A 72,089-nucleotide genomic window follows, 5' to 3' on the forward strand; every position below is an offset into this window, starting at 1 on the left:
TTTGGTGTTGTATTTTTCTTTTACCATTGTGGGAGGATGCTTAATCTCACAGACTGTAGACCTGCTCCATCAAAGCTTCATCCTGGGCTTTAAAAAGGCTTCTACTGAATTTACCATTTCATCGAAGTGAGTCGAAGCTGCAGAAGCCTTTGTAACATGCACTTCGGACCCTCACTCAATCTTGACATGCTTTCAATCCCCCGCCTCCTCATGCTGTCACCCTCCCCTCCTCCCCCTCCCTCCAAACCACAATGGAGAGTTCCCTGGTGGCCTAGAGGTTGAGGACTCTGCACAGTCCCTGCTGTGGCTTGGGTTACTGCTGTGGCTTGGGTTCCACCCCTGGCACGGGAACTTTTGTATGCCATGCATGCAGCCAGAAAAACCAAAAACCAAAAACCAAAAACCAAAACCAACAAACGAACCAAAAAAACCCCACAGCACTCATTACTTCTTTTAAATACCATACAAGTAACTTTTAAAAATATCACATGTATTCCTCATTGTCTGTCTGCCTGGTCTCCCTTTATTAGAATTTTTTGTGAGGTCAGGGAGTTGGTGTTGCTTCCAAAGTGTGGTGAGGTGATGATTCTGGAAGGCTGGAACAGTTCCTGGTGCACAGTGGGCTCTCAATCATTTCATGTTGAATAAATGAATTCATGAATGAATGAGCTAGATGCAGAGACCTGCATCACCCTGCAGAGGCCAAACCAACGTCGTTCTGTTGCAAAGGAGGCGGAAACGCGCATGCAGCTTTCAGCTAGAGTCCAGCAGTGGGTCTGCACGGACCCAGATGGGGAAGCCCCAGTTGACTGAACACCTGGGGAAAGTGGGTGCACGGGAGACCACTTCCTGTCCCCTCCCCTCCCCCCCACCGCCCCACTCCTTGCAGCACACAGCTTCTCTTTACCAGTGTGGTGGGATGAGCAGAGCAGAATCATTATAACTGTGCAGGGTGTCTCGGGACCTGGAGTTGCAGCCTGTGTTTTCACTCAGCAGAATTTTCAATCCACGACTTCCGGGAGCAATGGAGACCCTGCTGAGTGGCAGGCACCTAGCAAGTACCAACAGGCCCTGGGGTAAAGATATTCATAAGGCGATTTGCTCCAGCACTGAGCTCCACACCACCTTTCTCCCTAAGCATGCAGAAGCCTGCAAGCCAAGGCACTACAGAGAATACCAATGGCCTTTCTCTGTGGCTCTGTCCCAGCTGCTTTGTCCCAGAAAGGCAGTCCCCAAAAATGAAAAGGCTTTTCAAGCTGTCCTGCTTGAGGGTCAGGCAGATTCTTTCCCGGGCAAGGCTGGCCACGCTGAGAAGGTGACTGGAGTTGGGCACCTTCTTTAACTGCAGCATCAGTGGCTTGGTGAGGACCTTGGGTAATTAACGTGCGGGGCCCCTGGCAGTCAGACACCAGCTCATTAACTCTTATAGCTCCATGTTCTGAAGGCTGCAGCCTAGCCCCTTCATATTCATGTATTCTTTCCCTTGCTGCTTTGAGAATACCCAAGCTGCAAGCTCTTGCAAAGGCTGCTTGTATTAAAGCATTATTTTTGCTCCCACTCCCTGGAGCTTCCTTTATGATTTAAGGGATGGAGCCTTTGTCATTTCTACTCAAAAGGAGTTGGGTTCAGAGAAAAGACCCCAGGTGTGTTTTTTTCGTCTGACATGATAACGCTGCTTGCTGCTATCTGGAACCTGTGTCCAGTGTGTGCTGGCAAAGCTGACAGTGACACGGGGAATATGAATGGTTCATACAGTGCTGGACTGCTGCATAGATCTCTGGCTCCTGGACCCAGAATGAGAATATAGTTTGCGGAGCAGAAAATGGGCTCAGATGTTAAGGAAGAAGGCTGCCGGGATGGAGCGGGACTCTGTGTGTCGCCGGCAGCTCCAGTCCTCACTTGACAGCTGCCTCCTGGGGGTGCACCTGTTCCAGGGCCTGGGCTGGCTGCTGGGGATATTTGGGCATCCCCCTGCGCTCAGGGAGCAGGCCCGTCAAGGCTGGTTCTTCCCGTTTTGTGTGTCCTATTTTCCATCTGTGCATTTTCTCCTATTCGCAGCAGCTTTCACTTTCTGAGCGAAGCACTTGCTTTGAACAGTCGCAGAACCACTGGGTCTGCAGATGGACAGGAGGTGTCATTCCTGAGAGGTACAAGGATGGGCACGGAGGGTCAGGGAGACTGGATTAGGAGACCATTCCACCGGTAATCTGGGTATGTTATTCTTACTCCCCGGCCTTGGATCTGGTACTAATCTTATGGGTGCCACAGTTTCTTCATCTCAAAAATGGAAATAATAATAATAATAACAGTTTTCCCTTCTGGTTTTTGGCCCATTAAATGCAATATTCATGCAAAACAGGTAGCACTACGAGCTGCATAAAGCAACCACCCCTGCAAGTCAACTATTAGAGCATAGAACCCTGCGGAAGATTAATAAATATTCAGCAGAAATAGGAAAAGCATCTCTGGTAATCAATGATAAAAGACACAGTCAGACCTAGCCAAGCCACACCTCCACAATTCAGGTCTAGGCTGGGACCTGCCTTCACCCTGGATGTCCCCTGATGGTGCTGAGAGGAAGGGGGATGCAGGCTCCTTCCAGGATGATGACAAGGCTACATTCTCGAGGACATGGGAATAAACCCCAGACATGCCCACACAGGGTGGGGTCAGCAGGGACAATTAAGCCTTGGGTTGAAGGAAGAGCTAGAAGGAAACTAATGAAATCCCAAGAGTGGAAATTACATCCTGGGGCTGGGTAAACACTTGGAAAGTGGATGCAATGGATCCGTACCTCCTACCACAAGTTTTGAAGTTAGATAGAACTGGCTCAACATCTTATAAGACAGTTATAAGTACAGTTGACGTAACAAGAAAAATGGCACAATGTGCTCCCCGTCTGAGGTGGTAAAGATTACAGATGATAAAGGCGGAATATTTAACCAAGTATATTGCCATTGAGGAGCTCATGGTCTAGCAGTGAACACAAACAGGTAAAAAAAAAAAATTCTAACATGCATCTTGATAGAGAAGAATCCTGTTCTGACAGCATGTCACACAAGGACCTGGCCCTGGAGTTCCTGTTGTGGTTCCAGGGGTTAGGAATCCAGCTGGTATCCATGAGGATGCGGGTTGGATCCCTGGCCTCACTCAGTGGGTTAAGGATCTGGCACTGCCACATGCTGTGGCATAATTCTCAGATTCGGCTTGGATCCCGTGTTGCTGTGGTTGTGGTGTAGGCTCAAAGTGCAGTTCCAATTTGACCCCTAGCCTGGGAACTTCCATATGCCGCAGGTGTGGCCCTAAAAATAAAAAAAAAAAAATTAAGGAAGGGTACCAGAGGAAGAAAAAAAATATTCATTTTTGGTTTGCTCTAGTTTGAGAATAAGCATGGAATTCATGGTGCTATTTCAGTCACGATTGACCGGTGGGTGGAGAAGTCCAAGACCAATCAACTGGGAGGAAAGGGGACCTGGTCCTGTCAGGGTCAGTCTGAGAAAACAAGGACTGGGAACTGGGAGTGTCAGGGGGCCTCAGGGTGGGATGTACTAGTTACGCACTCTTTTGCTCTCTATTCTGGAGACTTCAATTATGCTTGAGAAGAAAAGGGCTTCAATTAAATCTGCTGTCACATAACTTATACTTTAACTAGTAGTTCGATGTACATACATCCCCTTAAGTGGGAATCTTAGCCCAGATTCCTAGAACTGCGATCATCTGCTCAAGGTGGGAACACTTGGCCATGTTGACTTCTTGGAATCCTATACTATTAAGCTCCCAAGGGCAGGGAATATGAGTGGTCTTTAAAAGAAATTAAAAAGGCATAGCTCTATCCTTCTTAGAAAATTAAGAACAAAAGAAAAATGGAAATACTTGCCCACATATCATTCAGTCATATCTATGTTTGCCTGTTTTAAAATATTTTAGCTTCTTGTTGTTTTAGATGAATGGCATGTAACTGTGATATGAATCAGAATTCTTGGTTATTTATAAAAAGTTTTAACCATAGCGACCACATTTGCATATACCATTGTCAGTGGGTTGGCTTGTAGCTCATCATTGTCTTCCACATTCATTGATCTTTGATCTCTTTACACAATATATTTTAAATTTCATCCAATGATGAAAAAACAAGAACAAAAAGCGCTAGTCGATCAGTATTGATTCTGACTTCGGCTAAGCAATTGTGTGAATTTCTGGGGTATCACTGCTTCCTCTGTGTCTCAGAGAAATGGCATCCTTGTTCTCAAGGGAAGCATTCAAAGTTCTTTCTATCTCTTGAAGGCAGAATTAGAAAAAGCCTTGAGTGCACACTCTTCGGGATGCTGCCGTGCCTTTCCATCGCTAATTTTTAATATTTTAAAATAATATATTCACAAAACACTTTTCTCAGGTAAGTTGGGTGACATTCAAATTATCTCTAAATTTCGGAACTTCCTAAAATACCTGGATTTAAAGATAAATTATAGCATTTAAACATTTTTTATCTTGCTGATAAAGGCAATAGAAAGGTATCATTAAGGAAGGCAATCATTGTCTTTGAAATTAGAAGTAAAAACAATAAAAAAATACCACTTCTGGGTAGAAATAGATGTAATTTTCCTATTCCTATTGCAAAGTATAACTAAAAACCACGGATATTATGCATAAAACAAACATAAGTCTGAAATGCGGACCATTGATGGAACTCAGGGTCCAAGAAACAAAGCTGTTGTGAGCTCCCTGGTTTTGCTTCACATCCTGTATGTATACTTGGAGCTAAAGAGACCAGCCACCTGGAATACCTAGCCACACAAAGGAAAAAAAGCCCCAACAGAAACCTGCTTTCTCTCCAAAGTGTCCGAAGGGACACCCTAGCAAGACAGAACATTGCCGGTCATAACTGTTCTACTCCATGGAAACACCAGAAAAATCTGTGGCCACACCTTCACCAGGTGTGGTGGCCAGGAGAGGCTGTGGCCAGGAGAGGCTGACTGAGGGGCTTAGAGTTCCACTCTCGCTGGGCCATAACCAGGAGTTGCACAACTGTCCCTGGGGCTGTGTGACACAAGAGAGCTAGGCTTCCACACACCAGGCAGTAACCAGGTCTTCCTCCCTCACTCCCTGTTCGTGGAGATGTCCGCCTCCCCAGTAATGAGGTACCCGTCCTCCCTTTGGGGGTGATGTCCTAGGAAACCTAGTGCAGGAGGATACATGTGGTAACAGGTCCAGACCCCCCCATTCACAGCACAGAGCTCATGTGGGAAGCAGTGCTGAGACACTGCTACCCATCCTCGCCAAAGGGGTACCAGCAAAAACTTAGTGAGGATGGCACTCTCGCCACTGCCCAGCAGGAATGAGGAGACTGTCGCCCCCTGGGTATTGATGGAGGAGAGCGTAATCGGGACTCCCATCTCCAAGGGACAGAAACACATCATCACCATCACCCCAGAGCCGTGTGGTCTCAGAGTCAGCAGCTAACACACAACAAGTCTGAAATGTGGACCAAAAAAATGAACAACATTTAGGGAAATCAGAGTCCAAGAAGCAACGCTGTCGAGAGTTCCCTGTTTTGTGTCCTGTATGCTCTACTTGGAGCTACAGATAACAGCAACCTGGAATACCTATGCGCATAAAGTTGTTTTTGTTTGTGTGTTTTTGGCTTTTTTAAAAGCCGCCCCTGCGGCATATGTAGGTTCCCAAGCTAGGGGTCGAATGGAAGCTATTACTGCTGGCCTACACCACAGCCACAGCAATGCAGGATCTGAGCCACTTCTGTGACCTATACTGCAGGTCACAGCAATGCTGGATCCTTAACCCACTGAGTGAGGCCAGGGATCGAACCTGCAATCTCATGGATACAAGTCGGGTACACCGCTGAGCCACAATGCGAACTGCTCAAACAGAAATCTTAAGATCCAGATTTTCATTACATGATACTTAAAATGTCTGCCTTTCAGTCAGAAGCCTGTCACCACATCGGAACCTCATAAAACCTCAAATCAAATGAAATGGAACATTAAGCAGAGGCTAACATCAAAATGACAGAGAAGTTGGGATTATTTCGAAACTGTTTCAAAACAGCTATGATAAAAATGCTTCACTGAGTAATGATAAAGATGGTTGGAACAAAGGAAAGAATAGAGGGTCTCAACAAGGAAGTAAAGAAGAACCAAATGGAAATTTTGGAAGTGAAAAAGGCAGTAACTTAAAATGAAAGATTCCATGAATGGCTTAACAGAAGAACAGACAGAGGAAAGAACCAGTGAACTTGAAAATACGACAATAGAAATCTGGTCAACAGGAGAAAATAGACTAGAAAAAATGAAAAGGAACATAACAAAAATAACATTTACTTTTTTGGGGGAAGAAAACGAGAACTAGGGCTAAAGAGGTATTCAAGGAAATAATTACCACAAACTCTCCAAATCTGGCAAAAGACCTCAACCTCCAGATTCAAGAAACTGAGTGAATCCCAAAGAGAAATTTACACTATAGCATATCACTGTCAAACTTCTGCAAACAAACAAACAAAAAATAATCTTGAAAGAAATGGGATATAAGTGACAGTTTACCTTTAAGGAAGAAATCAATTTGAATGATAGCGTATTTCTTTTCAGGATACATGGATACCAGAAAGAAGAAGCACAATATTTTGTAAGAGCTGAAATAAAAGACCCAGATCTCTATATGCAGCAGAACTATCATTAAGTAAAAAGAGGAAATCTAAGTAGGGTGTTTTCTAGACAGAGATAATTGAAAAATGAAAGAATTGTGGAATACCAGGAAAGAAGAAAAACAACAAAAATGAGGAAAAATGTGAGTGAACATAGTTTTTCTCTGTCTAAGTTATCAAATTATATTTGATGGTTGAGACAAAAATTACAGCACAGAAATGGCTTTAAATATGTGTAGAGAAAATATTTAAGACAATTATACTACAAATGTTTTGGGGGACAGTAAAGAGGTATAAAGGGAGATGATTTTTTTATACTTCATGTGAACGAGTTAAATGTCAAAATTAATGGATAATTGTAAGTAATCATATAGTGTAAAACCCAGAGAGCTACCAAAATAGCCACACAGACAAACACACTCATAAAACACAATAAATAAATGAAAATAAAATTTGAAAAATGCTCAAGTAAGCCATTGGAAGGCAGAAAAAAAAGAAAACAGAGGAGTAAAAAGCAGAAAGAATAAACAGAAAACCAAAAAATGAAATGACAGACCCAAGTCCTAAAGTATCAATAATTAATATACAACGATATACAAGTTCAAACACTGAGATTGGCAAGGTGGATTAAAAACATGAGCTAACTCTATGCTGTCTATAAGAAACTCACTTCACCGTGACAATATATGTAAGTTGAGAGTAAAAGGATGTAAGAAGTATGCCATGCAAATATTCATAAAAAGAAAAAATGTGGCAAATTACCAAAAAAAAAAAAGCTCTGTGTAAAGGAAATGACCAGAGACTGAGAAGGACCTTACTTGATGATAATGGTGCCAATTCATGAAGATGACTTAGCAATCCTAAATGTGTATGCATCAAACAATATAGTTTCAAATTATGTGAAGCCAAATCTAGTAACTGAAAGACGATAAAGCGCAATCCACAATTACAGTTGGAGACTTCAACACATGTCTCCACTCTCGGTAGAACAACAGGACCAAAAATAAGCTGGAAAAGAGACAAACTCAACAATACGGTCAATCTACAGTAGTAATCAAGATTACTACTGCTCGCCTATTCCATTCAACAACAGCAGATACTGTGTTTTTTCCCAAATGCTCATGGAGCATCTACTAAGATAGACCACATCCTGAGTCATAAAACAAATGTCACCATATGTAGGAGAATTGGACTATTTGAGACATGTTCTCTGACCACTAAGAAACCATTGCATTTGTATTAAAATGCTGTTAATGTTAGAGCACCACTTTTGTGATAGCTAAATATAAAACAAAACAAGTATGTTCTTGACAATGAGATGATGCTTTTCTTTGTGAATTCCGGAGACATACTTGGACGTATGCACAAGAAGTCAAAGATGTTCACCTAAGCATTACTTATAATTCTAAAAGAATATGAAATATCTAAGTGTTTTTCAACAAAGCAATGGTTAAATAAAAATACTAGCACATACTATTACATGACTCATAATAAAATATGAAGTAGACTCACATTTATTAACAGAGGAATATATCTAAAAACTGAAGTGAAAAAAGCAAATTAAATAACATATGGTAGCAATTATCTAATGCCACAAGAATCCTGCATTTCAAACGACTCCAAAAACTTTGCATCATCCAGAGTAAACACCGTCAATTTAGGCTGGGTATGGTTGGAAAGTTCCATCTCAGCTGGGCACCTGTACTTCTCTGATGAGCAGCTGAGTGTCAGCTGATCTAGGATGGCCTTGGTGAGAAGACTATGGAAACCTGATTCTGCTCTACAATGACCTTCCCCTCCAGAAGGACAACACAGACGTCCTCTCCTAGGGAAGGTGGAGGAACAAGAGAGCAAACACACACGCTTCTTATAGTCCAGCTCCTAAGGGACAATTCTTGCTTCCACCTCGTTCTTTGAGCCAAAGTGAACACATGGATGAGCCCAAAGTGGCAATGGTCTTGATAAAATGAAAGGGGAAGAATTTGAACCATTAAAGCCATCAACCCACCGCAAATATCTACAGTTACATAATACGGCATCTCTTGGGTTTGAGAGTACTGAATTATTAGAGTCCTGGGGCAGAACACAGAGGGTAATTTTGCTTTAGCTGGAGCACTGGCTTTTTACACTGACTGAGGATGTCATCATGTGTTTTTTTTTTTTTTTTTTTTTGGTCTGAAAAATATCTATCTAAAACAAACTAGAAAGACACTGAGAGAATTTGGAAATACAAACAAGAAAGCATACACTGTGGATGAAACATGAGGAGTGTGAAAGTAAACGGATAACGTCTTCAAAGTCCAAAGCAAGAAAAACAGATAGCTTAGTCTGTAATAATAAGCAATCTGGTTTGCTGACATTTGTTGTGTGTGTTACATCTGGGGGTCTTTTCAAACATATCATCCAATTATCCCAATAATTTGCATGGATGAAACTGTGGTACCCATTCCAGAGATAAGACAGCTGAGCCTCAGGGAAAGTAAATACCTTCACCAAGTTTTTCTTGTCGCTAAGGGAGGAGCTGGCATTGCACATCTGACTTCCAAAGTCTTGGCTTTGCCCCTAATGCCTCTCATACAGAAACATGGCATCACGTGTGTCAACGCTTGTGAAATCTAGGTTGGCAGAGAGGCAAATAGGACACGATAGATGGAAAGAGACCTTCTTGATTTGATTTTCTAGTGGACACAGAAAATCACACAATAAATATCCCTTTCCTCAAATACACATTCACAAAACCCACATAGATACAGAAATGCATGAAGGAACAGGTTCTGAGTCTAGCCAGGGGTAAACTAGGACTCTTGTTTTTTCTCTTTCTCTCTCTTCCTTTGTTTTTCCTGGTATTATTACTATTGTTGTTGTTGTTATTATTATTATTTTATAAGAGAACTCCAGGAAATAAAAACCACTGCACTGGGCTAGCATTTTGTAAAGCCCAGATGAGTAAAAATATACCTCATGTCTCCATGCAACCGTTGAAGTTACAGTTAGTCGCAGGTGAGGTTTATGCTGTTGGCTGTTTGATACAAGGGAGATGGAGTGAGAGCCCACTTCCACATGGCCCGGCAGCTTCTGCTCCCAGCAAGACCGTCATCAGCTGTCTTTCTGTCCTGGGGCTGGGTGGTCAGGAAACAGGTTCTCCTTGTCTTGTCCTCGAGAGCTGATGGGATCACCAGGTGGTCCTCACATGGCAAGACGCCAGTCATCTGACATCATTTTTGGCACAGAATTACTGACAGAGATATTTCTACAAAATTTGAAAGTTTTGAAAAATAAAACTAAAATAATGCCACGCTGTTAGTTGGAAAGCGTTCTTTTCTCTTTGTTACTTTTGCCACAATATAGTTTCCAGAATTGTGGGAGAAATACGGATTCTTCCCCTTTAGCTTGGCATGTTCTCTCTCAATTATAACAACCACAGAATGATTTCATTATGAGGATTTTCATCTTAAGCTATAATTCAAATGTATATCTTCATCTGGAAATAGTGCATTTTTGAATCCCTTCTCCAAAAAACTGTGAAAGTCCTGCTCCAGCCAGATTTAAGGCAGAGTGAGGAGGACAATTATTTAAATCTTAGAATAGCAGAGACTGTTGAAATCTCTTAGAATATAAAGACAACACTAATTAAATGTTGATTTTTTTAACCTAAACATTCTCATAAGAGATCATGGACTACAGCTGTAACACTGCCTAATGATGAAATGTGTTCTGATATAATTTATAATTATTTTTGGGTTTGAGTTCTTCCATAATTTATGGTTGAAGAACTAAAAGTACTTGGAATGGGGAAAAAACAGCATCAATATTCCATGGATTTATAGAACCGATAAAGTTACCAGAGACTGTACCAACACAGCAGTAAAATGTTGCTTGAAAGGGATCCGAGGAGATTTGGTGATCTAATTGCTACAACACGGCCAGTATTTTGAGTTTCAGGCACCACTTTTAAACCAACATTTTTAAAATAAGGATTCTTTTTTTTCCCCTTACTTGGTCATTTGTGGTCATGCGCAAGGCCAGGGTCAATTAAGTGAGGGCTCTGAGCCTTCCACCAGCAGGACTTGCTCTTAAGTTCCCCAGAGGATCCATGTTTGAAATATTTTTATCTACTCAACAGCACTTTACAAGTAATAACACTTTTATTATCTCATGTTTTATTCATCTAAAACTATATAACTGCCAATCAGGGCTTCTGATCATCATGAGATCCCCATGCTATCAACACGAGCTTGACAGCACAAGGCAAGGAGTGGCTCGTTCTGTGGTTTATAGGCCAGGGTTTGGATCTCAGTCCCTAGCTTGGTGGTGTTGGCAAGCTAGTTAACCAATCTGTCTCTTTCTGTCTGTTTCTCTTTGCCTCCCTCCCCCTCATACGTGTCAACGCTGAGATATTGCGAGGCTGTTACAAAGGATGCTGAGAACTCAGGGTGGGAACCACTGTAGTCTGTAGATAAAAGATTATGGAAAGAGAGGCACCTGTAGAATGGACCTTGTAGGCAAGTAGAACAGCCTGGCTACGTACCACGCTCCTAGCTGTCATGATGTTGATGGTTTAAATGATGTTGGGAGAAAACTGCATCAGAGACATGGGGTCCACCCCGGATGCCATGGCCATGCAGCCACAACACCAGGGCAAAAGCACAAGGGGGTCAGGTGCTGCATGGGGCCACCTAGAGAAACTCATACCAGCTCACTCATCTAGATTCAGGGAGATGGAACCAGACCCTGGAAGGCGATGTTGAGACAAATTCAACAGTCCTGGAGCTGAAGGTCTGGGTTCTCCCCGCAGACATATACGATTTGTTACACCTAGAAATATATGATAAAGCACCTGGTGCAAAATATATTTACAGTATTGAATTAGGAAAATAATCGCTACCATTTTTTTGAACCCCGTTTATGTACCAGGCTCTCTGCTAAGTGCTTTACATGCATTATCTTATTCTGGACTTACAAAAATCCTGTTTTTCAAATAAGAAAAAAGAGGCTTAAAAAGATTAAGTGATTTTCCCAAATATGTGCGGCTGGAAAGCGTCCGAGTCAGGAATCAACACTAGGCTTTTTGATGGGATAGTTCAGACATCTTCCAATGCCTTACCCCATAAATGTTACCTCATATGTGCCCCAGGGGGGTAGGAAACAACTGTCCCCTTATATTTTCATAATGCATCAAGGGCAGATGAATGTTCTCATCTATAGCCAGCATCCCCTTCCTACTACGAAGACACTGGACCACACAAAAATTAAATGGCGCAGTGAAAGGCTCTTAAGAAAGAGAGCATGGGCTTGAACTCAAGCTTTCTGAGGCCAGAGGCTATGCTGTTTTCCCTGTATGACGCAGCTGTCAAAGGAAACAATAATCCCTTCAGACTTGTGCGGGTTGTGCGTAGAGTTGGTAGGAAAAAAATTCACAGAGATGGGCTTGAATTTGCCCAGAAAGTATATGCAGAATTCTGCTGGTAAAAGACTAACGGAGGAAGGTAAACAAGGAAGAACGAGTCCCCTAGTAGGACATGTACCAAACATAGTTCACAGAAAATTTAACTTCTATTCATACCACAAAAATATCCACAACTAGGCATCTTTATAATGAGATTATTTCGATTTTTAAGTGATAAGCTCTCTCGGATAATTTTCACCTTGGGCCTGGGTTATATTTTTGTCACTTCAATGAGGAAAGGAAGGGTCCCACCACAGCCAGCATGCCTCACACAAGAGCGTCTCCACATTCATCATGATGTCGTAAAGCCAGACTTCTGAACTCTTTCCATGAAAGAGCCTCTATGTGGGAAAAGGGCGTTTTTGATTCCAGCTGGAGTGAGGGCCAACGTGGGATGCTGCCCAAGTGCAGAGCACGCGGTGTTTATTTTCCGCTACAAAAATGATGAGGGCTTTTGTTTTATTTTATTAAAAATGTGTGTTTTCTTCCACAATATCCTCACATTGGTTTCCATATATGTTTTTGGTTATCGTAGATGAAAATAGTCCTTGGGTCCCTGTGGGTGATATGCAGGAAACTCCGGGGGAAGGTGCCCCCTGCACCCCAGTTTGAGAAGCCCTGCATGTTCACCATGACTCTTCTACGCATCCAACCCCCTTCGACTCACTGGGGTTTGGATAGAAGTAAATGAGCAGTTTTTCTTTGGTAGATAGGAAATTTTAGCAGGGGAAAAAAAAAGCCAAATGGAATTGTGACAAAATAGTTCTGCTTTCAACAAGCATGTTAAACTAGCACACACCTTGCCAAGGCTTTCCCGTTGGTCACTGTTACAATACTCCTGCTAATTGAAGTCGATGTCTAACCTGAGGGACTACATCTTTTAAAGCATTTCCTTTGTTGAGGTCTAAGGACTGACTGGCCAACGGGGACCTGCTGCACAGCACAGAGAACGCTACCCAGTGTTCTGTGATCATCTATGTGGGAAAAGAATCCGAGAGAGAATGGGTGTGTGTATATGTGTGACTGGGTCACTTTGTTGTACAGCTGAAATTATCACAGCCTTGGAAATTAACTATGCTTCCATAAAACTTTTTAAAAAAAATATCACCTTTCCTCAGATGCTGCCCTGTGACTCATTGGCAGGGCTTGACGTTAATCGTGGCTTCCAAGCACTCCTTACTGAAAAGAAGCCTCTATTGAAAGCCGTCCCCTATCTGCTCTACTTGCTTTGAGGTGGCTTGGCTCTTAAAATAGCAGAGAAGAGACAGTGAGCAAACCTGGAGACTCCCCTGTGACTGCAGTGAAAGCTGTGGTCTCTCCAGATGAAGGGCAGCGATTCAAAGGCTTCTTGGCCAACTCGGAGCCTCTGCTCTGTTTCCCAACAGACCCACTGTGGGGTGAGCGGGTGGGTGGTGGCCACCTTCTAAGCTGATGAGCATCATCCCAGGTCCTAGTGATTGGCTAAGAGACAGGATGTGCTGAGTCTGAGTGACAGGAGCTGTAGAGTCACTGCCAGTCACCCAGGCCAAGGAGATGAAGGATGGAGGGACAGAGCAAACGATGGCAAAGCAGATCTGGAAGCATGCGAGGCAGCCTGGTTCCAGTGACTTCGTCTGCTCAAGCTTTGCCTTAAACCAGCTCTGTCTTAGAACGCAAAGGCCAATAGAGTACAAATACTTAAACTAGGTTGAATTGTCTTCTTAAGCTGTTCACAGCCAGATCACAGTATCTCATTTGTGCAAAATGTTGGTGTTTGGCAGTTTTCTTCTAGTGTTTTTGTTTCTGCAGTAGTCAATGCCCTTATACAATATTCCCTTGTAAACTGCCTCAAAGTGGGAAGTAGGAACGTGTCATGCGACTTTTGTACAGTGCTGGGTATTTGATACATTTCTGTGAGCTTTAGAACTTAAGTTGGGTAAAAGAGACACATATACACAATGCATGCAGGAGCACACATAGGCATGTGTGTATGCCTATACACACGCAGACACATACGTGCACATGGATGTGAGTGTGTGTGCAAGTATACACACATGTCATGTGAGAACACAATATAAGGTAGGGTCCTGGATGGAACTCTGGCTCGAAGCTCAGGAGATCTGGCTCTGGGCTGTGCCACTAATTATTTCCATGATCTTGGCAACCCACAGTTCACTCTAGTAAATTTGCTGTGGATTAGGTGAATGATGGTAACATTTCCATGGCATTTAACGAACTGGGTTTACCGAAATTATTTAATGACCAGACAGTTCTCTAAGACAAGAAGGGGTACTTGTTAAAAAATGCAGCTCCCTGGTGGTGGCATTCTCGGACTGGTGGAGTGGAACACCTGAGAGCAGCGGCTGCATGTGCTTGTATCTGTCCCATCATCTGGGTGATGGTTACCCAACACCACCTGTTCTCAGTATTTCATCTGATATTCTGTGGTCTTCGCACCAGTCCTTGGGAACTTCAGCTTTCTCTTTCTGCACACAATTGTCTGGAGATAGGCTCTATTTTCTCAGGGCAAAGCCTACCTGAACCCCCAGATCCAGTGATATTTGATGCCTTCCTACCCCTGGGTTAGAAGACTTTATGAATAAATCTGTTTCCTTTCTGCTTGATCAGTTTGTGTCCAGTGCCAATGCAGAGTAGAAAGAGCTAGGCTGCTGTAAGATTATCAGGACACTGCTGTGTTCTGCGTTCTCCCAGAAACCTGGGAAAGAGCGGACCTTTCTTCCTGCCCACGTTGGAGCACGACCCTTCAGTTCTTGGAGGGTCTTCTCCCTAGAGCTACGCAGTGGCTGTACAAGGCATCTCCTACCTGACAGCCCATTAGGAATGTGAACACCTTGTCCTGTTTTCTCTAAGTCTGCTCTTCTCCAGGTAAACACTGTCAGGATTTAAGGAAAGAACAGAAAAAAATGCCTTTGATATTGAAATCTTTCTCTGAATATATCCAGCACTTTGAGTTATCCATTAAGAGGTAGGTACTCACTTCTTGTAGCCATTTAGGTATTTCAGTTCCAACTCCTGCAAAATATGCTTTTTCTGCCTGAGACAAAATATGTATAACTTAGTGACGTTCTCTAGTGGGAAAGCTGGGCCATGGCAAAGGTTCATTTCTTGGGCACAGATGCTCATTGAGAAATAAAAGGACCCAGGCACAAGGAAAGACATGCATTTTATTCCCTGCTTCTTCAAGGAGAAGGCACATCTTATGTTTTATTTTGAGATTTCTGTTTAACAAGGTTCGTGGACTACTAGTACTAATGTTATAGTAACATTCTTTGTTTATTTCTCAGTTACCTGCACTGAATTTCTGAAAGATTTGCCAATTCAGGGACCTGTGTCATGGATTAAGTGTAGAGCCTTTGGTCTGAGTCTTTTGCAGGGAGTGTGATTACTTTATAGAGCTTCCCTTCATTCTTACCCTGAGACAAAACCACTAACAATGACAACTGTCATGACAGTGTAAGAATGATAACTTGCACTTTTTTTTTTGTCTTTTTGCTATTTCTTTGGGCTGCTCCCGCAGCATATGGAGGTTCCCAGGCTAGGGGTTGAATCGGAGCTGTAGCCACTGGCCTACGCCAGAGCCACAGCAACGTGGGATCCGAGCCACGTCTACAACCCACACCACAGCTCAAGGCAACGCCGGATCGTTAACCCACTGAGCAAGGGCAGGGACCGAACCCGCAACCTCATGGTTCCTAGTCGGATTCGTTAACCACTGCGCCACGACGGGAACTCCTGATAACTTGCACTTTTAAGGACTCACCATGCCCAGGACCATGTGCCAAGGATGTTACAAGCATTGTTTGATTTCATAAACTTACTGGACAGATCTTATTATCCTCAATATACAGATGAAGAGCTGGAGGGTCACAGAGCTGAGATTACCTGGTAAGCTGGCTCATAAGCTGGAAAATAGGGGAGCCAGATGGGTTCTGATCCAACTATCTCTCTCCCAGTCTGACTGCCCACTCCTCATTGTTCACCTGTGTACTGTGATGGAATACGTTTAACTGATTCAGATTTCAATATGGGACTGAAAATCCCCTACTTGGTCTGTCCTACTTCTCTCCTCCTTGTAGCTTTGTAAAAGTATCAACAGAAACTTGACGTCCCTGCTTCTTGTCTTTTCACCTCACATCCACGCTCAGCCATGGCGGCCTGTCTGGTGGCTATCATTCCTGTGCCTCTGTTTCCTGATGGTCAGCAGTGACCCCCAAGGACCTTCATTTAGAGCTCTTTTAACAAGCCTGTCTTGTCCTCACTTGACCTGTCCTTTAAAAAAGGAGTGCTCGCTGGTGAAGTAGTTTCTTGTGGCTGCTGTAAAAAATTTTCGCAAATTTAGGGGCTTAAAAGAAGAGAAAATTCTTATCTCTGAGTCTTGGAGGACGGAAGTCCAAAATCAGGGTGTTGGCCAGGCCGTGTGCTCTCTGGAGCAGCTGCAGAGGCATCCGTTCTCTGCCTCCGCCTCTGGCAGAAGACAGCAGCCCTTGGCCTGCGGTGCCATCTCTCTCTGTTCTGTCTTCGCACAGCCGTCTCTGCCTCTTTCCCGTAAGAAGACCTGTGATGGCTGTGGAACAACTCTGGTGATCCTGGATCCACGCCTCCTTTTGGGTTCCTAGAGTTAATCACATCCCCAGGTTCTTGGGATTAGGACGTGGACATAACGGCAGGGGTGGGTGGGGTGGGGGGGCGTTTTGCCCATTACACCTGTTTCTGTCTTTAATCATAGTAACCCCCTGGTTATTTCACTAAAAGCCACAGGCTCAACTGTTCTTAAATGTATGAACTTGGCAGCGTTCTTCTGGATTTTAATAATTCTTTTCCCCACACATATACATAATCGCCAGGTTATGTAGGCTTATAATGCAAAAACAAGATGGTAGCCAAGCTCTGGTCACACTTGCTTCTGGGTAGGATCAAATTTCAACCTTTACTACCTGGCTTCCTGTAACATATATTAGGGGTTTAAATCTTCTCCCCACTTCTCTTGTCCTTAACCTCATATACTACATGTTGGGGTTAAATCAATAATGTTGATGATATTATGGCTAGATATCCAGTGTACTAAAATATTATTTTCTTTTTTGTGCAATATATCTTGATTTTGGAGTTCCGTTGTAGCACAGCAGATTAAGGTTCCTGCAGGGGTGCAGGTTCCATCTCCAGCCCAGTGCACTGGGTTAAGGATCTGGCATTGCTACAGCTGTGGCATGGGTTGCAGCTGTGGTTCAGATTTGATCCCTGGTCCAGGAACTTCCATATGCCTGCATGTGGCCCCCCCAAAATGTATTTTGCTTTCCTGGGAGTCAATAATCTTATCGATTTACTTAGGTTTTTGCTTAGTTTTGTGGTTGTCATTGTCATTGTTGTTTTGTTTGTTTTGTTTTGGGGGCTGTTATTTGTTTAATAATTTCATTTCTTTAACCCATAAATTCAATGCTAAAAATGTAAATCTCCTTCTAATATGTTTAAATGGATCCACACAAGGCATAAATCCCATTTTAGCCTTAAAAATAGCTTACCTCTAGGTCTGCTATGCAGACATGGGGTAAAGGTTTCCCCTTCAGAGTCATTCTAAGGCTTCCTTCTTCTTTTCTGGGTTGTATCTATAAGTTTTATATTTCATGTCCTTCTGAGTTTATTTTCGCTTTTTGATGGAGCTCACAAGTTTGATAGACCCACAAGTTGATAAATATCTGTTCACTTTGTCCTCACCCACCATGGGTGGACACAACTAGGAAACAAGAAATTTAGCCCTTAAGATCCGAAATGTGAAAGGGGGACAAAATGCAGATATTTAACTCCTAATAGGTTTGTGCAGATGATATATCAGTGGCAATTTTGTAAGCTTCTGAATCTGTGTTTCATTGTGTAAATAGCCAGAGTAAGCAACAAATTAAAGTTTCTAAGAATCAAATGCTCTTTCTTCAGTCGCTTGGGGTGGGAATGGTGAAAACCATCTAGATAACTCACTAAGGAGGCCAGAAGAGTTCCTTTAGGGATGGTCACAGCCGAAGGTTCGATTCATGATGCTGCACTAAACACATCAAAGACTCAGCCAGCAAAGATGGTCCCTCACAGAAATGGCACAAGAACGCTTGCTGCTTCAAGGCACGCTGCACACTGGTTCTGGGGCTGCCAGGCACCATTTCCAATCACTGCACATGTGTTTATTTGCATGTGAGAGGATTAGTCCCATGTTTCCCAAATCACAGGTTTTAGTCTCGGAAGTGTGCTTAGTAGATTATATCCCTAAATTAATATGGAAAGCAATGCTCTGTGAACATACCAGATGAGCGACTCAGAATCTCATAACTCTTTCATTCCCACTCAATTATCTCTTTCGTTTCTCTACACTGAGCATGCCTCATGGATGGCTATGCTCCTTGTCAGGGTTTCTCCAAATAGCTTTGTGAGCCTGCCATACTGAAGGAAAACACCTAAAATTAATAATTGACATTATTTTTAATGGTAGAAATCCATTGTTTTATACCAGATTGCAAATCACTAAATGAGATTTCTCCATTCAAGAAAAATAAGATTACTAGGAAAAAAGCGGTAATGAGTTTATGATGTCGGTAAAGAGGAGGCACACAGAAGAAACACTGAAGCAATGATGACGAGCACCTCGACGGGGCAGGAACTGCTCACTCAGCACAAGGACAGATTTTGTTTGCTCTTAGGAGCACCTGCTTCTGCAGGGCTCAGTTTTGGAAGAGGCAGCAGCCCCTAAGAGTTTAAGGATATATTTGCACCTGGGACCAAAGCTTGGCAAGCCTATAGTGAAGGAGAAGTATTCACATGAAAATAAGGCACAGAGGCTCAGAGGTATAGAAAGGTCATAGGACTGAGGTTTACCTATTCAAACAATTTATTCTTTGGATTTTCTTGTCTGGGTTTTACTGGTCTTGACACTCACCAAACATGGGAAGAGGGGCAACAAATACATCTGAGTTCGTAGACTGGACCAAGGACAGACAATGTGTCACGGTGCAGGGCTAAGCTCCCCACTCCAGAGAGCTAGTAACTGTGTTTCTTACACTTGGACTGGGGAATGGAACAGCCACCAGTGACATCACCAGTGGCACTGTGCTCCTTCCTCGTGGTTGCACCTATGCTTTGCTCTATGGAGTACAACACTAGACTCGTCTGCTTACCTGGCCATCTTCTCTTTAAGGGGCAAAATCCTCCCTGAAACCTTTTTGGGCATCTCTCTTATTTCTGCAATGTATATCTCATCTCCCTTTTTCATTTTTCATTTTAATCTGGTGATGACATTCATTAGGATGGTGAAATACATCCACTTTCTATACAGATATATGATTCTTTTGCTGTTTCTTTCTTCTAGACACATGTTTATAAATATCCTCAGGCCAGTCTTTTAAGTACCATGCTTTGTATCTCCTTTTATTTATTTTTTTTAAAGAAACATGATCCTGGTAGAGTTTATAATGTATTTGGGCTGGTGATAAATTGTTGGCAAAATTGGTGTTCCCGGCTCCTCTTCTGCATTATTACTTAGGCTTTTTTGTCGTTTTATTGACCTTTAGGTAAGAAGAGAGGCCAGCAAAGACCATCTTTACCATCTGCCAGGTTGAGAGCTCTGGGTCTTCATATATAATGAAAATCAGAGAGAACTTTTTATTAAGTATTCTTACAGTGAGTGCTATTTAATTAGTAGCTTACTTAAAAGAATAAGGGCATCTATTTTATTTTATTATTATTACTATTATTTTCTTTTTAGGGCTGTACCTATGGCATATGGAAGTTCCCAGGCTAGAGGTCAAATCAGAGCTACAGCTGCCAGCCTACACCACAGCCACTGCAACTCCAGATCGGAGCCAAGTCTATGGCATATACCACAGCTCACAGCAACGCCAGATCCGTAACCCACTGACCAAGGCCAGGGATGGAACCTGCAACCTCATGGATCCTAGTCAGGTTCATTAAACCCTGAGCCATGAGAGGAACTCCCTAGAGGGCATCTATTTTTGATAAAGTACATAAAACATCCACTTTAATACCATTGAAATTTGCAGCATGTACATGCTAGTTAAAACAACACCTGAAGATTGAGGCGTGCCATGAGAAATAAGTGAAAGGAAAGGTAGAGTATTTCTAAATACACAATAGTGCAAACATGACACACTTCACCTTGTGGGCAATGAGGGAAAGGCATGTGTCTCCGAGGCTTTGTCAGGTGACATTATATTCAGGCCAAAAATCAGGGCTGAATACAGAACAGATATGGGTTAAATACATACGGACAGTTAAATTCAAATTTCAGAGAAACAGCAAATAAATTATATATAACTATTTCCCTAATATGACATGGGACATACTTATGCTGAAAAAATTTTATTTGCTGTTAATCTGAAATTAAAATTGAACTGGGCATTCTGTATAATTATTGGCTAAATCCAGCAACTCTAAAAATGAGTCAGTTGATCCCAAACAGCAAAATGGGTGTCAGCGTCCTTCCAAAAAAATACGCCTTCACGGCAGTCAAGGGTCACGCTCAGAGTTTGACGTTATAACCCAGGTTGGTCTCAGCAGTTTTCAAACGGCTTTTACAAGCATTATCAATAAACAAGACACATTTAACTGTTCCCATTCTACAGATGAGGAAACAGGTGTTCATAATGGTCAAGAGACCAGCCCGAAGTCAACATATTGCTAAGAGACAGAACTCAAACTAGTCTTTAGGTCCTGTGACTCCTAATCCATATTTCCTGGTGGATTTAAAAGTAATTAATTGGATTATAAATAATCTAAGCCATGTAGTCATATTAGTCACAATCACCAGCCTTGGGCAGTAATTATATTTTTTGGCAAGAGTCACTCTGCTTTGAATTGAAAATGACCAAGCAAGCGTCTGAATCCAACTTGCCCAGGAAGCGAGTGGACCGTATTGGAAGTCCTGCCTTTTACGCACGGCGGGACACCAGAGAGCGGCTCGTCGGTACCGCTCCCCACCATTTCTGAAGCAACCTGGAACTCTTTCCAGAGATTATGTATTTCCATTTTCCATACACGTGGCAATATAATGTGGTGTCAAGGAACTCGGTGGTGGTTAGGAAAAATTCACAGGCTCGGTGGGTTTTCTAGCCCAGGAAGGATGTGAGTAATTTCATGACACTTCCATTCACAGATCTGAAGAGTCATGGAGCAGGGTCTGGTATGTGACTGCATTTGCAGGGCTGGCACTCATGGAAACAGACTTTTCACTTAAAATTCAGCCCTTCTGTGAGATATTGAGTGATGCTCTTGGAACCAGACACAATTGACCGGCATTTGTGAAAAGGTAATCAGCTCTTCCTTGCCGACTGAAACCAGCGAATATATGTACACGCTGCTTGGAGAATCTGTTCTTTTTGTTACAGAACAGATGTCTGGGAGGTTTTTGGCAGGCCCCACTCTGTCAAACAGTCCAGTTTTGACAGTTACTTGCTTGAGGGATGGCTGAAATGCAAAGTATTTCTGATCAGAATATCATATTCATCTGGATGTTAATTACTGAGTCTGCCTTGGTATAAATAATTAATTATGCAAAACCCACACAGCTGCTGCTGGACAGAATTAAGTGACTTGCTGACAGTTTCACAATTTTGGCAAGGAAAAGGGGGGTTAGAAAAACATGCTCTGTCACGGAGGGTGGGGCTCGTCACGGTCCTTGTGTGATCTGAAGAAAGTCACTCTAACTAAGCAGGGTGTGTGGGTGTGTTTCACATCAATGAATGGTATCTCCTGATTTGTATGAGTTGGTCCTAAAAGCAGTTCCTTTTTCGAGCTGTGCAGTGTCTTCCTAGGAGTCTAGACCCACACCAGAAGTTCAATGTCATCGCATCTGTAAAGCTCAACTCTGGCTCCTGGGGCGCGACATTCAGGTCACGCTGAGGTAGGTGAGTCGTGTCTTGCTTTGTTTTGATCTCCAGGAAGGCGTGGATGGGACCAGCTCCTTTCGTTCATATTGCAGATTTATTCACATTTCACCAATCTGGTTAGTAGGAATATGTAAATATCCAGAGCGCTTAGAAGTGATAATTCATCCATTGAAACATTTTTCTCTTGCCCTTAATTGACTCCGGTGCAAATGGCTTCTTGATGTTTAAAAATAACTAGATGTTTCATTGGTATAGGCTAAGTGCTAGCTCTGTGAAACTTTTTTCTTCCTTTCTTTTCTTTCCTTTTTTTTTTTTTTTTTTTTGCAAAACAACCTTGCATCTAGCAACAGGGACAGAAAAAGGGGAGAAGACACCTTTCATAGATTTATCAGATGGTCTTGCTTTGTTCAAATATTGATATTACTGAAATGAAGCAAACATCCCGAGCTGACAAAGAATGCTGGTGGGGAAGACGAGCAAAACCCCCTCTGGAGAAGTAGCTGCAGCCGAATAGATGCTGAAGATGGGCTGTGGGCCCTGGTTCCAAGCTCTGCCACATCCCAGCTGGTTACCTTAGGGCGAGTCACTGAACACTTGGGAAACTTCCTCTTCTACTCTTACCCAGGATCCTTGATAGACTCAAAGGAAGTCATCAGTACCAAAGCACTTTGCAAACTGAGATGCTATTTAAAAATACAGAATAATATCACCCCACTGCCAATAATTAGCTATCAGTCCTGTCGTGCTAATGAATCTTCCACCTGTCAGATTTCTTCCTTTTTAATCTTCCTTTTTAATCCTCACATATTCACCTAGCAAGGTTTGGTTTTCTCCTACCCACACACTAGGCACTGCTGTGATTTCAAAGATTGAAACAGCCTCTCCTTTTGTGGAGCTCCTAATCCAAGGAGGAGAATCAAAAAAAAAAGAAAATACATTAATAAAATAATTACAAACAGAGTTAAGTGCTAAGAAGAAAACCAAATGAGGCAGAGGAACGGAGAGGGGCTGAGTGTGCAAGTTTAGGCGCCAGTTTAGCTAGGTCGGGCAGTCAGGAGAGGCTTCTTAGGGGAAGATTTGATTCCTATGCAGACACCCAGATGAAAAGATGGACCCAGCCATGGTTAGAGCTGAGAAAAGCGAGTGCCATGGAAAGGCAAAGCTCCCCAAATACAGATGTGCTCTGCTTGCGGCTGATGGGGAATGTGCTAGTGGGACCGTGGCTGCTTCGTGATGGGACATGAAACCCACCCATCTCCTTCTCTTTACTAGATCACAGAACAGAACTTCAGCAAGCCACTTCTTTGCCTTTTTTTTGGTCTTTTTAGGGCCACACCCACGGCATATGGAGGTTCCCAGGCTAAGGGTCAAATCGGAGCTGTAGCCGCCAGCCTAAGCCACAGCCACAGCAATGTCAGATCCGAGCTGTGTCTGTGACCTACACCACAGCTCACGGGAACACCGGATCCTTAACCCACTGAGTGAGGCCAGGGGTGGAACCTGCGTCCTTGTGGGTGCTATCAGATTAATTCCAGAGTCACAACAGGAGCTCCCTCTCTGCTATTTTCAGTCATAGAAGATGTACCGTGGCTGTAATCAGTTTGATATTCTTGACAGAACAATTAGATTGTTCTTGCTTGGAGAAAAGTGGGGCTGTACAGAAAAGTGGGAAAAAATCCCAACCCCTGTGCCTTTAAGGTATGACTAGTCTGAAATAACTCTATTGATTTCCCTTTCTTTCCTGTTGAACTCGATATAAATGATGTCCAAAGCCTTGTTACACCTTATAGGACAACCCATCCAAGGTACATGGGTGATAACGAAAATTAGGCTTCTTTGAAGTCCTATATGTGACACCTGTAATGTGAGATCTCACTAAATGTATGCACTGTTGGACCATTTTTCCCCGACACTGATATTAAGAGTTGTGTTTAAATAAAACATCTGCTAAGATGCGGAGCAAGTACACCTAAAAAACCTGGATTCTTTTTTTGCTGAAAAAATACAAATGATGTCCTCTTTCCTGTACACCCCTTCCCTCTTTGCCTGTAATTATTCAGATAATTTTTTTTGCTTTGCTGTGTGTTGATGATGCTGCATTCTTGCCCAGATGTTTGAGCTGGAGGTAGACAGCAGGCTGGGAATCTAGAGACCGAGAGGACCTTAGTTCACTTTTCACTCCTCTTCAACCTGCCTTGAAAGCAAGAGCTATTCACTAGCGCCAAGCGGCCACTCAAGGGCTTTCTCACTTTCCACCACAGCCAGCCAAGAGACTCTGCCTCCTGTTCAGAGGGAACACTTTGGAGTACTAAAAGTCAGCGCACCTCCTGTTTAGAGGGAATACTTTGGACTACTAAAAGTCAGCACGCCTCCTGTTTAGAGGGAATACTTTGAACTACTAAAAGTCAGTGTGCCTGAGCAATGGCTCAATATTGTAAATACATCAATACCAGTGGCATCTAGTAGAAACAATTATTCAGCCGAGGATTGCAGATTGGTAAAGGAAGAGTACAGTTTAGTGCAAAATACTGCAATCTAGAACCAGAGGACTTGATAGCTTACATCACTTTTGTCTTAATACTAAACACACAATATGGGTATCTGGATCAGTAGTGAATAATACAAAGGTTTTGTTATGATAAGCAGCAATTCTCTGCTCCACCACTCCCAACTCTAGCACCTCCTCAAAAAATGTCACATTTCAATTTAGCTCTGATAGTTTCCTTTATATCTAAATATGCTCATAATATTAAAACAGATGTTGGCCATTAACTTCTAGCCATGAAGGTTGGGCGTTAGCTCACTTCATTTAATCAGTCAGTTATTCCACACTGATATCTCTTGTGCCCAAGTTCTGAGGATTTGAACAGTGAAGACATATGACAACTCTGCCTGGACTGAGGCTACTTTTTTAGGGGAGGAGATATAAACAGACATATCATATAGGTCTACATAGTGGTCAGTTCGGTAAAGAGCAATACATTAGGACCAGGAAATTAAGGAAAAACATTGAAGGGGTCTCCAATTTTAAAGAAGAAGATCTGGGAGGACATTTCTGATAATAAGTTGATATTAGCAATTTAAACAGGGAAGTAATGAAATCTTTGGGAGAAGCGTCTTCTTGAAAGAGGAAACAAATTCCAAAACTGTAAAAGGAGGTTTTGTCATTTTCAAGCAGAAGCAAGGGGAGTGAGTGAGGGTGCGAGCCAGGCAGCGTGGCCACAGCCTGGCGGGCCAGGGAGAAGTGCTAAGCTGTGTGGCCCGGGGGCTTGCAGGGACCAGCCCCGAGAGGCATTTGTAGGGGATTGTAAGCAATGACTACATATTCGGAAGGATTCAAAGTTTGTGGGGAATCTTTGGGCGGTTTAGAGTAGAAGAGCTAAATATTTCACCTTTTTATGGAACTGCAATAAATGTACAGAACTATACATGCCTCATAAGATTGAAGCTCAGTGGATTTTTATGAAGTGAACAGTACCTAGATTGAGAAATACAAAATTAAGAGAACTACAGGTCCCTACCTGGGCTACCTACTAGTGATGCCTCCTTTCTCCCTAAAGACAGCCATAATCTTGACTTCAGAAAAGATGAGTTTAGCCTATTTTTTCCCTTTGTAGAAAAGGAATCATACAATGTATGCATACTTGTGTCTGCCTGCATCTCCTTACCATTAAACTTCTGAGTGTCGTCTGTGGCGCTGAACACGACAGTGGTTCACTACGTAATGGCTGGAGAAGTTTGTTAAAGTCTCCAGTTATGACCACGGTTTTGCTATTGTCTCTTTTTTAATTCGATCCACAGTCATTTCATATGTTTTAAGCTGGGGTATTAAGTGCACACACATTTGGAATTGTTGTGTCTTCCTATTGATTTGACTGTATCATTATTTTAGAGGGTTTGCCTTACCTTCTAATAGTGTTTCTTGCCATAAAGTTGTCTCTGTCTTAAATTAGGGGACATGTGCTGGCTTTCTTTGGGTTCTCTTTTTCCTTTCTTTAGTTTTTCCGTTTATCTCTCCTTGTATTTAAATGTATATCTGTATAGCACAGAGAACGCAACCCAGTTTCTGTGATAATCTATGTGGGCCAAGATTCTGAGAGAGAATGGATATGTGCATATGTATGACTGGGTCACTGTGTTGTGCAGCAGAAATTACCACAAATCTATAACTTAACTATTCTTCAATAAAACTTAAACTAATGTATATCTTTTATGCTATGTATATTTTTGAAAAATACATTGTAATTGGAATAGCTATTTTTAAATTAAATTTACTTTTTTTTCCCTTTGGTTTAAACTTCCATTGATTTCTCTCATTTGGAGGTGTAAACCAAACTGGTATTAAGCTCAGCATCATGAACTACATGTTCCTTTATTGAAAATTTACATATCAATTATGTAGCTTATGTGACATCAAGCATACAGCAAATAAATATAATCCTTGATTTTTTTCATTGTTGTAGTGAGGTGGACAATACAACCTATGCAGAGTATTATACACTGCTGTGCTAAGTTAGAGAATGCATGATAAATATTAGTTATTATTATGCTAATTTGAAGGGAGAAATTTAGTATAGATTTACTATCATTTCTATTGGATTTGCTTAATTACATTTTAATTACATAGCATAACATTGATCTATGGCATGAACAGATTTTTTTTTTATTAGAAAACACAAATTGATGTCATTATCTCCAGAAAAAAATTTGAGTGCGAAATGTACACAATATGAGAATAAAATAATCTTCATCTGGGTGTGAAGTGATAACACTGTTATGCTCCTAACTGGGGAGGAATGGAAATTAGTGTCCATAGAAGCTGCCCATCTACTGGCAACCAAAGAAGCTAGAATATGTTCGCTTGATGTCTTACATTGAGCAAAGCCTGATGTGGTCTTTAACCAGTCATATTTGAGTTGTGATCCAAGGAAATAAATACAAAAGGGTCAAGGTCAAGATAGTTGCCAGTTGACCAAAACAATGGCGAGACCAAGACAGATAATTTTAAACTGGAGTAGACATCGGGATTCAACTTAAAATGAAACAAAACACAACAGTTGCAGACATAGTGGACAAGATTTGGCTTAGTATCAGAGCTGTGAAAAAAAGTTATGAGTTTTAGATGATCACAGGCAAGTAAATATATTTAAATACTCTGTGCGGTTTCCAAGTAAATTGATGGGGCATGAGGTTGAATTAGTCTAAGCACAGTGTGAGGAAAAAGGTATGTAGGGTCTACTGGGTGATCAAAGCTTAGGGTCCCCATTGAGAAGGTCACCTGTGCCTGGCACGGCCAGCATGGTGAAAGAATTAAAGCCATTCCCTGTAAGAGATGGATGAACACATTTAGCCTCTCTCAAGAGACTCAGGAGCAAAAACTGAAGCAGCACGCGTGGTAGAAATATCAATGGCGGCGTTCCCTTCGTGGCTCAGTTCCTAACGAACCTGACTAGTATCCATGAGGATGAGGGTTTGATCCCAGGCCTTGCTCAGTGGCTTAGTGATCTGCTGTTGCCGACAGCTGTGGTGCAGGTCACAGACCTGCCTTGGATCCCTTGTTTTTGTGGCTGTGGTGTAGGTGGAGGCTGTAGCTCCGATTTGACCCTTCGCCTGGGAATTTCCGTATGCCATGGGTTTGGCCATAAAGAGCAAACAAAACAAAACAAAACAAACAAACAAACAAAAAAAAAAAAACCAAAAAAGAAAGAAAGGAAGAAGGAAATATCAATGGCTTTTTGGATCATCCAGGTGTGTAGGATGGGAATAGAAAAGGTTGAAATTGATGACTTCTGTCTTCTCAGTTGATAATTGGAGCCAAGAGCTCACAACGATATGGAAATGAATAGGTCTTACCACATACATTACTTTGTCTCTTTATGATTTATCCTTGTTCAACCTCACTCTTCTCATCTGGAAAAATGTAGGATAGTATTCCTTACATGGAAGGTTTTTGCAAGAATTAAATGACCAGGAGCATGTGTGAGGGAGATGACATTTCTGTAAAATTACCTTCCATTTCAAGCTTAGCTCTGAGGCTGGGGTGGTTAGGAAGGAGGACATGTCAAAGATAAACAATATCGGACACCACTTAAAAGTAAGGAAAACAGATTTTATTGTCTGTTGTAATAAGAGAGTCCGGTGTAAGCTGAGCTCCTCTTTGATCTGTGCAGAGGGACTGGGTGTTTCAAAGGGAGAACAAGGAAGCAGAGAGGGGGGGTGAATGAAGACTGGGAGAGTCAGGGAGGTGGAAATTAACAGAAAGCAGGAAGGGGTGTTGGTCTGCAAAAGAGCCAGTTCCTTTGGCAGCCCTGAGGTTTCCTGGGCAGGATCTTGGGGTGGTGGGAGGTGGGGGGGTTGCTGGATTCATGCTGGGAACATGATCCTGAGCTGTCAGAAACATGCTAGAGTTTGTTCACCTCTCTTAGCTTGGGCTGGAGGCAGGGACAAAATTGTTTGTGTTCAGTCTGTGGTCCTTATACACCAAGATGGAAGCATAGTAGAGGAGGGGGTTCAGAGGGGTTTGTGTTTGGTCAAGAAGAGGAAGCTTGTGGGGCAGAGGGGCTCCAACATGGTGCCCCTTCAGAACACATGTGGTTGTGCCAGGAGGATATTCAGAAAGAGACCCTTGGTCTTAGTTGTCTGATAAGAGACATCTCTTATCAGACATGTCTAATAAGAGTCTCTCGTCATCAAGACCCAGAAGTTTAGGTTACCTGCTGCAGGAGGCAGGGACTTCTAAAGCAGGTGTGGGGACCTGGTTACACCACAGGTCCTGGTGCTGAGAGGCAGGAAGTAACCATGGCAATGCCTGGGGTGGGGCTTCCTGTCAGAGAACTAGATGGAAAACATAACTGATTCTGCAAACTGCTTTGGGGCACCAGTGAGAGAAGCAGTAAGGTGGAGTAGGTGGGACACACACAAACAGCATGACCAGGCTCACAACTCCATTAGCCACGGACATCACTTGTGTATTCCAGCTATACATCAAGTGGCCACACACCTAGGCACACCAAGGCTGACCCTGAAATTCCATGCCATGGAATTCCCTTTCCATTCACTCATACGGTGGCTTAGGAAGAAAAGGTAGCAGGAGGGGAGGAGAGGATATGGAAAGACTGAGCATCCGTTGAAGGGGTGCTTGAGTTTTTACATGAACTTCTAACCCACGCATATAGACAGAGTCCTTTAATGGGCATTTGCATTTGACATGTCTTAGTTAGTCCAGGCTGCTACTGAAAAGTGCCACACCATACCATGATGTGATTTAAAAACATCAGAAATTAGTTTCTTGCAATTCTGGAGGCTGGGACGCTGAGCTGGGGCGTTGGCACGGTTGGGTTGGGTTCTGCGGAGGACATTCTTCCAGATTCAGACGACCTCCTTCTGGTTGTGTCCTCCCATGAAAGAGCCCTCTGAGGTCTCTTGCATAAAGTGCTCATCCCATTCCTGGGGGCTCCACCCTCACGATCTAATCACCCCCTGGGTCCTCACTCCATAACGCCATCACCTTGGGAGTCACGTTTCAACACATGGGTTTTGGAAGGACACAAATATTTAGTCCACAGCGGAGAGAACAGAGGACAAAAGACCCCAAAATCTCTCCCAAGTTCCCCCAGGACGCCAGCCCCCCAGTGGGAAGCTAGGCAGAGGAGCTGAGCTGATCTCCCATTGCAGAAGGAAGCGGTATTTTTACTGGTTTTTTGGTGCTTAATCACATTGAAATTTCCTCATTTATTTATTTATTTGTTTGTTTGTTTTTGTCTTTTTAGGGCTGCACCCACAGCATATGGAAGTTCCCAGGCTAGGGGTCCAACTGAAGCTGCTGTTGCCGGGGAAACCACAGCCACACCAACACCAGATCCAAGCCGGGTCTATACCTGCGGCACAGCCCACAGCAATGTGGGATCCGAGCTATGCCTGTACCTACACCACAGCTAGTAGCAATGCTGGAGCCTTAATCTACTAAGTGAGGTCAGGGATCGAACCCGCATCCTCATGGATACTAGTCTAGTTCATTACTGCTGAGCCACGACGGGAACACCGAGATCTCCTCTTTTAAATTAGGAAATTTTTTCCATGAAATACGTCTAAGAAAAAAAAAGTAGGAGAGAAGGAAATCGGCTCCCAGCGAATGTAATTCCAAGCCTGTTCTTCCTGAGTAAATGTGTGAGCATTTGGGGAATATTCATCTTTTTCTCAAAATTCAGTTTCTGATTTAATTTAACCTTATATCCAAATTATAATATGAAGTCCACATTCACGAAAGCTCACCTTAATTAGTTCCTTCCGTTTGTGCAAGAACGAAGACACACAAAGTTTCGGAAGTGGAGAGAAGCTCCGCGGCTGTGCCCTCAGGCCTCAGGGTGCAAGAGACTCCACTCCGCGGAGGATGACACCTGCCCGGCACCGCACATCTTCCTTGGTTTCTCTTTATATTTGCTTTTTGATTCGTTCTTCCTTTATTCTCTCTGTTGTGTCCTTCCAAAACTCATGCATTGCAACCTGACCCCCAGGGCGCTGGCGTTAGGGGGCGAGACCCTGGGAGGTGATTAGATCGTGAGGGTGGAGGCCCCAGGAATGGGATGAGAACGGTTATAAAAGAGACCTCAGACTGCTCACACGGAGGGGTCTGACTCTGGCCTCCAAGACTCTGCCAGTTTCCATCAGAGGACTTACATACAATGAGGAAGGCTTGGAGTACCTGATTTTTAAATTATCTTCCAATTTTTTAATTCCTAGGTTTGGACCGAGACGACGTTGGCACCAGGCCGGCAATATTGGGGCCCTGATGACCTGTCCTGTAGTTATCATCTCAGAGTGCAACCAGAACCGGAGGCCAGAATCAGACAACCTAGTGAGTTTCCAGGTACAAATAGCTAAGAGTTGATTTATTCTGTGCTTTTTAGTTTTTACGTTACCCCATCTCCATATTCTGGGTTAAGTGGGCAAGGACTTCCTCTATCGGCAGGAACCCAAGTCCTCGCCATCCCATGTGCCAAGGTGGGTCACTTTCACCAGGTCCCCAGGTGCCAACAGAGGCAGCCTGCCCCACCCTCTCCACCAGGGTCCTCTTGGGAATTTCGTGGATGGTGTTAGGAGCCAGGGTCATTCTGAGTAGTTTTAAGAAGGTGGAATGTGTTAAAGCATGATTGACAGAAATAATAAGTTAACATGTATGAGAGAACTTTGGTCTTGGAGCTGTGGTAGGCAGACAGCCAACAGAAATTGTTTTGTGGATGAAATATTTCCTAAAAATAGCTCTCCCAGCTCAGCCTAATGCAATTAAAGTTAGTGATGTACATAATAAGAAAACTGGGAGCCCTTCCTGCTAATAACCACTGTGGAACCAAGGCAATCCATTCCATTAATTTAATATACACTTTCAGAGTCCCTTGGTAATAGAAGTATAATTAAAATGATATGCTTTGATAGGCTTTTCTTTCCAAAATGAAATTTTGCAAGTGCAGATTTTGAAATATATATATATATTTTTTCTCCCACAATTATTACTCATTGTACATTTATTTTGGACTTTCCTTCTTCCATGTCTCTCCTTCACCACCTCCAAAAAAAAAAAAAAAAACCAGACCATTTCCTTAAAGGTGAATCTTCCTGACACTCTTACTCATTTCCTGATGCAGGAAGCTGGTTGAAGAAGAGATATCAAGAGCATGAGAATTAACTGCTGAAAGCAGACAGGGAAGCTTTTGGATCGAACTTGGGTTTATTTAAGTTTTTCATTTTAACACCATATTTAAAAAAATCAATTCAACTTATCAATTAAAAGAACACAAGAGTGAAAAATCAAAAGGACTGAAAATAAGACTGTGACACGAAGAAAATGGACTCTGGTTTATGAGCAATCTGAGAAGCTCTCCTTCCCTATAATTTTCTGACCATATAGTTTCAAGAAATTTGTTCCAGTGGATGTGATATAGATGATTCGAATAAAATAAAAATAGCTCTGCTGACTTTGGGCTTCATTGGGAAATAAATTGTCTTATTTTTTTAACTATTTTAAGGTAAGTGAAATTAATCTTTCTATGCCCCCAGTTAAGCATGAACATTCATGCATTTGAAGCATCTCAAAAAGAAATTCAAATGTAATGTCCCATTTGAAAAATGTAGGAGTTCCCACTGTGGCTCAGCAGGTTAAGAACCCAACATAATGTCTGTGAGGGTTCAGGTTCGATCCCTGGCCTCACTCAGAGGGTTAAGGATCCAGAGTTGCTGTGAGCTGCAGCGTAGTTTGGAGATGTGGCTTGGATCCTGAATTACTGTAGCTGTGGCATAGGCCTCAGCTGCAGCTCCAGATTGACTGCTAGCCTGGGCAACTTCCATGGGCTAAAGTGGTGGCCACTAAAAAAGGAATATAAATAAATAAAAAGTAAAATAAAAATTAAAAACATTATAACAAAAAGGTATTTTCACAGGAAAGGCACGTGGTTGAGTGGGAAAAGTTTGAACTAAGATATGGAATCTGATGGGAAGTCAGAATACTGATACAGGAGGTGCTGGGCTTGTTTTTCTGTGGCAGTGTTGACAGAGATGCAGGTGCAAGCATCATTGTCTACTACATTGTATCAATTCCCAAGTGCAAGCCATCCACAGAACCTGGTGATATATTTACCTCTGACACATGACTGAGATTTGGACCCCATCTCAACCCCTTCACTGCTGAACCTTCCCCTGAGTAATCACCATCTCCTGCCTTGACCTTCATGATAACCTCTCCTACGGTCCTCCAGCTTCCACACATGGCCCGTGGAGACACTTCATTCTCAAAAACACTGCAGGGTCTTCCCTTCTCATCCCAATCAAATGCCTTAAAGCCCTCCATGGCCCCTGTCCTTCTCCCAGCACCAACCCCGTCCTTTTTATCCCAGCCCCTACCCTGCTGACACAGATCCACCTATGCTGGTTTCCTTGAAATTGTTGAAGAAAGGCTTTCCTCCAGATATTTCAAAGCCTTTCTCCCTCCTGTGATTTGTCTCTGCTCAAATTTTGCTTTGTAAAAATACCCCAACACATTGTACCCTAAAAAAGGTATCTCCATCGCATCAATCCCATTTCTCTTATTTATCCTCTGTTTTTAAACAATACTTAGCAGCTCTTACTTATTATGTATAGCTATTTCTTGTCCATCTCTCATTGTGCAAATCTATGCTCTCTGAAAACAGCGTATTTTTTCCTGTCACATCCCTGGTACCTAGAATAATGCCTCGCACAGAGCAGCTAGTAAATAAATACGAGGTGGAAGCACTGATTTTCCTTTTTTCATTTCATTATAGTTTGACAGTAAGATTTGGTGATTTCTAAGCGTTCAAAAACCCATAACCCATCATGAAAACTCAATCCACGTGGTAGCATAACTTTTGAGATATATTTTATTTACTTATTTTTACTTTTTCATGTTTTTCCCCTTATGGTTTATCACAGGTTATTTTTTTATTGTTATTTCCCCAATACATTTTTTTTCTACTGTGCAATATGGTGACCCAGTTACACGTACATGTATACATATTTTTCCTCCCATTATTATGCTCCACCATAAGTGACTAGACATAGTTCTCAATGCTACACAGCAGGATCTCATTGCTAATCCATTCCAAAATCATAGTTTGCATCTGTTAACCCCAAGCTCCCAATCCATCCCATGAGATATATTATTTCCATGATTTCAGGGATTCATCGCCAGGCTTAAAGATTTGTTTGAACTATACATTCTTCCTTAAGTTTTCTTCATTAAAATTATAAAATAAAATTTGCTGATTATACCCACCAAATTCAATATAAAATCAGTAATCCTGGACATTTTATTGCACATAATTTTCACACACACCAAGTAAACTTCCTTTTTTAATCTCAGTTTGCAAGATAATACATATTGACATAGAACTAGCCTTGCACTGATTATATCTTTCCCTTGATTACTAATCTTAAATTAGCATGGATCTCTTTTCTGATTGGTAATTTAGACAAACATTCTCAATGTAGAAGGATATTTTCTCTTGATTGAAAACAATTCTAGTCTTTTGAATTAAACTGTGAAATACCATTTATACTATGGTATAAATTTAAATACATATTTTTGCTGTATATCAGGTGTGTCCTTATAGTCTTAGACAAATAGGTGTACAGTAGGAAAAAACAATGTATTGGGGAAATAAAAAAAATTAAATTAAATTAAATTAAAAAAGTGACAAAGGAACATGAAATATTCTATTTTGGAGACTTTTTCAGGTAAATATTGATGAAGCAAGCCTTATGGATCAATTCACATGTAAATTAAATAGTCTGCACCAGTTGCCTAAAATTCTTTTTTTTATTTTATGATTTTTATTTTTTTCCATTATAGTTGATTTACAGTGCTCTGTCCATTTCTATTGTACAGTAAAGTGACCTCGTCTTTTTCTCACATTATCCTCCATCGTGTTCCATGACAAGTGACTGGATATAGTTCCCTGTGCTATACAGTAGGATCTTGCTGCTTATCCGCCCCAAATGCAAGAGTTTGCATCTATGAGCCCCAGACTCCCAGTCCATCCCACTCCCACCCCCTCCCCCTTTGTTGCCTAAAATTCTTTTTCTTTTTCTTTTTTTTTTTTTTTGTCTTTTTGCCATTTCTTGGGCCGCTCCTGTGGCATATGGAGATTCCCAGGCTAGGGGTTGAATTGGAGCTGTAGCTGCCAGCCTACACCACAGCCACAGCAACATGGGATCCGAGCCACGTCTGCAACCTACCCCACAGCTCATGGCAACGCCAGATCCCCAACCCACTGAGCAAGGCCAGGGATCGAACTGGCAACCTCATGGTTCCTAGTCGGACTCGTCAACCACTGAGCCACAATGGGAACTCTCCTAAAATTCTTACTTAATAATTGATTAACCTTATTTAGTCTACTGCAGTATTATAATTATATTAAATAATGTTTCTGTTGTTTGTTAATTTTTGAGGGACTTGTTTTATCTCACCAGCTTGATTACAAGTTTCTAGATCATCAGAACATATCATATCTGCAGTGAAAGACATTACGGCTGATGGTATTGAAATCCCATCACTTACATGTGGAATCTAAAATATCGCACAAATGCACCTGTCTACCAAACAGAAAGAGACTCACAGACATAGAGAACAGACTTGTGGTTGCCAAGGGGGAGGGGGGAAGAAGTGGGATGGACAAGAAGTTTGGAGCTGGTAGATGAAAACCATTCCATTTAGAATGGATAAGCAATTAGGTCCTACTGTACAGCACAGGGAACTCTATCCAGTCTCTTGAGGTAGAACACAATGGAAGGGAGCATGAGAATAAGAATGTATATATGTGTGACTGGGTGACGTTGGCGTACAACAGAAACTGACACAACACCATAAATCAACGATACTCTAATGAAAATAAATAATTAAAAACGGGACATCCTCTGTTCCATATAAAGAGCCTGCGGTCTATTTAAAACCTCAAGGAGTTGGGTTTCTCCATTTTGCTGATGCTCGTACCCATTTTCTTTGGTAGATTCCCACACCATCTTTCTGCTTCAAATGTTCTCTGAGCATATCTACTAATGAGTGGTGATCGCAGACGCTTCAGCTCTCTCACTCACACGTCCAGACTTTCTTAGGGAAACGGCTATAAAAATCCAAACTCCAAGTGTTCACAGAGATGGAAAAAGCTGATCTTGTGTCCTTCATGCTTCTCCGTGTCAGGGAAAGGACAGATTTCTTTCAAATGTTACTTTGGGAGTTCTATACCTAGGGTGTTTTGGGGAATAAAAACGTGCAGGGGGAAAGGTGTGTCTAAAATAGAGAAGAAACACCATGTGATAAGTGTAGGTTATTGCAAATGGGCTTTTGTTAACAATATAGATAATAATAAAGTGTCAAATTATACATAAATTTGGAGTAATCCAAAAGCTGTGCTTATGTTTCCACTCAATCCTGTAAGACTGATGCCATTTCCGTTTCATAGACAGAAAACCGAGATCAGTTTAGGTATGTCAGTGGTCTCCTGGTCAGAGGTCACGATGGTTAAGTCAAAGGCTCTTTCCACGGCACCACCAACTCTTCGTTTCCACATTTCGGAGCCATGCAGAGATGTGACAAACACCGTTGGCTCGTCTGTCCTCTTCTCCTTCCCTTGAGTTTTTGTGGACGAGATGGCTTTCCCTCCACTTCTTCTGCTGCCTCATTTGCCATCGATTGGCTTTTCTGCCTTCCCAGCATATCTTTATGCTTCATTAACCACTGGATTTGCCACTTCTCAGAAAGACAGAGATACTATCCGCAACAAGTTAAGAAACTTAAATAAGACTTGGAGTTACTAACAGAATAAATGAATGATTGGAGTCTGAAGGAGAAAATACCAGCTACTGACAAGCTTGACATACAGGTGAAAGAAACCATAGACAGTGAACCAAAACATCTGCCTGTTAGCATTTCATCAGAAGCACTCAACTACAGCTCTTTAGAAATATTTTGCTAACTGTCCCCCATCACATCAACTGTGAGCTTGTCACATTCAGTTGTAACATGTTTGATGGAAAGAGGCCAACAGACACAGTTTGAGAGTGTAGCGTTTCTCAAATGGCAGTGGAGGTGGAAAACCCAGGATATAACTACAGAGGCATGAGATGCGACAGCCTGCTCCCCGGCAGGGCTGGCCTTCAGTGACTCTCCAAGTCTGCTATGAAAATGAGACATGGAGCAAAGCGATGCCTAAGTGGAGTCAGGGTTTTGCCAGGAAGAAGTTTTGTCATTCTGAAGACAAACTCATTCTCTCTTGACCATTCTGGGGACTCAGCCTCCTCTGAGGTGATGCATATCATTCCTGTGGAACAAACTCAGCAAAACCCTGCGTGACAGTGCATCCAGCAACCTCAGGGGAGCTGGAGGTCATCAGCTCCAGGGGACACCCCTCAGCAGGGCCAGAGGCTGGCAATGGCTGTACCTGCAGCATACAGGTGTTCCCAGGCTAGGGGTCTAATAAGAGCTGTAGCTGTTGACCTACGCCACAGTCACAGCGACACCAGATCCAAACCGCATCTGCAACCTAGACTTTAGCTCATGGCAACACCGGATCCTTAACCTACTGAACAAGGCCAGGGATCAAACCTGCATCCTCATGGATACTAGTCAAGTTTGCAACCTGCTGACCCACAATGGGAATTTCACAAGGAGCTATTGAAAGTGGCTAACTACATAGACAGAATCAATGAATTGTTGTAATTGTGTGTGCAGAGGTTTGAATATTTTTGCTCTTTTATTTTTTTCATTTTTAAAAGTTCTATTGAAGTACAGTTGATTTACAATGTTGCACTAATGTCTGTTGTGAAACAAAGTGATTCAGTTAGAAAGTAGCCGCTCTTTTTCAGAGTCTTTTCCCAGGACATCACAGACAGATGTTTGAATTGTTGATGGTCTCCACCATAGACTCAATATCTGTGTTGCTCCAAAATCCGTATGTTGAGAACTTGACCCCCAATATGATGGGCCTTTGGGAGGTGATCAGGTCATGAGGGTAGAGCCTGCAGGACGGGATCACTGCCCTCAGGCGAAAGAGACCCCAGGGGCTCCCTGCCCCTTCCACCATGTGAGGTCACAGGGAGGAAACTGCCATCTTTGAACCAGAAAGCTGGGCATCCCCAACACCGGGTCTGCCAGTCCCTTGATCTTGGACTTCCAAAGCTCCAAAACTGCAAAAATGAATTTATTTGGTTTACAAACTACCCAGTCTGTAGTATTTTGTGACAGCAACCCGAATAGATGAAAACAGCGTCTGAGAGTTTGTTGAATAGGAAGAAAGAAATGTTAAGGAGGTTAGTTATTGTCTGGGGGGAGAAATTTGCCACGTGCGTTTTGTTGGCTGTTGTAAAAGTAGACTTGAAAAGGGAGCTGCCTTGAGTTTGGCTTCACGGTAAGGCTGCAGTATCGTGAACCTGTATCACAGTTGATGATTAGGAATAGTGTCTATGGGACTAGAGCTCAGAGGGTCCTATGGAATCCTTGGCTGCAGAGCAGAAACATCCTGGGAAATAGTCTTTATGACTCACGGGCCTAATGAATGTGCTTGCTGACAGAGAGATGGTGCCATTTGTACCTTTTCATTTATAGAACGGTGACATATTTCAGACCTTTGTCCTTCAGCACTGCATCACCAGCTGTGTGGATGTAGGGCTGGACCAAGTGTGGTCTCAGAGGTGAAATAAGGAGCGTGTAACTTTGCTGGTATAGAGTCATGGGGCTGGATCTGATGGCTTCTTGGGGTCTTCCTAGCTTGAACAACTAAAATTTCCTGAAAGCTGATTTTAGTAACTATTGGGGCATGGTTTAAAGGTATTTTGTAAAACATGTATTTTTTTAAAAAGTATTTTTTTAACCGAATATGTACCCTAACTATAGGCTGAACACAGAGAAACACACCACAGATATACATACACATGAAGAAATCCATTGCAAGGAGTTGGGTCCCATGATTGTGGAGCTGTCAAGTTTAAGATCTTTAGCACAAACCCACAGGCTGGAATTGAAGACAGGAGCTGGTGCAATAGACTTGAGGCAGAACTTCTGTGGGAAACTGGAGTTGGTTCCCTTAAGCCTTTCAAGAGAGAGGATGAAGCCCACTCACGTTATTGAGAGAAATCTCCTTTACTTAAAATCAACTGATGGTAGTTTTTAAGCACATTGAAGAATCACTGAGAGTTGTGTTTATTGGGTAACTGCACCCCAGACTAGCCAAATTGACATATAAAATGAAGGATTGCGGGATATAAAAAGAAAAAAAAAAAAAAAACCTTGGGCAGTAGTTTAATTTACTTTAAAACGAATCAATTCTTCACTATGGTGCTAATAGCTAATTTTGGGGGGAGGGGACTTCAGTAGTTGAACCTGATCTCTCTTGCCCTTCTGGAAGTTGGGAAGACATTGAAGTGATCTCTGCTGGGGAATTTTCTAGAGAAAAACTGCTCTTCTTTCCAACCCTGTGGTTTCCAGTTGCAGTGGACAATGTACTTGGAGTGCGGGTGGGCATCTTTTTTGTTTTTGTTTTTCTTTTTGGCCATGCCCATGGCATATGAAAGTTCCTGGGCCAAGGATCAAGTCCAAGCCACATCTATGACCTACACCACAGCTGCAGCAGCACAGGATCCTTAACCCACTGTGCCCAGCTAGGGATCAAACTCATGCCACCACAGAGACAATGCTCGATCCTTAACCAGCTGAGCCACAGTGAGAACTCTGAAAATCTGGCCATTATCCTGACCCGAGGTGACCTTTTATCCCTGAGCTTATCTCTTAGAGCAGAGGAGCATCTGAGGAAGGAAGACAAGCTCACAACAGCTCTAGGAAGGATTCTGTCAGAATTTCCCAGTTCCTCTTATGCTTGTATGTGTGTGTGTGTGTGTTTTCTTACAGCCACACCTGCAGCATGTGAAAGTTCCCAGGTTAGGGATCAAATCAGAGCTGCAGACACCCGCCTGCACTACAGCCACAGCCACACCGAATCCTTAACCCACTGATTGAGGTCAGAGATTGAACGCACAGCCTCATGGAGATTTGTCAGGTTTGTTACTGCTGAGCCACAATGGGAACTCCTGAGTTTCCCAGTTCTTGTTTTGCTTCATTTAACAGAAAGTCAGGAGCTGGGAGGCAGTGCATTAGAAAGAGTAAGGATTTGCTGCATAAAACCTGTCGTCGCTCCTTATTCCTCCCTCCCTCCTTCCTTCACAAGACACCCCTTCCGGTGGCTCTGAGCTCGGGGAGCTCCCATCCCTAGAGGTTGGACACACAGATGTTCAGGGGAGGGTCCTTTTCCTCTGGGAGCAGTCACCTGTTTGGGGTCCCTGTTGACTGCATTTCATTTTTTGAGGATTCTCTCTAGAAATGAGAATAATAATTACCACCCGGTAGGATTATCAGTTGATATAAGGAGAAAAAAAATTCTGTGATATGAAGTGTTTGGAAGGAAAGAAGGAAAGAGTGCTGTGTCATTTGCTGAGCCCCTAAAGTCCACCTAAGGTTCTCTGGGGCCTCCTTGAACCACAAACCTGGGCCCTCTGCAAATAGCAAGACAGAAGACTTCCAGAGACCTCTTTCTTCAAAAAGATGGGCTCTCATGAATGTGAGCTTCTGCTCAGAGCAAAGAAAGTTCTCCAGGTCAATGCCCTTTGGGGCACGTGGTTTCAGGGCATGCTTTTTAAGGACCACAGTTACTTTCAGAAATGGGGATAAGCACCTGAAGGAATCAATGTCCAATATCCACGTAATCAGAGAGGGGCACACTCATCACTGCTATGCTTGGGAACTGAGACCCTGAAGTCTATACTCCACATCACCAGGTGTACTGTCAATCAATTCTGCAAAGGATTAATTCTTTCAACCTAGCGGGGGTGGTGAGACTTTTTGCGTGGTGTCCTAGCATTAGCACTGAAGGTCCCACATCTCTGGAAACCCGGTCACGTGAACGTCATGGTGAAGACCATCCTGCCCCAAAAGGACAGTGCCCTCAGCCTCTCTGATTCCCTGAGGTGTGTTCCACGGAGAGGGCACTTCTGGAGAGTGAAGAGGCAACACTGGATGCCCCCTCCTCCCATATAGAAGAGAAAGGGATTTGGGGAAATGAAAGTCACCTAAAGAGGAGTTTTAGGGTTTTTTTTTTTTAAAGAGATTTTTCAGTGTAAACTTCTATTACCCCTACAGAGTTTTCTTCTATAAAGTTTTTTCTTCTTGCTAAATGTATAACATTATTTTTTTTTTCAAAGCAAATTCAATTGAATTTAGATCTATGTCTGGGTTGATGAAGCATGAAATAGATTTCTGTCCCTCATCTGTGCACCCCAGGACTGGGGGCAGAGGGAGGGAAAGTGACACCTGGTTACAGGTGAAGTTCAGATCTGGTGTACAGCTGGGCAGAGATATTTATCTGGCAGGTGGTCCACACCTTAAGATGAACCCCTCAGTCTTAGAGATTTTCTTTTCTGCAATAAACACTCACACCTACTCTGTGCTTAGCATAGAGTAACAACTAGGAGTTCAGGGATGAAAAAAGCATAGCCCCTGACCTCAAGGTCCTTACCAGTTCAGTAGTTTCAGATGGGCATTTAAACACTTACGTATTTACCAGTGTGGTTGCTCTGATGAAGATATGCTGAGTGCTGTAGGTGATGAGGGGTTGTGACATCATTGTGGAGAAATCCGTGCGGTCATGAGAAACTTGAGCTGGGGCTTGAAAGGAGAAAAGGAGCATGTCATTTACCAGGCAGGTAAGTGGGTTATTTCCAATAGGCAGAAAGATATGTGCAGTGGCGCAGAACCGTGAGCATGGAGCTTGGCAGAAGCTCCACATACGTAGAAGATAAGGGTGGGGGTAGAAAGTGCAGTTGGACAGGTGTGTGGGGTCAACTCCCTGACAGCCTAGAATGCCGTGAATAGGACTTTATGCCCTAAAGGCGACAAGTGGGGACTACTGAAAAAGGAAGGAGTAATAAGATTAAGGTTTGTGCTAAAATATATGTGTTGGGGTTCAATGGGGAGATATGCAAGGCTAGAAACAGGGGCGTGGAAAGAAAGCCATGGAAATGGTCCCTGGAGAAGAGACAAGCAGGTTTGTAGAATATATATATGGAGGAGATAAGAAAGCACATCTTTTGTTTTTGGTGAGGAAGGTGTCACGAAAATTCCAAATTTTGCTATCCCTCCGCAAAACTTTATGTATAATAAGGATACAATAGTATGTCTTTATTGATTAGTTTATTGCTGATTTTTTTAAACCAATGCCTTTTATTTTCTAATTGGGTAAAGATGAGTTACCAACTATTTTTTACATTGCTTAGAAAAAATTTAAAACTAAAGCCCTCATTTGTTTGCTTGTTAATTTACTTATGTAAACGGAATCCTAAATTATTCATCACACAGGAATCTACCACGTCTAGGAAATATGTATTAATGCACTTTTTTATTTCAATAAAATTGCAAAAATCCTATTAGTAATATGTCTCACATAGCTAGCTACTGTGCCCAGAGGCAGGCAGCTGATGGAATATCCTGGCCAAAGTCATCCTTGCTCTGTGTTCCCATAAGGCAAGCCAGGTAACAGCATTTTTCTTGCTGCTTTTCCCCCAATCAAAACTCAGAGTGTCTTGGAGTCCCTGTTGTGGCTCAGTGGAAACAAATCTGACTAGCAGCCATCAGGACACAGGTTCCATTCCTGGCCTTGCTCAGTGGTTAAGGATCTGGTGTTTCCATGAACTGTGGTGTAGGTCAAAGATGCACCCTGTATCCCTAGTTTCTGTGGCTGTGGTGTAGGCCAGTAGCTACAGCTCCAATTTGACCCCTAGCCTGGGACCCTCCATATGCCGCAGGTGTGGCCCTAAAAAGACATTGGAGGAAAAAAAACAAACAAACAAAAAACCTTGGCGTGTCTTCACACTCCTAGGAATGCATGTGGTATTCCCATAAGCACATTTAGAGTTTTTTTTTAAGAAATGCTCTTTTGAAATTGCTGGGTTTTGTAAGAGTATTAAGACCTTAGAACATGTACTTATTTTTACCTATTTGGTTTTACCAGAACTTATCACAGTAGAAACTATTATTTCCCTTATTTTATAGCTTCAAAAATGGGACTCAGACAAGAAGAAGGGAAAAGTTCGTTAGAGGTCATAGAGAGGTTAAATAGCAGAGACCAAACCAAATCAAACCCATACTGGGATTTTCCGCCCTTCCTATAAACGTCCCAGGACAAGCCTTTCTATTTCTCTAGTGAATTCTAGAATGCAAAACCTGAAAAATTCATGACTATGCATCCAATCCACAAATATTTGAGCGGCTCTTAACTGTCAGGAAAGGAGACATTTACAAAGTGAAAGTGAGCAGAGAAATCATTTTATTTTCCTCTGGGCATAGAAGAAGGTTAAACTTCCCAGTCTCCTTGTATCTATGTGGGACTCGGTGATTACCCATTCCAGCCCCTTCCTTTTATCCTCCATTCTCTCATCTCCCTTTTTTCTTAGTCCAGATTATGGAGGAGAAATAAAAATTCTGTAGGTCAGTGGAAGCACTAAATCATCACGTGGAAACTGACAGACAAACCTTTCACTGCACTGCTCAGAATAAGCAGGTAGCCTTTAGTTTAATAACCCAATGAGTATTTTATAATTACTTGTTACATCATTTAAGTGTTACATGCCCTAACTAACACAGACTATATTTTTCTGCTACCTACCGCCTAGCTGTTGCTCCCATAATCTCTCGCTAGGAAGATTGAAATAGCCCAAAACTGGCCTTTCCTCATACTCTCTTATTCTCATCCAATCTACTTCCAATTCCATCCAGGAATATTCTTAAAGCAAAAATTTAATAGCTGCACATCACTGCTTAATATCTTTTAGTGGCTTTCCAAAGTTTTTAGGCTAAACTTTCCTTACAAGATCTGGCTCCATCCAATGTCATTTCTTCTTAATCTCTCCCTTTCCCCTATTTCTTTCACAAGGTCTGCTTTTCAGTTCTTCTATCACACTATGACAAAAGCTTATCTCCTACCCAATGGTGCTCTGGTACAGGTTTGATGACTAGGTCTCCTGCGGGGGGGAGGGGAAATATGTGTGTATACCAATGTATTTAAATTTTACAATTTTCAACTATTGAAATATGTAATAGTCTTTATTGTAAATTCCATTTTGCCAATTGATTATCTCAGAATCTGTTCACTGACACTTGCCAAAATCTCATATTCATCACCAGCCTATGGTTGCAATCAAACCATAATTTGACAAAATCAGACCATGAATAAATGTTTGATTGCTGTCTGATTCAGCAAAGAAGTTGCTCACAACATTGACAAATGAATGTAGTTTCAACATGATGGTTGGTATTTTCATTTAATTAACAAATAAAACAAAAGTTAAAAAACAAAACAAAACAAAACACAAAGATGTCTGTTGGAACCCCACTCACATTTGTCAAGGATGTGAATGACTCTTTGCAGAAGTGAGTAAAAAATTTCAATTACTGGAAGAATATCACCTCATTTTGGGGGCACTGCTTATAACACAGCAGCTACTGACATGAACTTTGTAAGTTTGTTCAGCACTATCAAGCTTGTTTCCACCACTTTCTTAAGTCGAGACAACTTAATCTTCAATCTAGACTGTAAATCAAGCCCTGACTTGTGAAGTTTGCCTGTTTATATTGTGTAAATACTCCTGCCATGACTGATTTCAATCTGCCGAGGCAACACCGCTGAATGAAGATTTGGGAAGAGATACATAGTGGTCCATTAGGCAGTATCTTCACCATACCCAGATGACAGACCTGAACAAGCGGAAGAAAAGAGATACTACTGATATAATTGGAAAGTGAGTTTTGAGTATTTATTACCTTTGTTTTTAATCTAATTCATTTAATTGTTCATTTATGGATTTGAAAAAAATATAATGGCTGTATTTAACAACCACCGGTTTGCAACATTTCTGAAAATGTCATGACTAGCTCTTTAAAGCTGTTTTTTTAACATCAGCACACCAGTACTGCTAGACAGGGCTTTTGTATATGCTCACAGGTATGTCAGGAACTCTTTTCTTACCGCTTTGTGCTTAGATACCTGTCCTTTATATTTCAGCACCTAGTTTACTTAATCAGGGAAGCCTTTCTGATTCCCCAGCTGTTTTTGTTCCATCTTGTTCTATGGATTGTAATTGTGTTTTTGCAGATGATAGAACAAACTTTTATTCTGGTAGACTTTAGCACTTACAAAGACTTTTTACATGTATTTAGACGTTTGTTTTTCAGTTCTGTGTGTCAGATAGAAGATATATACTAGTCCCTCTTGGTAGATGAGAAGCAGAACTTTGTAAAATATACGGGTATATTCTTATGTAACCTGCAGACATGGCTGTTACAGAGAAAATACCTGAATTCAGGGTCTTCAGATTTTAAGTGCAGTGTTTTCAATTTTAACACATGATCCTGAGATTGCGGTAACTTTGAGAAATTACTCTATGATGATGTTACAAGAATGAAAATCGCTTTAGGAATGAATTACAATTTAAAGACATTAGCAACTTTACTAAGTTAACAGTCTGGGAAAAATACATGAAAATGTTGAATCGGTTACCATAAACTTGTTTCCGTAATTTTAAAAATCACCCTAGACAAATAGGATATAGGAGAGAATGACATGGAAAGCCATGGGCGGGATTAGGAATCTGGGACACCTAGGTTCGCGGCAGCCTGGGGATTGCCTGCACCCCCCGGATTTTCTCTCAAGCCCACACACCGTCATCCTCATGGCGCCTTTCCTTTCTTGGTGCACCATCTGCCTTTGGCTGTGAATTGGTGAATCCCGCTGCTTTCTCCAGTAGACACTCCAGAGAGTTCCCATCTGCTTACTTAGTTCATTACTGTGGTACCTGGGGGGACAAAGGCTTTCATGTTAGGGGACCACCTGGGTCACCTGCCAGCCGGCACCTGGGCTGCTCAAGAGTGACCTTTCAACTGGGACCAGTTGGCAGGGTGTCTTTTAAATAATAGCTGATGTTCATCTTCCATGAGGAGGCTGTGGGTGGGGCCACCTTAGTATCTAGGTTCTCGAGAGAGATGGCCAGTGGGGATGCCGGTCTATATCCTCTGCCTCTGAGAAACTAGCTGAATTGGTAGAGTCCTCCCCAATTCCAGGGGGTCTTCCTCTTCTCCTTGCTTTACTTTAGCTTTGAGCAATTTAACTGCACAAGATTATCAGGACAAAACTGACTTAATTTTGGACAGCTCTTCTTTAATATTCTTTTAAAAATCATGAGTTCCCAGATGGATTCCTTAAATATATCAATCACTTTTATTGTTTTAGGGACAATTAAAAGAAAAAATAAATTGATATAAATAAAATACAGGAACAGTTGTTTCTCAGTAATGTTTTTGATAACAAAAAGTGCCCACACAAGACAAACAAGCCCAAGGTAACCACTTCACTGTTACAAACAGCAATGTATAAATCCCAGTTCAAGAATGAGACCAAATTTGTGGGACAGCTTTGTTGTCACAAATACCGGAAAGATTTCAGATCTCAGATGTAAGTTACCTGGGTCAGTTTCTATCTGGTCAGAGGGTTACTGTGATTTATATCTCAGGCACGAGCATCAGAATATTCTACCTTTGTTTCATAGAGTGATCTTAGTTGTTAAAAGTTGATTAACATTGCTCAGAACTGGCAGAGGGTTAACCTCGAAGCAGATTGCGAATCACCAGGAATTTCCAGCAACTATAAACACTCTACAAGGCATCTAGCCTTCCCTTTAGCATCTCGACAAGCAGAGACAAGGGTATCAAAGGCCAGGAAAAGGGCATTGCTGGGTGGTTAGGCCTGGGCTGCAGGCTGCATCGATCAGAGCAGGAGGATTATGGTACCCCGACTGCTAATCAATAGATATTGATGCAGTCTCCTGCTCTAAATGCAGCCGGGTTAATCAGTGTCTGCGCAAAACAATGAGCTGAAAGGCAATCCTCCCATTCACGGGCCCCAAAGAAGTAGGTCTGTTTGTTTCAGCAGCTGCCTGTGGAGCAGGGGCGGCACAGCTGGGCCTTTCCTAGAGCAGCCTGGGCAGGTGGTGGAGACACCTGCTCAGCCGGCAGGAACAGTGTGGTCAGAGGATCTGTTTCTGGGTCCCCAGAGTCTTTGAGGCTCTCTCTGTCTGCCTATCTATCTATCTCTCTATCTGATAGAGGACATATAAAACTGCTCGTGGATTTTTGCACCCAAGACCCGTGGGTCTTGTTTTGTTGGGTGCTTCCTTGCACAGAGCCACTGACAGTTCAGGAAGAATGGTAAAGGCCTGTGCCTCTTGATGTGGAATGCTCGAGTCTCCCAGACTTTTACTTGAACTTAAAGCAGCATCTGTGTAAGACGGAAATGGTGGAAGACAAAGACAGAAGGAAGAGATATATGAAGGGAGACAGAGAGAGGGTAAGAAGGAACAAGAAAAAGATAAACTGACAGGAAGACAACCTATATTTTGATCTTGAGGCAAGCACCAGCAGGCAAATGCCCTGTGAATATTTAATCAGATGCTCTTCAGGAAAAACAGCCCTGGTGAACCATCCATTTTCTCTGGCAGGGATGAGATTGGAGCTGAAGAATTAGAGAGGAAATTTGCATGTTTCTATATTCTTCTATCTTATGCACAAAAAGCCTGTGGTTCCAATAACCAGTATTTCTGACATGTCACACCCAGCATGTAGACCAAGGCAAAGAAGCAGCCTGTTCAAATTTCAGTGTAGGACGCGTGTGTAACGTAGAGATTGAAAAGCCTTGCATTTATTTTGTCCTGTGGTGAGTCTCAATTTCCCCGACACAGACAGCCCTGATTCCAAATATTTTGTTCCCTGAAACCCCATTCAGCCTTTCATTCTTGTCCAAACAGTAATATGAGTTCAGTTTAACTAATTCCTCAACTCAATAGCCTTTTCAGCCCCTTGTCAAAGATACGTTTCCAGGTATAATTTCTCAGATGTGTGGCTATGTAGTTAAAAACAAAAGACAAGATAAAAAATCAAGGCCAACAGTGAGTTTTTAAAATATTTTACCATATTATAAGAAACAGAAAGGCAGATCCAAGATAATTAAACAATCAGGGTTCCACTGTTCATTTTTCCCAGCCAGCGACATGAAAGATAATCTGCATATTTCTCAGCTATTAATATTTTCAAATGACAAACTCTTTCATTTTTAACTGGCAGACTCTTGCCTTTATTCAGGTGCTAAGGGCATCCACTCTCCACCTGTCTGGGATTATTAGTTGACTGGAATAAACATGAAAAGTGTTTTTCCGATATCCGGGCACACCCATCCTCTAGGGAATCCCGCCTTGGGGGACGAGTCCCCAGGACCTTGGGGACCCACCTCACAGGTCTTTATTTTCTTCTGCTCAAAACCAGGGCCTCTCTGGCCTTTTTGTGCCCTCAGTTTATATGAATTAGCTCTTCCTTTGCCATATTTTGAGCCAGGAGTGAAAACAAAAACAGTTATATCAGGTTACTTCCAATTCTATGACACACTCTTCTACCACACAATTTTTACCCCCTGAATAAAGGGATGCGATTATTTTAATGTTTTAGCCTTTCCCTGCCTTTGCCCCACCCCTCATGGTCTCTTCATTCTTTTGGCTTTTCTGTCTGATTAGGTTACCCTGGAGGCATCCCCGAGTATGTCTGTGATTATTTCTGAGCTCAATGTGAGGATAAAGCGCTAATATCAATCGCACAACCCCAATCAATACCTCTTTTTATTGTTGCAAAATTCCACGCCGTGTACCTGGAGGACTCTGGTGAAAGAAAACAAAACAAAGCAAGCAAGCAAGCAAACAAACAAAAACAAAGACACCAACAAGAAACAAGCCGAAGCACTGGGAGCCCAGAGGGAGTGTGTGGGTCCCTGTCTTTGTGCCTTCATGTCTTCCATCGCTCAGGGTAGGAACCTAGCTGAGTAACTCTCCTCTTTCGGTCCCTTTCACATCAAAAGGATGACAGCAGTCGTCTCTTTTTCATAACAGGGATGCTTTTTGACCACAGATGAAAAGATCTTCAATTTTTAAAGCTAAAGTAACCATATGTGTTTGTTTTTAATAAAAAAAAAAAATAGGATCTATTCTGGGAGTGGACTATGCTGTTTTAAATCAGGAGTCCTCTGGAAGAATCCTGATAGGCATACATTCTAATCTATGGCAGGAAAGTGTCGTTTATTTTTTTTCCCTTTATATGAAGAGGTATTCATTATACATAAGTCTGACCATTTTTTGAAGCTGGTATTCACAACAGGGTCATTACTGAAATTTTAAGTATATGCATGAATTTAACAGCCAACTGGTGCTGCTTTATAGCTTTTGAATAAGGTTATCATTCTAGGGTTGTGATTTTGGGGCCGTTTTCCTTTTATTTCTTCCAATGAAGGAGCTTTTCATGTCTATAGGGAGCTATCCTCTTGAGCAATCTGCAATGCCAGTTCTCTGCGTTGATTCCAGCAAGAGTCAGGTGAAATGAGGCTCAGCCCTCCTGAAATAGAATGGAAATAGGTAAGTGGTGATCTTTGAAAAAATGCACCCCTTGTTTTCTTTGGATCTCTTGGCCACCTTTGGGCTCCTTGTTTCTCATTAATCTTCCTCTGTTGTGTTGTCTTTTGCCGTTTCAGACGGAGTTGAGGATTTGAAAATGGAAACCACGGGAAGGTGGAGTAGATGGAAAACACATGTGAGTGTGTGACTAAGAGTGAGCCGTTCAGACTCCGAGCTTCAAACTAAAATGTGTAACGTAGCTGTAATGCCATCTGCCTCAAAGAGATTATTTTCTGAATTAACTGAAATTCTTTCAGTACAACACATCCGTGCCTGTATCTTGTAAATGCTCACGGTGGCATCTTTCCTTCTTCTTACTGTCTACACTATCAGGAACCTTAACGATGAGCTAAAATCAAGATGAAGATGTAAGAGAAGCGGCCACAGTGGCCTGGAGCTGAAGCTCACTGGCTCGAGGGGCAGATGTCATTTATTCTCTGTGGACAGTCCGGCAGCTTCTCTGCCCGAGACCACAAGGTCTGAGAAGCTATGCCTGAGAATTCAGGAGGGCCCGGGGTTGTGTTCTGTTCTAACCGGGAATCTACTGGCTGCTTTCCATTGCTAAGGGGCTCTGTTTTTCTGGAGGGCATTGGTTTTTTTTTTTTTTTTTTTTTTTTTTTTTTACTGCCAAAGGTCCCTTCATTTCAGTCTTTGTGGATACAGGACAGTAGAGAGCAGCCAAGTTTCCCAGTTCTAGAAGCCATTTCTAATCCCATGCAGCCCATACTTAATCTATTTCTCCTTGTCCTAAGTATGCAAATAAGATGTGCTTAGCCAAGGCATTCAGCATGATTCTCATTAAAGAAATTAGATCAGACTATGAGGAGTGACTTTCCCAATCTTTGTGGGAGTTCCAACAAGAAAGGGCGTTTATTTGGGCTTTTGGAGTGGGATTTAGCTGAATATATGAAAAGCAGGCAGACACATAAGAAAGTGTCTTTATGTAAGATGCCAGTTTTCAAACTTGCTGTGTTGTGTGTTGTGTGGCAGAAAATCACTCTTGGAACATTTAGTGCTCTCCTCCCAGACTAAAACTAAAACTAAACTAAACTAAACTAAAATAAAATAAAATAAAAGGATTGGAGGAGAGAAATGGTATTAACACTCCCAGGATAATTTTTTGTTCCTACAAACCAGAAACACAAAGGGAAGAATCAAGAGCTCTTTGAAATTAAAACAAATAAACAAACACGAAAAACTTAGTAATTCAAGGAGAGAAGTAGAACACAATTTTGAGGACATTTCCCAGAGAGTTAAGCAAAAAGGTCAAATGGCATATCATATAAACACTTGCAAAATTAAGATTGGAGACTCAGCCCAGAAAGTGCAACATCCAGGTAATAGGGTTTCCAGGCAGAAGAATCAAACGAAGAGGAGAAAAGTCTTCAATGAAATACTTGGAGAATATCTCTGAGAAACAAGGGACATGGGTTTTACAATGAAAAGTATCCAACACAATGGAAAGAAAGAGACCCACACTGAGTCATATTATTATGGCATTTCAGACCTCAGAGACAATGATCCTAAGAGCTTGGACTCAGACCCCTATGGATTTGAGTGCAGCAGCACTAGAATCCACAGGAAATGGAATAATGCCTTCCCAGTTCTGTGTAAAGTTGATCTTAGACTTTATTTGACACCTAGGGAAACCACCAATCAGGTCTGAGGACGGAGTAGAGACGTTTTCAGATATGCAAGTTGTCAGCAGGTTACCAGGATGGGATGTGGGGTGCATTGTTACGGCTACTTCAGGAAACTCATAACGATCTTCTCAGAGATGTGTGTACCATCATCTGGCCCCAGGTGTTCTCCCAGCATTCCTATTACTGACAGAAGCATCTTTGGTCCCTTTGTTGTATGTGTGATCATTCCTAATAGCAATTAATTTTTTTCCTGAATGTTTCTGAATGTCTATGAGTAGCATAAGGGCAGGTACCGTGTTTATTTCTTCTTTACTGTATACCCAGTGCTGGAATTATTGTGATGCTGGAAAGAGAGGTACCAGGAAAGAGAAGATGGAGGAGAAAGACACATGAAACGGCCCTGACCCTTAGTGCATCTTCTTCTGATTAACACTCTTAATGAGACAGCCACGCGTAAGCTCCCCCAGGAAAATTGTGTTTAACCTTCATTGGTAAGTCCACATATACCATAATAACACTGCCTTCCCCCCCCTTTCTGCCTTTTGTTTTTATCACACATATGATATATAATATATTCCAATAGGATGTAGTCAAGCACTGCCGTATTGAGTAAATCCCTCACTTCTGCCTGCCATTAACAGCTCGGGTGTGGTTTATCTTATCATCATGCCTGGACATGCACACATATTAACATGTTGCATATGCGTTTTATAACATCAATAGGATCATATTTGTAACTCTGCTTTTAGTTTTTTATATTTTTAGGGAACCTTCGTACTGTTCTCGATAGCAGCTGCACCAATTTGCATTCCCATCAACAGTGTCAGGGGGTTATTTCTTCTCCACACCCTCTGCAGCATTTTTTATTCGCAGATTTTTTGATGAGAGATTCATAAACATAGAGGAAAACTTCTGGTTACAAATGTGAAAGGGGGGATGGATAAATTAGGAATTTGGTATTAACACATACACATTACATAAAATAGATAACAAAGAAGTTCCTTGGTGGCTCAGTGGGTTAAAGATCCAGTGTTGTCACTACTGTGGCTCAGGTTTAATCCTTGACCTGGGAACTTCCACATGCTGCAGGTGTGACCAAAAAAAGAAACAAAAAAGATAACAAAGGACCTACTGTATAGCACAGGGAACTATAATCAATATCTTATAATAAACTGTTAAGGGAAAATAATCTAACACATACACACACACATATGTACATATCTGTGTTATATATATGTGTGTATATATGTAACTGAATCACTTTGTTGTACGTGTGAAACTAACACAACATTGTAATTCAACTACATTTCAATAAAAATTTAAAAATTAAATTTAAAATATTGGCGAATTGATACAACTCATCCATTCCAAATGCAATAGTTTGCATCCACTTAACCCCAAATTCACAGTCCCTCCACTCCCTCCCCCCACTGACAACCACAAGTCCATTCTCCAAGTCCATGAGTTTCTTCTCTGTGGAAAGGTCCATTTGTGCTTTATATTAGATTCCAGATATATGTGATATGATAGCAAATGCTGTTTGTCTTTTTCTTTCTGACTTACTGAGAGTCTCTAGTTCTATCCATGTTGCTGCAAATGGAATTATTTTGTTCTTTTTATGGCTGAGTAGTATTCCATTGTGTATATATACCACATCTTCTTAATCCATTCATCTGTTGATGGACATTTAGGTTGTTTCCATGTCTTGGCTGCTGTGAATAGTGGTGCAATGAACATACAGGTGCATGTATCTTTTTCAAGGAAAGTTTTGTCTGGATATAAGCAATGAGATCCTGTGTATAGCAGAGGCAACTATATTGCCCGGTCACTTGTGATGGAGCGTGATGGAGGATAATGTGAGAGAAAGAATGTGTGTGTGTGTGTGTGTGTGTGTGTGTGTGTGTGTGTGACTGGGTCACTTTTCTGTAGAGTAGAAAATTGGCAGAACACTGTAAACCAACTATAACTGAAAAAATAAAAATCATTAAAAAAATATTGGTGAATCTGAGTAAAAGTATAAAAAATTAATAGGATTATCCTGTACACATCTCTTTCTTACCATTTGCTGTTTACCTAATAATGTGAATATGCATCTTCAGGTAAGCATGTGCACCATTAACTCATCATTTACAATAACTCTAACACTGTCCTGAGTCCATTGAATGTGCCCTGATTTATTCAGCACTACGTTATTGAAGCACATTTGTATTACTACTGCGCCAAATGTGGCAATAAACATCCTTAGACTTAAAACTTTAATTTTTAAAGAATGTCTTTAAAAAAGGAGTTTTCTGGAAATCCAATTACTAGATCAAACATTTTACATTTTTGATGGATACTGGAAAATTCAGAAATATTTTACTAATTATACTCCTATCAAAGTTATATGATCTTGCAGGTTTCTCACGTTTTTGCACCACTTTAGAAACTTTTTCAAATATTTTAGGTGAAACATAATACTTATTGTTCTAATTAGTTTTTACTTGAACACTAATGACGTTAAGCTTCTTTTTCCATAAAATTTCTTCTTCGTGTATATTGCCTTTTCATTTGCTTTCTCCATTTCTCTTAGCTTTTGAATATTTTTTATTGATTTGTATATACTCTTTATATATTCATGAACAATTTTTATCATTTTCTTTACTTAAAACATTGCAGAGCTCTTTAAAAATAATTCACAGTGTCCATTATAAAAATACAGCCAATAATCACTGATTTTCCAGGGGAAATTAGCTGTATGTCTGCAAGTATCAGTGCTTCCCATTCTTAATTAATTCTCCCTATTGTCAAGGTCCTTTATTTGTTGTGGTTCATTCTCACTTGAGGACATTGCTATTGGTGATAATGACACAAATGTCATTCAACTCTCTGCTTCTGCAGAGACCTACCATGACCTGCAGTGATCTACCTGGAGAAGCAGAACACCTGAATACAGGTTGTTAACAGAATTGAACCAGGTACACTGAACCACAAGGGGGAGGTGTCTGACCTCAGCTATGAGAGATGAAATTTACTCTCCTGAACGTTAATTGAAGACAAAGCACACCCACATGGCTGCGAGCCTTCAGTAACACTTCACATTTTTCTCTCTCCCTCACCTGCATCCCAGGCACTAACTTAATGAAAAAAAAAAAAATGTAGCACATCCGAAAGACTGCAGGACATTTTTTAAAAGGTAAACAATATCATCCGTTGCCTCGGTTGGCGTGACATCTGCCAATCTGAAGGGCATCTAGGGTAGATGTGATAAGGTATGTTTGTGTATCTGTCTATTTAATACCTTTTAAGCTGTCATTTAATTCTTATCTTCTTCAAATACCTGGACAAATGCAAAGAAAACATTCAGCAGAGTCAAAAGTGCAGAATTATTAATCAACCCTTGCAAACAAACGGGCTGTTTGGCCCCTTTGGTGGGCTCACTTCTCAGAACTGCAGAAATGGAGAATTGTGTTGATATGGGGGGGTGGGTGCTGAATATTGCCTGGCTGAGTTTACCTCAACTCCTTGTTTGCTCTTCATTACTTTTGAGCAAAAGATAAAATTGCCTTGAAAGGGTACAGCAATTCCATCACGTGATGGCCTCCTCATTGCTAATGCCATCCATTAATCAAAGGCTGGAAAGCCAGGCTTGGGGCTCACTGGGGACCCAGCAGGTCTGGGCCACCCAGGTGACTATGGTAATGATGGCTGGCTCTCCTAGTAGGAAAGTGACTCTTTCTAATCTGTCCTAAGCTGTTGTGATATGCTGAGTGCAGGGGGACAGCTGTGAAGTCAGATGCTGCAGCCCATTCGAGGGGCTTGGTGACTCTGTTTAGTGTCCCAGGAGGGCACTGGAGACAGGAAGGCAGGAGGCTGAGAGAGCAGAACGAGGCCAGCTCTCACACTCAGGCCAGAAGTGACACGGTACACATGTCCCCTTCAGAGACCTTCATGAATAGGCAACCACAACACCCAATTCTCTCTTTGTTCCTGCATCAAATCCTTCTGGGCGTCTGACCCCAGCTTCTAGGGGAAGATCAACATTAAACCACTGAAAACTTGAGTTACCTTTCTATTTCTGCAAATACATCAAAAAATGTGTGCCTTCTGGGAGAGCATGCAATTCTGTCCAGTGATGTGTTCCAGAAGGTTTCCTAACAGAACTGCAGTTGGCTTTGCTTTTTCTGAACGTCTTATGCTTGAGGGCATGGCACCTTCATAGAGGATGTGGCTGGGAGTGTAAATGGTTGGGAGGAGATCCTTTATCTGATTAAGGAATGGGAGCAGATGGTGACCTGGTTCCAAGCATGGGATACCCATCCTGACTGCGTTTGTTTCCCACAACCCACCTTTGTGCAAAATCTTTCCTCTCACCTTTTACTAAGAACCCAGAAAATAATTGTTCTGGGGGTGGGAGGTGGGGAGCGGGGATACGAAGGGGGGGTGAGGCTCAGTCTGCGGGTGGAGGTGGAAGATGCATGAAGCGTTTTTAGTAGAAAGGACACCGTGGAGGTCCTGACAGCCTGGTGACGATTTGTTTGTGTTGGAGTAACCAGTAAGTCGGCTGTTCGTCTTTGAGTAATTGCTCCTGTCAGCTTGTTAAACATTGAAAACAAATGCGCTGGAGAAAAACCATGCCTCTTTCTTAGATAGAGTCATTTTTAGGCCAGTCTTCAGTACGTGTGGTAATTGGGGGTCCTGGGGGGGGGGCGCCCACACATTGACCGCATCTGAGGCTGGGCGGGAGAGAGACATTGAACTTCTGACCCGGGAGCCAGGTCCAGCCTCCAGTTTGGTCTCTAGGCGGCCATAGATCTGTTCACTGATGCTACAGCACAGAAAACGGTTTTCTTCCGGAGGGCTGCTCTGGTTAGTCGAGTCATAAACATCTCTAAAGGTTGGAGGAAGAGAGGGCTATTTGGGAGCAGAGAACAGCATTCAGTTGGATAATTAAATTCTCAAATCGCCGGGATGGGGCTGAAGCCACTTGGACTCAGCATCTAATCGGAACTCACTTTATTGTTCATTTTTTATTCTCCTGACCTTCTCTGGTTTCCTTCTCCATCATCCCTTTTCCTTCACGTTTGTTTTAATTCTCTCTTCCCATCAGTTCCACTTCACCTTTCCTTGTTCCTGTGTCTAAGTTTATGCCTCCTTACATAGCTGCCTCGTGGATCACACATATGTTTTGATTTCAATGTATGTCTGGGTATGTTTTCCAGGGTCTACCCAAGTCGTAGCTGTGATCCATAGCCAAGAGTTGTTTTCTAAAATAACTTGTTTGTTCTCATTCCATCAGCATCTATAGATTACATGTGAGGTCATCCCCAAAGTTATTAAAAACAAAAGCATCTATTTGAAAAGGAATTTGGGTCATCTAAGTGTCTAAAAGCAGAAGTAAAGCTGTATTTGTTTTGCAACAAGGTGAAAAGCAGCTTTCTTCTGGGTAATTTTCAGGCTTAGGTTTACAGAAATTAATCCGTTAGAGATCCATCACTGGTGTGCTTATCTTTCTGATACCCTGTGAAGTGTGTGTTCACATCGCAGCAGAAAGATGATGGCTCAGGAATTCCTGATGTGGCACAGTGGGTTAAGGATCTGGTATTGTCTCTGTGGCAGTACAAGTGTGATCCCTGAACCAGTGCAGTGGGTTAAGGATCTGGCATTGATGCAGCTGTGGTGTAGGTTGCAGCTACAACTCAGATTCAACCCCTGGCCCAGGAACTTGCATATGCTGTGGGTGCAACCAAAAAAGAAGGAAAAAATAAGATTATGGCTCAAAACTGAATCCATAGGAATAGACTATATTCCAAACTGAAACTGGATATTTGGTCACGTAATTTGCTTTCCTCTGGTTCTAGAGAAAGGAGTTAGTGAGGACAGTAGCCTCTGTGCTTCTGTAAGATGCTTAGCTCTCAACCAGGCTGGAGAATTTCAAAAACATCGCTGATGTGAGATTCAGTGTCTGCTAGCTAGGACCTGCCCACCTCTAGAATTTTACTGAAATATGTGTATACTTTCTAAAAGGTTTTTTTTTTTAATTTGTTGAAATGACTTTTAGCCGAAAATGTCACTTTTAAAAGCCAGTTTCAATGATCAATCCATCATCAAGTTCAAACTGCAGGTCCCGGAGTAACTTTTCAGACAAACTAAAATAAATACATTCACCCAGAGCTCCTGAGAAAGCACACAGAAAAGTCAAATCAAAGGGATAAAAAGTCTCCAAATTGCATTTGTGACATAAATTTCCAGGGAAAAATCATGAATTCGACCAACAACAATTTTATGTTCTCATATTTCAGGGGATATTTAGGGATTTTAAATAACCTAGGAGTACTGGATCTGTGCTCCACAGGAAAACCTATAAAAATTGATGAGGGGAGATAAGAAAGAGCTAGCCAGGGCATATTTTAAATGCAAGACATCTAATTTTTTAAAACGAAAGTTCAAGTGTCCAAGATGTCAGTATATCGTCATAGAAGAAAGGGGCCAATGTGTACAGAAATTTAAAGTCAAATCTGTGAATTAATTACTGGAATCTCTTCAAAACAATCCCAATAGAAAATATTCTGTAAAGTTGATTTTAGAACCAAGGCACTAATTGGGATTGTAACATCTGAATTAAAAACAAAAACAAAAACGAAAAGGAGCTATTTATCTTGACAAATTGGAGACAGGTCTTTAAAGCATTAACAATGAAAAGAATCTGCAAGTCTGCAAGTTCCTAGTGTTTAGTTTTTACACTGTTTTTTTTTTGTTTGTTTGTTTGTTTGTTTGTTTTTTGTTTTTTTGTCTTTTTAGGGCCTCACCAGGCTAGGGGTCGATTCGGAGCTATAGCTGCTAGACTATACCACAGCCACAGCAACGCAGGATCCGAGCTGTGTCTGTGACCTACACCACAGCTCAGGGCAATGCCAGATCCTTAAACGACCGAGCAAGATCAGGAATCGAATCCACGGCCTCATGGATACTAGTGGGATTCGTTACCACTGAGCCACAACAGGAACTTCTGTTTATACATTCTTAATTTTGAAACTTTGTACCTTCTAACTACAGATATTTATGATAGAAAATAACCATTTCTCCTATTTCAATTTTATTTTAATTTTTAATTTGTTTTTTTTCATTTTTGGTTACCCCTCAGCATATGGAGATCCCAGGTCAGGGAATCACATCCAAACCCCAGGTGCAACTTAAGCTGCAGCTGTGGCAACTCCAGATCCTTAACCTATGGTGTGGGGCTGGGGATGGAACCTTCATCCCAGCACTGCAGAGACAGAGCCGATTCTGTTGCACCACAGCAGGACCTCCCATTTCTCCTATTTTATTCACTTGCCCACTTAACTCATTGTAAAAGGAGACCTTTCTGATGATGAATGGCAGGAGAGTGTAGCTGCCTTCATTAAAAATACGAGGAGTCTGGAGTTCCCTGCTGCTTAGCAGCTTAAGGATCCAGCATTGTCACTGCTGTAGCTGGGTTGCTGCTATGGTGCAGGTTCCATCCTTGGCCAGGGAACTTCCACATGTCATGGGCATGGCCAAAAAAAAAAAAAAAAAGCAAGAAACAAAAAAAAACGAAAAGAAAAACCAAAAAAAAAAAAAAAAAATGGAGGGTTCTATTCTATTCTATTTAGGATTCTAAAAAATCTGTTCACTGTTTTGTGTTCAACTAGTGCCCCCAAAATGTATTTCCTAGAGCATGGCTTTTACTAGGCATTTGGTGAAAAGAGTAAACATATTCTTTTTTCTGTTGCTTGCATCCAACATAATTTGATAACTGCCAAGAGCTTGCTTCATATAATAGGCCCTGCAGAAGGGGCAGATTCTATTGAAGAAGGCAGGGTAAGGTGGTGAGGAATCTTTTTATTCTGGACCGGGCCCTTGGCAATCTTCCTTATGCCAAACAATAGAGCTGACCAAACTCTAGTCTGTAATGACCACTGATGGTTGAGTTTTAAGGGCCTTGGATGAAAAAGTACCTGGGTTTTGGCTACCTCTTGCAGTTATTAATGAGAACCTATGTAAAGAAGTAATCTTAGGAAGAAAAAAAGTCTCCATGGTGTTCCAAAATAAGACCATCTTTGCCTGTAAATGACAATTCGAGATTTTGAATCTGCTTTTATGGAAAACATTAAAATTCATCATCATCAGGGGCCTTTCGGCATTAGAACCTAGGAAAGAAGAAAGCACAATCCTGGAATGTCCTATACTTGACGTGAACATAGGAAGTAAGACTTCGGGTTGCCTAATTTTTGAAAAGAGGTTAGTGCATTTTTTTTTATACATGTAAGCATTTTTGAAAGGAACATATGTGAAGTCAAACGTATGTGAATGCTGGACAATTAATAGGATAGACTTCAGTAGATACTGTTGCTACTGACACAGCAATCGCTTCCTCTTTCTTCCTTCCAACCAGAATCTCAACTCGTTTGTAGAATCCACTCATTTGTCACAAATCCCATATGTCCCAAAGGAAGATGTTCTCGGAGCTAGCTAGATTGATTTAAGGGTAATTCCACTTTGCTAATTAGCAAGAGGAACAGGAATGAGACCCAACTGGGCCAGTGATGACAATTAGGAATTTTTATGGTTGCTTCTGGACTATTTATCTTATTAAGAACTCCTGGAAGTGACCTTTTCTCAATTTCTCACTGTGCTATGCTAAATGCAAGGCTAAAGACTACTTCAGCTGTCTGGCTACCAGCTTCCCAGACTATAGGAGAGGGACAAAGATGAAGGCATCTGGAGCCAGAGTTATTGGATCAAGTTAGGATTGAAACTCACCTTATGTCTTGATTTCTCGTTATGCACTTTCTTATGGGAGAAGCCCTTCAAATTGGTTTTACTATTATTTGGAGACAAAAGTATGGCAAAAGGTATGGCTTCGGTGAAAGAATGGTCCCATGGGAGCCAGAGATGGCTAGTAGAAAGTGAGGGGAAGGAATGAGAGCATATCTGCGGAGAAAACAGGACAAGGAAGACAGAGAAGGGACAATGGGAGAGGGATGGACATTTAGCCTACTTAGTTTTAGTCCTCATGCAAAGTATTCGACTCACAGAATCTCAGCCTGGAAAGCACTAAAACTTTGTCTATAGGAAGTTGCCGTTGTGGCTCAGTGGTAACAAGCTAATATCCATGAGGATGCTGGTTGGATCCCTGGCCTTGCTCAGTGGGTTAAAGGATCTGGAATTGCCAGCAGCTATGGCTCTGATTTGATTCCCTAGCCAGGCAAATTCTATACGCCTCAGCCCTAAAAAGCAAAAAACAAACAACCAAACAAACAAAAACAACTTTTTCTATAAACTGCCACCAGTTTAAACATGGCTAAACCTACAGATAGTGTGTCTTTAAATCCATAGTTTTCAAATATCTTTTCTTCTATTATGCTATCCCTTTTTGTTATATTCATTCATGAAATGATACAAATGTTTTAAGTTTAATTTCTTACTTTGGCAAAACAAGAGCATTTAAAATCATGTTAGCCGGTCCTGATTTTATATTATTTAAAATTTCATTAATTTGGGAAACTCAGGATCTGGATATTACCAAATAGTATGATACCCTTCACTATTTGCAATGGTGAATTTTATATGCTCACTCTCCCAGGCTATGGTCAGTGCCTAAATGTTTGCTCAAAAAACTAGTCTAGATGTTGTTCTGAAAGTATTCTTTAGGTATAATTGACGTCTGAATCAGTGGATAGTGAGCAAAGCAGATTACACTTCATTATATGGCTGGGGCTTATCCAGTCAGGTGAAGGTCTTGGAGAAAACAGGTTTCCCTAAGAGGAAAGTCCAGACCACTCTCAGACCCAAGACTGCAGCATCGACTCCTGCCAGAATTTCTAGCCTGCTGTTTTCTCCTTTAGATTTCAAACTGGCCAGCTCACAAAATCATATAGGACAATTCCTTAAACAATTTCTCTCTCTCTCTCTCTCTGTATATGTATGTATATATATGCAGTTCTTATTGGTTCTGTTTCTCTGGAGAAGTCTGCCACATTGATTCTTGAGTATTCATTCTGTTAGCTCATGTTGGTTAAGTCCTGGACCCGTGCAGAGCTCTGCATGAAGACCACTGCATCCTGGCAGGAATCCGGATGGTGTCAGCACGTGCCACGTGGCGAGATGTGAGCTGCAGAGGTGAGGACAAGATTCTGTTTCGTACCAGAGACAAGGGCCAGAGAAGTCAAGGATGTGCTCTCAGAGGGGGTGACTTTGAACCAGGCTTTGAAGGGTAAGAGGATGTCTATCAGACGGGGAAAGAACATTCTTCTCCAGAGAAAACACACATGTTCAACCTCTGTGAAATACCTCCCGTGTGATCAGACCTTCCTAGCTGCTGTCTTTCCAGTGACAGAGAGCTCCAACTGTAAGAAACTTTTCTCTCAGCTGCACTGAGGATCTACTTCCCTGACGTCCTCTGGATTGGTTCTGGTCCTGTCTCGAGCTCTTGCCAGACATGTGGCTAGACACGTAAACCTTCTGAGATCCACCGTCTTCACTGGCGAGTGGGGATAAGCCACTTACTTTATGAGGCTGCAGTGAAGGTTAAATCAGATACACGCTACTTAAAATATCTAGAAAACTGAAGTTTCCATCATGCTCAGTGGCAGTGAACCAGACTCGTAATCATGAGATTGCAGGTTCGATACCTGGCCTCGTTCAGTGGGTTAAGGAACCCACATGGCTGTGAGCTGCGGTTTAGGTTGCAGACGCCGCTCAGATCTGGCATGACTGTGTCTGTGGCGTAGGCCGGTAGCTACAGCTCTGATTCAACCCCTAGCCTGGAAAACTCGCATATGGTGTGTCTCTAAAAACACACACACACACACACACACACACACACACGCACAAATATCTGGAAAATACTAAGTCGTTGATAAATGTTAGTTTATTTCACTTCAATCTAGTGCCCCTTCTGCTAGACAGAGCAAATCTATCACAAATCTGTAGAAAAACTTTTCATAAACTGGTATGTTTATGAAGCGAAAGGCAAAAATGTGTTAAAACCCAATGACATATAACATTAATAATTTACGTAAAATATAATTAATGTATATATTATATTATTGTATATGTGATGTTAACACATTAGTAAAATATTAATATAGAAAAAAAAACCAATGCAATTGACGACATGCTTCTGGGCACTGTACCACTCATGATATGAGCCTGATATCATATAATTTGACAGGACAAGTCAGTATTATTAAATCGTTAAAGGAAACACACAGCACCTCCCTTTTATATCTCAGTTCAGTGAATGAGAACCATTGGCAGCTAATATAAATTTCACTCGCAATCAAAACTGCTTATATTTAGACCCCTCCTTTCTTTATGGTGAGTAAGAAGCTAATGTGTTTTCCTCTTTGTGCCACAAAAATTTTTATTTTAGAAAAAGTGTGATTTTTTTTAACATCAGCAACAGATGATTCTAAAAGCCACAAATTCCTTATATTATTATGTCTAATTTTGGCAAGATGAAATGAAATAGGAAAACTTCAGTCCACGAAGTCTGCTGTATTTACGGATGGTACTCTATAGAATTGGTTATTTTCACTTTTCTCGCAAGGTTGAGGCATCAGCATGTGCACGTAAATCAAGTGAAGATTTTCTCCGTCCCCTCCAGCTCCTCCTCAGCGCCTGCTCCTTATGAAGCCTGTGCCTATTTGTCTCAGGAACCCTGCCCCCCCAACTCTTCTGAAGGCGCTGGTAAGACCGGGCTTACCCCTGGTGGTCCCCCGCAGCTGGGAACGGTGATCACCAGGGCGCCTTTAGACTCGATGCCCACAGTCCGCGGCAGAGCATCAAGGTGTTTGTCTGGAGTGGAGCTCTCCATTGGCCTTTAAAAAGTCCCTGGATGGATTCCTTACGCAGCTAGGGTTAAGCAGCACTGAGTTAGCGGATATGAGAGAGGAGGGTAGGGAAAAAGAAGGAGGAAGTGAAAACGGAAAAGGAGACACTGGAATCCTCACGCAGCGTTGCTGAGAATGTTGGGGTTTTTCTATCTGTTTGCTTTACCTTTTCCACTTAGTGTCCATTCACATGTGCAGTATCAGCAAAATCTTTCGTTATAATCTGCATTTCTCCAGGAGAGAGTAGTTAAATCAGTATTTTCTGGGGCTGGGGGTGTGTACATTTGTAAAGCCCTCGGGTGTTTTACATAAACCCAGATGCAGAGAGGTGCTCTCCTTTGAAGAAAGCTGAGATGGTATAAAATTAACAGGTAAGACACCCCTTCTTTTTTTTTAATATTTTTGGGCTGCACCCACAAGCATGTGGAAGTTCCTGGGCCAGGGATTGAATCTGAGCCAAAGCCATGACATATGCCACAGCTGCAGCCACGTGAAATTTTTTTTTTTTTGTGTGGGGGGGGGGGATACTGCAGCATATGGAAGTTCCCAGGCTAGGGGTCAAATTGGAGCAGAGCTGCAGCTGCTGTCCTGTGCCACAGCCATAGCAACACAGGATCCAAGCTGCGTCTGTGACATAAACCACTGCTCATGGCAACACAGGATCCTTAACCTACTAAGCAAGGCCAAGGATTGAACCTGCATCCTCATGGACACTATTCGAGTTCATTACCATTGAGCCACCACAGGACCTCCCATGCAGAATCTTTATATTTTAAACAAAGTTACCTCAATAAAAAATACCATTCATGTAAAAAGTATATTTTCCAGTGCCCTTAGGGGATATTTAAATTTCAGGTGTAAAATGTTTTCATTTTACTTGCCATACTCTTGGTCAATTACTGAAGTTTTCTTAAAATTAAGCCTTTTTTTTAGGCCTGCACCTGAAGCATATGGAAGTTCCCAGGCCAAGGGCTGAATCAGAGCTACAGCTGTCCACCTACACCATAGCCATAGCAATGCCAGATCCAAGCCAGGTCTGTGACCTACACCACAGCTCATGGCAATGCTGGATCCTTGACCCATTGAACGAGGCCAGGAATTGAACCTGCATCCTCATGGATACTAGTCAGATTTGTTTCCACTGCACCACAGCAGGAACTCCCAAGCCATATTATTTATTAATTTTAGAAATATAAATTTGACCCTGCATGCTATTGATACATTCTTATTATATATACACACACAACATATAGAAAGACTATACATATGTATATGGTACCTATAGGTACATATATGTATATATACACGTATGTATAAATATACATCAAATAATATCCCCAGGAAACTTCAACAAATTGCTGTTCACTTGTGTTTTCAAATCATAAGACTTCCATCAGCATTTTTCCATTGTCACTCTTGCGGTTTCTTTTTATCCTCACCCTTTGCTGAGCAAAGGAGGGCATTTTAAGCACATCATACAATATGGATTTGCATTTGAATATTGAGGCTGTTAAAAACAGACCTGCATTGGAGGCCATCAGCACTTCTAACAGATGATCAGGTGTATTTGGTTGTTTCTCATGGTATAATTAGTTTCCAAATCACAAATGTTCTCATTTTGTGCAAGTGACTATTGAAGAAAATACAGCAACACTGTGTCAGTAATGTAAGCGGAAGTATTTCTGTCTGTTTATCCCTTTGTTTCACAGTTCTTACCAGACTCGTTTGGAAGGATTGTACTTTTTTATTTTACTTAATTTTATTTTATTTTTATATTTATTTTATTTTTATATTTATTTTATTTTTTCCTTTTGGGTCTGCAAACCATGATAGCATGAATCTCAAAATACACAACCTGGTGAAACGTTTCATTGTTGAAATATCAATTTACAAAACCAACTCTTTTTATGAGGTGACAGTATGTGGAATTCTTTTAGTTTCATAGTTAAAGAAATGACAAACAAACAAAAAAACACCTGACTTAAAAAGACCCAAACATCCATGGAGTATCCTTCAGAAGCAGCCATTCCCTGGGAATGGTCTCTTTCACTACTTTACCTCTCGAGATAATTACCTTTTCTCAGACAGAACGGGAATAATCTAGAGAGCAGCACTCTAAGTGTTAGCATACACCAGGCTGTAACTGCTTACTTGAATCCGGAGCCAATACCCAGATATTGAATCCTATATTTTGAAACCCCTGCCCCGTCTCCACCCTAGTGGGTTCAGGTGCAGCTCTCTGGGTTCAAAGATTTTATTTATTTATTTATTTATTAACTTTAAAATCTTTTAGCTTTAGTTTTAATTTCTGTAGCAAAATATATGAGTATTCACACTGAGCGAAGACGATAAAAACTATATACATCATCTCAGGTAAGCTGAGGTCAGATACTGCTGTCGAATGGTTAGAGAAAGTCTTAAATTTTCAGGACCACAAATAAAGCAATGCACCCATCTGCTCATGGGACTTACTCATTGCACTTCAGGATCCCTAGAAAGCAGAGGTGGCCCTGCCATGGGGTGGTCACAGCCCTGCCCGACCAGAGATACACTTTGGAATCAGTGGTGGGGGCTGCCCCTCCCCCCAAAAAAACACCTGTTTCTGAACATAACTCCAACGTTACAGAACCAGAAGCTCTGGGGAACTGATCCTGGGATATGCAGTTGAAAGAAACAGATGATTTTGCTGTGAGCTCTGAAGCTGGATTCGTTTCCACCGCCCCACAGCGGGAACTCCCAAGCCATATAATTTATTAATTTTAAAAATAGAAATTTGACTCCACCCTCTACTGATACATTCTTATGAAATATACACACACAACACACTAAACCCCACATCTCAGCCTAGGTGCATAAATTAGTTTCGACAAATCATAGTACGGGATCGTCCACGTTTCATTTACGCACAAGCATCTTTTGTCAAATGACATCTTATTAAGAATTCTCAACACTGTGAGGGAGCGTTTTCATTTGAAGAAGCCATTGAAAGGTACATATTCAGGAGTTTGTTTAGAACAAGTGGGAGAGACTGGAATGAAGACGTGTGAGGCCGTCACAAATTCATCCAATTGGAAGAGAGCGGAACCAACACCCAGAGTGTCTGCCTCCTCTAACCATTCAGCTTGGTGCGAACAACAATAACAGCAAAGAACAGCAGAAGTCGGAACTTCAAGTGATTTCACAACCACAAGCCTAATTACCTGGGTGATGATGCATGTGACACCATGATGTGGCCCCCACTCTCCCCTCTCTTCTCAATGGGAAGGAGCAGGTCAGGAGCAAGGCGTTAGGAAAAGGGGGTTCATGAAGTGTGAGGTTGTCACCCTTATCTCCAGAAGGGATTGTGAAAGCCTGAGGGTAAACAGAGTCTTGGCAGCGGAGAGAAGAGTAAGTGTAAACAAACACTTAGGAGCACGTTTGTGGGCAGAGCTGACCTGAGTGCCTGGCTGAGGCGAGGGTGCAGGGCTCTGGATAAAATGGGGGGGCTCCAGAATCGGGTAGTGCGGATACAGATCTTGGCTCTACCACCCATACCTGGGTGATCTGAGGAAAATCGCCGATCCCTTTAAACCTCATATTTCTCTCTTTAAACTGGTAAGGAGAGTGGAACCTGTCTCAGGAGACAGCTTTGAGGAGGGACTTCAGTCTGCAAAATCAAGTGTTGTAAGAATGTAAATTTATTTTTCCGCGACTTAGTTTAATTTCAACCATACACTTGCATCCATCAAAAAGAGTAAAAACTCGGAGTTCCCATCGTGGCTCAGTGGTAACGAGCCCGACTGGTAGCCTCTATGAGGACGGGGGTTCGACTCCTGGCCTTGCTCAGTGGGTTAAGGATATGGCTTCACCGTGAGCTGTGGTGTAGGTCACAGACTCGGCTCGGATCCAGGGTTTCTGTGGCTGCGGTGTAGGCCAACAGCTGCAGCTCTGATTCGACCCCTAGCCTGGGGACTTCCGTATGCCGTGGAAAAACTTAATCTCCTTGGAGTTGCCTCTAATTTCTGCTGCTTTGGGACGACCCACAGAGGCAGGACGGTAAGGCAGCCTGGGCTTTGGCCCCCTCCTGTCTATTGGCATCTAGTTGGAATATGTTTATTTCCACCTGGGCTTCTGGACTGTGGTGTGTTTGTTCTTGTTTCCAGAAGGATCAACATAAGAGTTATTAACGCCCTTTGTCATATCCATGCCCTTTTCAAAAAAAGAAAACATTTTTTATTGCTCAGACCTTTATGAGCTGTAGAAAACTAATCTCTTTGGACACTGATAGTTCTGTGTGTTGATCTTGCTGTTCTCTGAGGCCCTCAGGCTCCTCTGCCTAAACTAAACACACCGCAGGCCATTTATTCTGCTGTCAGGTTTTTGGGGGCAAAGGATTCAGGGTTATTCCTTCTGCCTGATTTAACCAAGGTCTGAAACATGGGTCCATGTTACTATTAGTTTTTCAAACCAGTTTATTCATCCTGCAACCAGCACCTAACGTGGAGGGAGAAGAAAGTGGTAGGGTCTCTGCGCAGGTACTGGGCAGCACTTAGTTTCTTTACTTTCCCTCAGAATTGCTCTCCTCCCTGGGACCCAAGAATCCCGACTAGCCTAATGAGAGGGAAGGGGAAAGCAATTCTGGCTGATCACTGGAACCCGGCATTTTGAAATATAGAAAGAGTGGTTCTACCAAAAATGTTCAGCACGATCATACTTTAGGGAGAAATTTTATATATTTCCTTTAGTTCAGAAAGAAGTCAAAAGGGCTTGCTTCTGTTCGACAAAGTATTGGAACTTCTAAGCAAACGGTGAGAAACATAGAGGTGAGTAAAAATCATTAAAAAGGAAGAGAAAAACAGATTAGTATTTGCAAACAACACAATTGCTTGTATTGAAAATCCAAGACATTAAATAGGAGTACTATTAGATTCAGCCATTTTGCCTGATACAAGATCACCATACAACACTCATAAGCATTCCTCTTCACTGGTAATAATAGGCCAAGAAATGTAATATCAACTATTAGCCCAAGTGCAATAGAAACAAAATACAAAAAAAAAGATCTAAGGATGGACAAGTAATGCACAAGATCTTAATAGAATATTCAAAACAATATAGGATTAAAAAAGTACAGAAATATTATTTTCAAATACAAGATTATGTAATAGTATAAAAATGTAAATAATTCCCAAATTAATATTGAAATTCAATGTAATTTCTTTCAAAACCCCAGCAGGATGTAGAGGAAATTGATGAGCTGATTCTAAAATGTAAGTGGGAGTTTTCTTCATGGCTCAGTGGTTAACAAATCCCACTAGTATATGTGAGGATGAGGGTTCGATTCCTGGCCTTGCTCAGTGGGCTAAGGATCCGGCGTTGCCATGAGCTGTGGCTGTGGTGTAGGCTGTCTTGTGGCTACAGCTCTGATTTGACCCCTAACCTAGGAACCTCCATATGCCGCGGGTGTGGCCCTAAAAAGCTGGGGAAAAAAAAAAAAGAAAAAAATGCAAATGGAAGAACAGACAGCTTGAAAAAGAAGATCAAATGCAAGGAAATCACTGGAATAATTATTAAGAAATATTGCAAGGCCTTAGTTCCACACAAGCAAGCAGACCACCAATGGTATGCTTTTGTATAAGAACAAGTTAATAGAACAGAACATGCCAAAAAGCAGAAGATGAGATGTGGGCATCACAAATAATTAGCAATCAAGTGTTTAGTAAAATGGCATTTAAAATATTGTCTCTGAATATACAGAAAAATAAAGTTGTATTCATTATGTATATATTTTATTAAACTCCAAACAAATGCTTAAATTGAAAGGTAAATTTTAAAAGCAAAAAAATCAAGTAGACTTCTTATGATCTCACGGTAAAGAGGGATTTCTTAAACTGGAATTGAAATACATTAATATTTAGGGGGCATGATGTATGGGTAAGCATGCAGGAAAAAATAACGATTTTCTTCAATAAAAATAAGACAAAGTTAACTGACTGGCAAAGTACATATTTATATTACCCAACAAACAAGGATTTATGTGTTGTGTATCAGAGGCAGTCCTCTGAATCAGCCCGCAGAAACGAAACCCAACGGAAATATGAGGAAGGTATAGGAATAAGCAACGCACAGAGGGGAACAAACAGCTGAGAGGTATCCAGAGAACTCTTGTTTCTCTAGACATCATAGAAATGCACATTAAAGCAGCAATTTTACCCTTAGAAGGTTGGCAAAGTTTAGCTGGTGGGCCCGATGTGTGTGAATATGGGTACAAGGGTCCTTCACAATGACGTGGGGCGGTGTAACCTGGAAACGGTCCCAGGACACAAAACTCAAATTTGGGAGTTGCCGCCATGGCACGCTGGGTTAGGAATCCGACTGCAGAGGATCAGGTGGCTGCGGTGGCGTGGGTTCGATCCCTATCCTGGTGTAGCAGGTTAAGGATCCAGGATTGCTTCAGCTGTGGCTGGGATTCAGTTTCCGGCCTGGGAACTGCCATATGCCACAGGTACAGCCAATCAATAAACAAATAAAATCCTTAAAAGAAAAGTCAAGTCTGTCATGGATATAGGTCAGGTGCAATTGTGATAAAGATAAAAATTAAACTCATTAAGAGTGGAAGGAAAAAGGAAAGCAGATTCTTGCCAGGCTAATGATATAGTTCTATGAACGGAACTGTAAGAATCGTTCAAGTGTGTACTTGAAGGGTTAAAGTGTGGAGGCTTTAAAAGGAAGACAAAATGCACACATTTCAGAAGGATTCTTCTGTTTGTTCTGGAGAGAATGTGCTGATCTGAGAAGCCCAACCCCCGCTGGTGCCTGTACAAATTTCCTATTGCCGCCTTCAGAAGGAGGAGCCTATGTAAAAACCCACATCGTTAAGTTGTGTTTGAATATCCGTTGCTATCTGCCTTGGTCCTTTTGGGCTGCTGTGACAACATACTGCAGACCAGGCAGCTTAGAAAGAGCCAAAATTTACTCCTTTCAGTTTTGGAGGCTGTAAGTCTGAGATCGCAGTGCCAACCGGAGGCTGAAGCCCTTCTTCCCAACCTCTTGTGGGCCCACCTGGTAGGAGGGGCCAGGACGCACTCTGGGGCCTCCATCCTAAGGAAAGGACTCCCATTCATGACCTAGTTGCCGCCCAAAGGCCCAGTCTCCCAGTTCCATCATCTTGACCTTTAGGATTTAAACACAGGAATCTGGGGGGAACACAGACATTCAGACCATAGCATTGTCTGTCCCAGTCAAACACCTCTACTGCTGTCGGAAAACTAAACTCTAACAAGAAATCCGATGATCAGCCTCCACAGTAAGCAAATTGTCCCAAGGAACTAGAATTTCATTGGTAAGAAAACCTCTAGATATTGGCTCACCCAGGGGTCTGGTTCTAGTCTCTGCCAACATCCTGACTCACCCTTTAGACTTTGTAGACGTTGCCCTCAGTGAGTGGCTGCAGCAGTTCTGGGAATCAGGTCACCGTCAGACTATCTGTTGGAAGAGACACGTGCGGTTCCATCTTATGGCACACTTCTGATCATGGGATTTGCCCTGATGGGTTTACATGCTCATTACGGACCGGTCCTGGTGGCCTGAAGGATGCATCCGACAGGGACTTAGCCTTGTCCCTGAGTCCCTCCCTGGCTGGGACGATGACAGGGTCACCTTTAATCAGTTATCACCCTCTACTGGATCCAGAGTCATTCTTCAAACCATGCGGCTGCGGTACCTTGAGGGCTCAGAAATTTCCAAAATTTAGCATAAACGGCCCTTGAGAAAACCAGGCCCTCCAGCTACCACGACTGAAGTTTAGAAGGAATTCACACTCGAGGCTCCATATTTGGGAGTCTTTGGTGTGTCTGCTGCACAGTGGGAAGGCAGGTATGCAGGCAGAGAACCCCATGCAAAATGCACATTTAAGGGGCTGGGGTGGGAGGAATGGATGGTTGGGATGTTCCAGGAACATCATTCTCAGGAAAAGATGCTGATGGTGAAAAACAGTGCTTTTCAGATCATGCTCTAAAGATTTGCATCAGGCTCATCAGGCCTCCTTTGACAAATGCAAATTCCTGGGTCCCAAGTCAGGACTTTGCCGAGTCAGACTCTCAGGAGTGGCGCCCAGCCAACTATCTTTCAACTGGACCCCCAAGTGGACTGGGACTCAGGAAGGAGGTCTGCCCCCAAAGCCCTTGGAAGATGCTTGCCTCACTCTCTGATACCCTGTGATTCCAGGAATGGGAAGATATATTTTCCTAAGTCCATTTTTATCATTGGTTTATGACTGTAGCACTGGTTCAAGTCTCTTTAGACCCCGACTTGGTTTAAAATGGGCAAATTGATTTCTTATTCCAGGAAAACGACACATAAAAAGGGTCATATGGCTTCTTTGACATCAAATGGCTTTTTTTTTTTTTAATGTAACAAACTGTTTTGATAAATTGAATCCCTCCAAATCAAAGCCATCTGGGCAGTACTTGGACAGCAAGGGCAGAAGGCATGTGGGTAATTGGCCAAGGGTTCAAACACCAGAGTAATTCTAAGAGGAAGTCAGCCAGATCTGAAGGGCCCAGCTAGCTCATCTGCAGATGTCATTACCGACTCCATTCCTGTTAAATACTTTAGTTGTCCATTCATCAGAAGGCTAAAGCATAATGAGACTAAAATGAAAATTCCAACATTGGAGAAGAGAATTATGTCCTTTAGAGTGAAATAGCTAATAGGTCGTGCATAACAAATGCATGGATTTAATGTTTTACAGAAAGAGAACATGGCTCTGTTTCTCGGTGTGTGTGTATGTAATTGTGTGAGCTGTGCGGTGGATACAGTGACTGGTGGGTGAGTGTCGTGTAAGAAATGTATGGATGTTTGAAGCAGTTCAGTCTTTAATTGACAGGGGGGCTGCCTTGTCAGTAACCCCAAATTTCAACATGCCTGAAAAAATTGCATTTTTTGAAGCACACTTTTGTTTATTCTACAGATTGACTCTATAGTTGTATGGTACAGATTCTGGAGTCCACTGCCTCAGTGCATCTATTACTAACTACTGGGGCACTTTGGGGGAACTTAATTCTTTTTTACATTAAATTCCTCATCTAAAAAGTGAGGAAAATAATATGCCTCTCATAGGACTGGCTTGAGAATTAAGCAAAGTAATAGATAGAAATCTCTTGGGAGAGAGCCTTGCACATAAAAAGCCATCAATACATGTTAGAAATATTTTCTAGTAAAATTCTGAATGGTAGGTATGATGGTAAAATATCTTTCAAATTAGGAAAATTTCATGAACATTTTTGGTTACTTTCACAAGAAATATTATTTTTAAACCTATACATGTGTCCCTGGGAATAACTTTCATCATCAGGTTTGCCTAAGAATCCAAATAATTAGAAATTTCACTGAGGTTTTTTTTTTTTCTCTTTTATAGTCTCCCCCTTGGCATAGCTGCAACCTACACCACAGCTGTGGCAACACAGAATCCTTAACCCACTGTGCTGGGCTGCGGATTGAACCAGCACCTCCACAGGGATAAGCCAGATCATTAACCCACTGTGCCAATGCAGGAACTCC

The 72,089-nt window shown here is 41.9% G+C and overlaps 1 long non-coding RNA gene across 1 annotated transcript; it reads left to right on the forward strand.

Moving 5' to 3' along the window:
* The first annotated feature begins 21,761 nt into the window (after positions 1 to 21,761).
* Positions 21,762 to 58,225, forward strand: LOC146404984 (uncharacterized). The gene is made up of 7 exons (XR_014839843.1): positions 21,762 to 21,996; positions 30,722 to 30,848; positions 31,624 to 34,428; positions 35,236 to 44,326; positions 48,143 to 48,428; positions 48,928 to 49,030; positions 49,147 to 58,225. It is a non-coding gene; the product is annotated as an uncharacterized LOC146404984 (long non-coding RNA).
* The last annotated feature ends 13,864 nt before the right edge of the window (positions 58,226 to 72,089 follow it).

The sequence above is a fragment of the Sus scrofa genome, chromosome 3, assembly GCF_054392235.1.
Source record: "Sus scrofa isolate SSC_HxYL_T2T_F1_AM1 chromosome 3, Sscrofa_HxYL_maternal_Yorkshire_Landrace_v2.0, whole genome shotgun sequence".
Lineage (NCBI taxonomy): Eukaryota > Metazoa > Chordata > Mammalia > Artiodactyla > Suidae > Sus > Sus scrofa.